We start from the raw sequence: 72089 nt of genomic DNA, 5'->3' as shown, positions 1-72089 counted from the left end.
TCACTATACATTCATGTGCATGTTACTGGATCTTCGTTGTTTTAAATCGTACTCAGTATCAAGACGGTCATAATTATCATTCATTAATTTGAACACGATTTAAAGAATGACCACCAAATGCTTGAAAAACACAATGGCCTTAGATGAAAAGTCGGTCAGTTTATTTTGTTACATAGTTTATCGTACAAAGAATGTTTTATTTTACGTGAGTGCGGCTTTTGTTAATGTATACATTGATTAAAATCAGGAGTTTTGGAAATATTTAGTGCGTTGAACTAAATATTTTTCTTCTAACGTTTCACATTAAACCTTCAGCCCATATGCTTACCATGTATGGGTCTGTGTGCTATCGTACAGGAATGTAGCATTGCGCTGTTAATCCATGAATTTAATATATATGTGCCTGTATCGGGTTAAACGGAAATTTAACTTTACGTAGTTAGTCCATAGTGTGGCATATGTGGGCCAGTGTGAAGTATAACGGAAATTTGATATTACTACATTTGGTTAAAAGGTTATATGTATTTATATGCATAGTGTTACAAGCCAGGGGTCTTTACTTGACCGAGCGGTTGTCAAACCCTTGTGTGATTCTCGCTAGAAGTCGTAAGTTTACCCCAACTTTCAAAAGACTTCGATGCAACTTCAGTTGTAAATTACAAAGCCCGACGTGTCCATTCTAATCATAACGTTTACCATAATTAATGCAAGACCACGGATAAAACAACCTGCCGAATATATATCACCCTATCCAGCACCCAATGTTCTGCTATCCAACATCCAACATCCAATTGTCTAATATCCAACACACTGTTTGGAGTAACCATTACGCAGGTAGGTAGCATGTAACACCCACACAGTACCATCAATATGATGGTGGAGATTGTGTGCTATTACTAAAATAAGATAAGAGTCAGGTCACTAAAATCCGTACTACGGCAACAGTAAACGTTAGAATCTTCAATAAATTTATTGGCTGCTGTTATAGTAATATCAGGTTTGTCACAAATGTTTATGCTACTGCAAAAGTAAAGCCAGTTTCTTTACTGAATTGTATGCTATTACGACAGTAAAAGTCAGTTATGTTTGACTAACGTGTGTGCTACTGGAACGATAAAAATGTATGCTATTGCAACAGTTAGAACGATTTTATTACTAAATTGTATATTACTCCAAAAGAAAATGTCAGTTTCTTAACTTCACTGAAACAGTAAAATCTATTTTATTTCACAAAAATGTGTGCTACTGTAGCATTAACCGTCCATTTCGTCACGAATTTCTGTGCTACTGCAACAGTAAAAGTCAGATTTGTTTTCACTCTAATGTTTGCCCCAAACAACTTAAAAAGTAATTTTGTTCACTGCATTGTGCGCTGCTACAACAATAAATGTAAGTTTCTTGGCTAAACTGTATACTACTGCAACAACAAAAGTCAGTTTCCATGTTCCATTGTATGCTACTGCAACAGTCATGGACCGTTTCTACGCTCCACTGTACGCTATTGCAATAGTCATAGTCAGTTTTACGCACCATAGTAGGCTACTCCACCAGTCATAGACAGTTTCTACGCTCCACCGTACGCTACAGCAACAGTCACATTCAGTTTCTATGCTCCAGTGTACGCTACTGCAACAAAGTCAGTCAATTTCTTCACTAAACGGTATGCTGCTGCAAAAGTAAATAGTCATTTTTATTCCACTTTACTGCAACAGTAAAATCGGTTATTTTATACTAAAAAAATGTTATTGTAACAGTGTTTTTTAATCTGTAACGTAGCTTTAACAACTTTTCAGTCATATCACTACGAAGTCAACAGTGTGACAATTTATAGTGATGTCTAGCACTGGGACATGTAGCATGATGTCCCATCTAGTCACATTATCCTGTCACCAGGCCCACCAGTCTTAACACGAACTTATTAATGCTGAGTGCCTAGCGAGGAAGCTGTTAGTAACATTTTTATAAGTCTTTGGTATGAGTCGGAGGGGCGGACGCTCTAACCAATATTCCAACGAAACGGTTATTATTATTATTATTATTATTATTATTATTGTAACAATTCAAGCCAGTTCTTTACTAAAGTTGTGTGCTATGCAAAGTAAAAGTCATTTTGTTTTATTAAAATGTGTGCGTTGCTGCAACAGTAAAAGTCAGTTTTGCCAATAAATGGCATGCTATTGCAAGAGTAAATGCCAGCTTTTTCACTGTGTTACTTGTACAATAAATACTGAAGTAGAAGAAGTCAGTTTCTGAGCTAAATCGTATATTACTCAATACCGTAAAATGGTAAATAGCACATTTTATATTTGGCAATCTTGGAACAAACAAACTCAACTTAAGGTTTTGTTTTCAGTACATATCAGAGTCGGAAAAAATATTAGTTTTTTTCTTTCTTTCTCCAACGAAATAAACTAAAAAGCACTGAAGCTTTCAAAGTTATGTATTGTACATGGTATGCTTGAACTTGTTAGTAGAATAATCTTTTTCTCTGTAATAAGTCTATCACAATTAAGGGTAAGAGTGCTTATTATACCTACAACAATACTATCACATATGAGGTGTAATTAGTATACATTTTTAGGTTTTATGGAAGACAGACATCCGCAAACATAAAACAAATTGGCAACGATTGAATAGCATCTCTGTAATACGAAAATAAGGTCTTAAAATAATTAATAGAAAAGAGAGAGAAGCTAACAACTTTGTAAAATTCAACAAACTAATTTATTTCCCTAGACTATAAAGTCAAAATTTACAAAAAAGAATTTAGGATATTGCGAATTAAATCCCAAATCATCCTAGAATTACTAACACAAGTCCTAATGGGTAAAGATCTGAATAAGCTTTAGTGTTATTCCAAATAGTTACAAGCGCTGGAGGTGTTGATGTGCTTGTACTGGCTGGCAGTCTCTAAAATTAATGTACTAATGGCTTGACTTGCATTGATGTGCCATCAGTGTTTTGTTGTATCACCGTAATATAAACCACGATTTTCTTGTTTGATTTAGATAATTTTCAGTTTATATCTCTCTCCAAGAATATTAAAGAGCATTTTGTATTTCCAGATAATAATAAATCATTTCAAATTCACACAAATCAATATCTGAATACAACAATATAAATGATTTGTGCCCAGATAAGTTCAAGGTCATATAAAAACTAAGACAAAAAGGAATAACCCGGATCTGTGCCAAACTATTATTCCTGAAAAATCTTAGGTATAGTTAGAAGATCTGTTACTAAACTTAGAATAAATAACATAGTAAACACAATGTCCTTGAAAAAGGCCATGATAATATGTTTACTTCTATTGGTAATGATCCTAATTTTAAACTCATACTCACAGAAGAAATATCAGCTATGTATTAGATGTTTACTGAACAAAATTTAAATTAAGCTGGTCAGGTAGACAATGAATTTGGTTTTGGACATGGTCAGCTAAAAAATACAACTTTACATAACCTATAACATATAAGACATACAAAACTAACAAACAATACAAATTAATATGCATAGCACCCTGTTTATGTGAGAACTGGGTTGTCCTGAAATTGCCATTGGGTTTTAAAAAAATGGATAGACCTGGCAACTTACTGTAACTGCCGCACATCTTGTCCAAATCTTATTCCAGATGTAATAGTAGTAATGACCGTGGTTGCCTCAGCTCTCGATATCTGTGTAGTTTTTCTTTTCTCATCGTTTTGCTCTTTATATTTCTCTTCTCGATTAAATGTCTGTTCTTTTTTTTCGGGGTGCAAAAATGCCCCTAACACCCCTCCGTTTCGTTTTAATCTGATCATAAGCTCGCAGTGGTGAAAAAAGATATTAGGGTGGTACTACCGACAAACGTTTTTGCCAAATTGAAGTCATTCTCTTCTAAATACATACTCGTTACAGCAGCAGAAGTTGTAATGCCATCATTCCTACTATAAGAAGGATCCACTGCAGGCGTAATCTAGGACAATTTCTTCATTTCAGCCATAACATAATATACCTACACTGATTATGCACTGGTATGTCGTAGAAGCGCCCAGCGTATATATCAAACGTGAAGTCAGCTTCTTTCTTATTGGAAGATAAAAAACAAGTCATGACTGAACCGTGCTATATGCAATCCACTTTTAAATGAATAATGCACAAACGGTCAATTTAAATGTACAATGAAGTTTTACTTTTTCCATCGAGTATTTGAATTAGAGACGTAAAGTGGCAGGAAAACGACTTTCGTCACTTATCCTCCTCTTATTGAAGCAGTTCACTGATATGGAGGGGAAATACTGCCACAATGCTATGCATGCATTTTCTATTCTTCCTTGATGCATGATTTTAAATTACTGCTTCCAAGTGCTACTTTCATAATTCTATCCATGCCTATTATATTCTTCATTGATGCAAATTTGTACGTTGCAGTTTGCATGTGCTACTTTCCATCTGCATTATTGTAAATGGCTGCTTTCATATGCTACATTCATAATGATAGTCATTATTTTTTTATTCTTCATTGATGCAAGCTCTAAATGGCTGCTTGCAAGTGCTTAGATCTACTTTCCTACTGCGTCACTGCATCTTACAGTTTACTAACTAATGAATTGATTCTGTAGTTTCTCGTATGGCGAATGTTATGTGAAAACCGTTGGCTAAATAAGTCATCAGTCTTGATGCACGCACTGGCCATAGATACAAAGTCGGTTTGTTCATTTACTTAAAGATTTTATGATACGATATTAAAAAAAATTTTCAGGTTTTTACCCACAGTCAATTAACAGATATCCCTGACTACATTCGGAACGAGTACCATGAAATAAAGAAGCATAAAAATGTACCAGTTGTTAATTTATAATATATGCAAGCTTTCTGCTTAATGTGATGAATATGAACAAATAATAGCAATTATAAACATGATATCTTTGACCTGTTAGCTTCTTATGTTAGCTTAGGTCAATTACTTGCGAAATGGACATACAGTTTAAAAAAGAAAATTATATGAATATAGTGTCTCTTCATTTGAATATGTTTGGTGAGGGGTGAATGGATCTGTCAACAATGCAATACAGACCTTCTGGGGACAACCATACCCAGGAATAGTGGTCACGCGACTCGTTCAGCTAATGGAATATAGTTTTAGGGTCTACGAATATATGTGTCAACATTCTTTGCGTCACTTGTAAAAGAAATCTTGGAGATACGGGTTTTATATTTAATGATCATATTATTTTTAATGTTTTTCTTCTGTCTTCCCTGTGATCCCTTTGCTTGTTCCTGCTTATTTACGCTATTATTCCTAATAATTGTAAGGATCATTTTCTTGCTCGCGCTCGGGAAAGAAGAATGAGAGTAGATTTTTCTTTTTGTACAGAGCCATCGTCTATTCTGGAAAGACAATGACAAAAACACTTATTATGGGTCGTCCCATTTGGTTAGGTCGGTATTTGAGGTTCGGAACGAACTTTTGACTCGTTCCGTCTTTCAGCATAGCGGAAGTTTGTAAGTATACATGAAGGGACTAGTAGGACCTACAATCGACAAGCATTTGCGCCACGACATGAACGAAGTAATCTTAAGTGGCCCCGACATTGTAACTCTTCTTATCGGGGACAACGAGGTGAACGCCGATACATCGCCGGAGGTAATTGCACATAATATGGTCGCATTTGCTACACTTTTACGTATAAATACTTTGCTTAACATATGGTAATTTGTCAGTTCATGCCTAGAATCCCGGCAACGTTAGACTAAGTTGGAGTCGCGGTAATACATAACCATAAAAATAAGCAGCCGATATAAACTGCCAAGATAAATACTGTCACATAGTAAAGAAGGTCAATGGTATCTTAGGATTTGAAGTGCATACTTACCCTTATTTAACATTATGGGACTACTATGGTAGGTTAGGTCTTGTACTAATTCCGCTCTTCCATTTCAATTGTACCTGCCCACAAAGGAAGATATCAGATCAGGTCCTGTACCTGTTCCTTTCTTTTTGGTAAACATCCTTAGTGTCTTCCATTGTGGAGGTATTAGGTCAGGTCTCGTACCTGATCCTTTTGGACTTGTTCCTGGGAAGCCACTCGGGCCTTAGATTTCATGATCTATACTGGAAGACGCTATATAATGAATCTACGCACAAAGGTGCTAAATACGTTTGAGACTGATGAACACTATTGTATTATAAACTATGGCGAATCTCCAAAAACGTAGCAGTGTTGATCTTGTCTTTGATAGTGAACAAAACAAGCTCGACCGATTTATTTTGGACCCAGCATTTCTGTTAAACAAAATATTTGACGGATGAATCATAGTCGTCTAATGAGATAAAGCTAAGTTGAAGCTGTCAAACACATAAGTGCCCTTGATACGAGTTAGATCTATTAAGCTGCTTATGTAAGATTTTTACCATGACAAGATCGACAGCGCGTTACAGATACAATAGTAAGACATAGAACACGGATAAAGACTCGATTCTGATGCACATAACAACTAGTGATGTGTACATGGGCGTTGCTGAACATTGTTTGGTAAACCCCCAAATAATGGTTGCTTGCACGCCTAAGGATGACAGCTCGTGAAAGCCAATAGACGAATATGTAGGGCTGCGTTCGAACACGTGCTCCATTGAGGTCAAATCACGGAAAACATCAAGAAAGCGAAATGAGTTCCCCGTGTTGTTGGAAAAGATCTCAACACGGCATGAACGTGGAACATTTATAGCAAAGACGCCACTTTGTATCTACTGGCAATAACCTCACTGATTATCATGTCATGTGGAAGAAGCAAAAGCTCAGCCTCATGAACTTTGTTAGGTGCTTTAACATGTAACCATCTACAGGAAATATTCTTTGGCGCGGGTAGGTAATGTTGGCACAAACTATGTTTAGTCAACGATGCAAGATCAATGACATGGGTGACTTTTAGTTTGCTCCGTCTCCAGCGGCTCTTTTACTATTTTCGATAACGTAGACTCGGAAACTATTATTTTCTTATTAATATTTGTTTCTTTATTACATCAATATTGTTTACCTCCTATTCGTGGATTTTGTACACCGGGTCACATCTTGACATTCATACCTTATTATAGTATCCGTCATGCGATTAATTCTCTGCGTGTATGATTAACAGCGTTCATGTAATAGATGAGATCTATCTCGGGGGATTGACCTACACGGATATCACTTGATGCCCTATTAACAATGACATGGGTGACTTTTAGTTTGCTCCGTCTCCAGCGGCTCTTTTACTATTTTCGATAACGTAGACTCGGAAACTATTATTTTCTTATTAATATTTGTTTCTTTATTACATCAATATTGTTTACCTCCTATTCGTGGATTTTGTTCACCGCGTCACATCTTGACATTCCTACCTTATTATAATATCCGTCTAGCGATTAATTCTCTGCGTGTAGGATTAAGAGCGTTCATGTAATAGAAGTGATCTACACGGAAATCACTTGATGCCTATAGGCAAGGTCATGTCAGTAACTTTCGGCATCTGCACAATTGGTAGGTGCCTCTTCAGGCTTTGGGTCGTTGTTATGATCACGTCGTTTGTGCGCCGCGCTTCAGCCCCAAAATAGTTGCTAGCGCTAGCATTTACCGATCAACCTCTCCTTTTGTGGGTTCGAAGGCTTTCCCGTAGCTTCCCGTTGGTTGGTGGTTTTCCATGGGTCTATATGGGTTCTTTCTCCGCCAGTTATACGGGCCGCCACATATAGTCTATCATTCGTTGAAAAAGTGCGTTAAACCTAAAACAACAAACATAACCACATACACGTGCCTAAGTAACATACTAATGGTATTTCGCGGCCTTGATGTATTAGACCTTGCTAACATTTAATGAACTTGGTTTGCCAACGCATGGCCAAGTTCGATATTCAGGATGATTACAGAGTACAAAGAACCCGTTGGCGAGGAGAGTGAAAATTATCATAAATTACCTGAATCATACCAGTCTTTAGACGTAAATAAAAACAAAGAAATCCTTGCAGACCCGAACCTGAATAAAGACTCTTGTACGAACCCCACATCGAGCAGCATTTGAAAGAAGCTCAAAGTCTTTGTAAGTTGTGTGACTCTTGTGAATGTGCGAATCGGTTGGAAACGCTCCTGGGGTCTGTTCGTGCGGGCGGTAACACACTAGTAGCCATAAATGAGGCAGATCATTTTGTCAGCAGTTGCTCATGAACGACGTCGTAAGCCCGGTGATATTTCGCGTGTTGATACATGAACTTGTCGGATACGTCGATGATTGATACAACACTGTTGATGAAGTTAGAGGTGATTGAAACACTTCGGATTTTACGCGAAATCAATACTGAGATGCAGTGTATCTTTGCATACGCAGCCCTAAGCGTCAACTCGATGATTACGCTCTCATCAACGAATCCAGAACTGTTATGTAACTTTTCGATACGAATCACCGCGGGAAAAGGTTGTACATTCGAGAGCATCGTTACTCGTTTATCGTATTTGACCTAAAATTGAATCGTGACTGTTCTGGGATTTCCGCGCGAATAATCCGTTTGTATTTTCGTCATAGGACAGTTGAGGAGCTACATGGCATGATATTGGACCTTAATCGTGCGTCTACGAGATTGAACCAATCAAAGAAGAGATCAAAAGAAGGATGTCCTTGGTCAGCAGCCGCTTGTATAAAATCTGCATAAGATTATATGACCCTACAATCAGATATACCATCTCAATCGAATCTCCAATGTACGCGATTAATATCGCACAGTCTTCATTGAGAATAGTCTTGGCTTTCTGAAGATAATTATAACATTCAAGAGAGCCAACTAATTTTGCGTGCAGGATCTGAGGTACTAGTTACACTATCACACCAGACGTTGTAAGGATCACCACCATGACTCATGTTAATCTAACATGTGGCGCATCAGTTGTAGTTATGAAGCTTCAGCCTTCGAAAAGTAAGCTCCGCAGGGTTAAATAGTTGGGGCTCCCAGTGATGAGATACTGATTATTCCCGCGGAACCCGTGTGTATTTAATTTCATTAATTATGATCTGGTGGTACAACATGTGGAATCGCACAACGTTATTAGTGTTACTAACTGGCTGTTCTATAGATGGAATCACACATCTGCATACCGATTCTAGTACGCAGTCAGCCAGAGACCAAGAATATCCTAAGCTCAGATGTTTTGCTACTGGATGAAGATGTCTTTAACAGCATGAATTGGGCCAGACATTAAAAACTGGTTATATATCAAAGTCTGTTGTTGAATTAGACATGTTGCGACATTGGTATTGTCAAAAGACTATATTCATTTTTGCAAATAGGAAATGTTTGAGAGCAAGACAGCCAATGCATACAAATTGACGCACACACTTGTGAATAAACAATCATTTCTCGAAGAGGTGCGGCAGCAGTCTGTTTAATATTTCTTTCATAAATTCAGGTTCCAATAAAATAACATGATACCAAGGATAAAAGTCAGCAACATCAACGGACAACTTCGTGTCTTTGATAGGCTCCCTTGGCGTTATATGTTGGGCCTTTAAGCAATGCTGGTATATTTACTATCTCTTATGCTATCACTCGCACCTACATCTTGTGAATAAGGTCGTTGCAGAATTTCTCCGTATCACGCTCAAACGCAGTATTCTTTGTTTCATCCTCGAAGAATAAAACTCTCGCCTTTATTATTATTGCAGGCGTGTTCAGGTTAATGCTCCACGTATCATTGTTCGTATTCACCACTATCTTGTGTTGGATCAGCGATCGGGAGTGCAAGACAGCCATTTGCCCAATATAATGGACTGCAGCTTGATGATGGATGCAAGTCCTTAGTGGGTCGCAACATCGTACTTCAAAGAGATACCGCTGATATTGAATCTTCCCCTTATCAGAGCTTTGGATTCCCCTGCTGTCGTTGCCTAACGTCAGCTCCACGATGTTGCGGTCTAAAAGACTGGACATATAGTATGGAACGTGATCATTTAGTAGAGGCCGTGTTATCATTATTGCACACCTCGAGAGGCAGTCTTAGTCCGTTCTTTTTCCTTCTGCAAGATATCAATGGCGATACTCCCAAAACCGGCATCGTCGATGTAGACCAATGCATCGTTTCACAAAACAATGTATACCTAAGATTTTCTTACATTTTTACGTACGATTTTCGTACGTGATACGGGTGCTTCACTTTTTTCCTAAGTTTCCCTTACAAGTTTAAGTAACTTTACGGTAAGTCCCAGGCAGACGTATGTGCAAGATTTTTCATAAGTATGTTTGTGGAGAGGAAGAGTAACAGCGCGAGCGTTATTTTGAATTTAGGTAATGCTCACTATCAAACAGCAGGACTGTGATGGGGCAAATTTCTGTCAATCTACGCAGGGCACATTAGTTTGGGCCAGAGAACAAATTAATTAGATTTATGGGGACAGGCGCTTTTTAAATCGCTATACTGCAGTGATTCCAAATGTCTGGATGTAGTGGTAGAGATTTTTAAATTAAGCATTCGTTTACCTAACCTCGAGACGGACTTTTGTTTTGTGGACACGGCTAACTTCGATTTCATAGTGGCACTGTCAAACTTGGAAAATTTCCATAAACCGTTAGTCGAAGACCTAGGTCAAGTTGACCCCAATTTTGGCGCCTAGATAAAAGGCGGTAAATATATTTCGTCCTGACTGGTTACACTAAATAAGAAGCGTGTTTCCCACACGAAATTTCCTACCTGTAAATATTTTCGCCATCGAAAAAACTAATTAGTGTAAGCTTTGCTGCAACAGTGAAAATACATGGGACTCCGTGAGTAATTTGGAAGAAATTCTCTCGTAAAACATTTGTGTAAGGGACCGGATGTCAGGAAGATCGACGGACACAATTTTGGCGGTATAAACGAACAACGCTCAAATGCACAAAAAGGTATTTGCGTCAAAGTCATGAGATTCGTTGATACTAATGAAATGCTTTGCTTGAATTACGTGATAATATGTGCATGAATTTAGTTGTTTAAATTCGTAGATGAGTTCTCTTGATATAAGTATGACTCTGTTATGTATTCGTTCGATAATCTTCTTTATATTAAGTTGTCGAATTGTTTGAATTAGTTGTCTTGTTTTAATTCGAATTAGATTCTAAGAATTTCATGTGCTACTTTAGTTAATATGAGTTACGAGAAGCTGTGTGAATTCGCAGATCTTAGGTAATTTCATGTATAATAAAGACTTGAATGTGTGTTGTTAAGTATTTCGGCTCAAATAAACAGTAACACAGAAAGAGTGAAAACAACAAGCTTTTTAAAATTTAACAAATAATTTATTTTCCTGGAAAAATTCTGTAAAAATGAAAAAAGGAGAACTTACGGTTTCAAGAATCCAATCAAAAATAATCTAAGAATTTCAAGTTCGAATCATGGCTGACGATGACGTATGCTGTAGTCAGTACTGTGCTTATCTACAGTTCCTAGTTGAAATACAAATACTGGCACTCATGTATTGGAAATCCAAATTAAACTTGTAAGCAATGTCTTTCCAAAAATTCTGTGTGAGCACTCCTCAAAATATTTCCAGAGAAAATATAATTAATTCTATTGAAATCCAAATGACCTATAGATAATTAAATCAAATCTGGCAACAACAAAGAAAACAACTTGATACCCAGTGTAAAAGCCCAAAACTGAGAAATCTCTCTATATACATCTATATTAAAACAAACAAATGCGTAGTAATGGATAAACCAGAATTGCGAAATCAACGGTGGGGGGTCACGTGATCGTATTTATGTCACGTACACCAAAAATGACTCTGACGAAAACCAATCATTTTCTTTAAGAAAAAATAAAAAATAAATAAAAAGTTGTTTACATCTTAAAGCCAAAGCCACATCATGACCTTGACAACAACCAATCATTTTAAAAAAAAGATAGATCCTTGTTTACTAATTTTGAATCAAGGTCAGCATCCAGGCCAACACCTGGTGTTTATGAAAAGAATGATTCCGGTCAACAATTTTCAAGGAAAATATCACATGCAGTGAATTAATTTACATTTACAATAGCATGTAAGGAAAATAAATAAAAAATTTAAAACTGACAAACAATCAAATTAAATAAAAATACATATATATTTAACCAGATACACGTAGCAGTGTATTGGCTAAACATAACGTAAAGGTAGGTAGTGAATTTCATTCATTCATTTTTGTAATTGAGACGAGAGCGGAACTACTAAGTCTCGTGTGTTAATGCGATGTGATGAATTAGTCATTAGGAATTACATTAATCTTATGAAACTAGGTTTGTTTCGGTATGCCATGCTTGGCCCGATCAATGGCCTTTGGTATCTGTTTCAATACCGATAGCAAGATCTGATAACGAGAGGGGAGTAATGATCTATCCCCAGTAGAATAACCGACAGAAAAGTTAGGCTGTTCTCTGTTTTCAAAGGGGAAAATAGCTCTTGAGACGTATCCGCAGACATATCCTCAGATGTACATACACACTGAAGTATCCAAACATATGTATATCTAGATGCTTACTTATCCACCTACCCACACAAAGTTTGAGGTCCGAAAGGAGGCGAGACAGTAGGGAGGTTGGGAGAGAAAAAGAAAGGAGGAAAGCGAAAGGACAGAGAACAACTACAGTGAAATTAGAGTGAACCAGAGCTAAGCAGGTTATGCAACTGAACGAGTCAACGACATCGATTGTTCACTCCATCGTATGATGAATTAATTGTATCAGTAAAACAAATTAGCTATTTTTATTATTATATTTGTGTTTTGAAATTTGGTGAAAGATTTATTCCAAAAAGAAGTGTATCTTCCTAATGTATTGTATTATGACCATTCTTTATGTAATTGATTAAATTGTGATTTCGATGTTATGGGGCTCGAATCATTCTGTTCTATATATCTGCTCAGACATCTATCTATTCTACTTATAAGTTTACATATCTATCTATTCTACCTATAAGTTTACTCGATCCGGGCAATAACACCGAGAGCGATCATCTCCTAGATAACGATAACCGAAATAAGCAGACACCTTGAAAGAAGGTACAATCCGCCAATGAACGCTCACCCTTTACAAACAGAGGGGGCTTTTACACGGACAATCACTCAAGTAGCGGCAGAAAATTGCAGCAAATCAAAATAATAGCATTTCTTTTTATAAAATGAAAACTCTAATTATCTTGATAACTGAATTACCTTTTCTTCAGGCTTCTGTTTCGATTTTATAGCTGTTTGCAGAAAAATTTGTTATTCCTTTTTCCTAAACAATTGTCCATAGTTTCTAAAGTTTAAGTCATATAATAGACTTTTAAGAACTTGTAGACCTTGGTGGATACGATAGATAGGAAGATTAAACTATTTATTGTTTATATGGATCTCAATCTAATATTTAGAGTCATAAACCATGATAGTTTATGGAATTGCATTTATTTGCATTAATGTATCATTAAATAAATAAAAAGAATTATTATTTTTTGTAATATAGTTAAAAATATTAGCTATCGATGGTCATTAACTTAATTTAATCATTTGTTGAGAGAATTTGTGAAGTGTGTGTATGTGTGTACATGAGAGAGAGAGAGAGCATTTTGAGACGGTCCCACATTCTAAAGAAACTTTGCTGTTGTTGCTGCTGTTGTTGTAGGGTTCAACGCCATTTTTCAGCACACGATAGGCTATACATGGCGGCCAGTATTAATGGTGGAGGAAGAACCCGGAAAACCCCCCGGAAAGAACCACCTACCCACGAGAAGATACTGGCAAGCTTTCTCACATACCCACATTAGCCGAATCCGAGACTCACACCCAGGCAGACAGAGGTGAGATGGCAGTGATCCGTAAAGGAGAGCGCTTTAGACCACTCGGCCACTCGGGGCCCCTCTAATGAAATGGATCACTGTATACAATGTAATTTTATTCCAAGGTTTAACGAGCCTATAAACAGAGAGGGGGTGTTAAAGCACAAAATAACGGTGCCTTTTTAAGGTTTTGATTTAATTGTGCATTTTTAATGTAAGCAAACGTGAAATTAAGACATAACTAAATTGTGTTCTTAGTATTGCAATGAATATCAAGTAAGTTCAGGAAGTTTTAGCTGAAGCAGAAGATTGCATGAAACGTCACAATTACTTTTTCATCTATAATGGTGCTGGTTAGTCGCTGAAAACGACAGCATGAGGACCTTCAAGTACGTTTATGAATTTATAGGAAATACAAGTCTATAAATACAGTGGAGTGAGAGAGACAGCTAAGGAAGTACGACTTAGCCGTTATCTTCAACAAGTAAGTTACATTATGTTTATTCGTAAACGTCTATTATAGCTCGACAATCTCTCTATCTCTCTGTCTGTCTGTCTGTCGGTCTCTCTCTCTGTTTTCCGGTTAGACAAGTCATCAGGCTCTTAAAAGCGGGGACAATTTCAGGCAACGGCAGATCTTAATATCTGGATTTGTTAAAAAACAAATGTATTTATTATTTCAAATAAAAACAACATTTAAACTTTTCATATTTTTAAGGGTGTAACGTTCTTTTGAGGGTCTGGTTTTAAGGCTTTTAGTTTCTGACGGGTTGTGTTGCTACAACTCTGACAGCGCCTGTGGGCTACAAAATCACACATCTGTGGCTAAACACACACACACACACACATACACACACACACACGAAGGCGGAGAGAGAGAGAGAGAGAGAGATGCATCCTATCTTTTTAAATCAGAAATAATGTCTCCATTTCGTTCAATACGACAAATACTTCGACGTAATTTTGGTCTGAACATTTTTTGTTTGGTCATTTTATTGCTATTGTTGTTCATTTCGTCATCTTTGTCGCTATCCTTTGCAAGTATCTTGCATGTGCCCTATTATATTTTACCGATTTATTATCTACCTCCGACGCAAAATAGTAGCTTACGCAAATGTTTTCTTAGACGTACGAAATGTTCTTAAACATATTTGTGAAACACAGGAATTGCATAATATATAACTTACGAAAATTTTGTGCGTAAACTTGCATTGCGTCGTGAAATGGGGCCTAGTTCGTTTCCTTAAAGATTCACCTTAATCTTTCTGACGACTGCACGGACTATGTTATTGTTTATTTTAATTTTTTATTTTTTTATATATTTTTTAAAATTTGTTTTACACAACTGTATGACTGAGGTCCGAAGCTGGTGAGCGGTTAGGTGTACACAAGTGTAAATGCTGCACGTTTTGTCGTTGTGTCGCACGAAATCATAGCTGAAGATTTTGGAATGACAGATATTGACTATACAGAAGATGTTTTACCAAAGGAAGATGCAGTAACACGCACTGCCGAAATCAGGCATAAGAGCTATACACGGAACCCCATTTTTGGGCCAGTATAGTATTAAATTTTGACCCCGTTGAATTCTGACCCTTCTGGGTAGCGTTGAAAATTGACACAGGGTCAGTTCTTAACGTTGAAGTTTGATTTTCACAGTCGTTGAAAACGGATCTCAGCGTTGAATTTTGATCAGATTTCTGGGTCATTTTTTAACGGATATTGTTTTAAGTCTCGCATACATGGATTAAGAATGGTCAAAAAGGAAATGCATGGCATGCATAAAATCAACACAAGAAATGTAATGTAGTACATGCAGTAATGCAACTATGGATATAGTTATCATCCTTATTTGCAATGGATATAATGTAATTTTGTTTGTACCTCGCCTGTTGCATTCCATCAAACATATCTGAAGTACGCAACTTTCTAGGTATGACAAATTATGCTTGACAATTTATCCCAGATTGTTCAACAATCCATAAGCCACTTCGAGCCTTGACTAAGCAAAATCAACCATGGGAATTAACTGAAAACTCGTTAAAACGCTTGAAAATCTCAAACAGGATTTGACGAATAACGCAATAATAGCATATTTCGATTATAATAGTGAAACTCAAATAATTGTAGACGCAGCTTCAGTCGGTCTAGACACATTATTAACTAAGAATGGAAAGAGTATTGCCTACGCCAGTACAGCACTTTCAGATTTGGAAAAAAAATGTATTCACAGACGGAACGTGAAGTAAACGTTTGGAGTTGTGAGCGCGTCCATCTCTACCTGTTTGGAAATACATTTAAGCTAATCAGTGACACAAGCCCCTGGAAATCACTATCAACAATCCAAAATCACAACCCTCTGCAAGAGTCTAGAGATGGTGATTGAGATGACAAGCATACAATTTCAAAGTAGTTTACAAACCATGTAAAACATGCACAGATTGCATTTCGCGACATCCAGGGATGGAATTGAATCCTGTAAACATTCTGAAGTTCATATCTATTAATACTGTAGGTATCACGGTGCCAATTGTTTTTCCATAGATCTCAATGCTAATGGTTTGTGAAATAAATATACTTTCTATCCTATCTCAGCATGCGTGCCACACACTGTCATACAGAGCAATGTTAGATTGTCAATTTGACAAGGACAGTTATGAATTAACATAATCTCACATGTTGCCAAGAAACTCACCATTTTTTAATCATAACAGAAACTGCAACTCTTGCATAATACATCAATCATAGCTAGTTTTGTAGTTTATTTTTGAATACATTGTTCTCTACACCTTAAGCTCTGCCCACCGGAGTAGTATGTCAGAGTGGGGTTTCTTACCACTCTTTTACGGGTAGTCACTCATTCGCCTGTGTTTGTTGTGAAACAGTACATTTTGATCGGAGTGCAATGAATTCGACTGTTAGATCGTCATTGGTTTCGTCCTTGAACATTCCAAGTACCTTTTTATTATCTACACAGTAAAACGTGTTATCCTTTATATAATCACTGGGGTCAAAGTATATTCTGTGATCGTACATATCCTGGTAGACATCTTCTGTTTGAATCTCATAGATGAGTGAATCGGTATCCTTCATGAGCAGACTAGCTCTATCTCCGTACATCGACTTGATAAATCCATAATGGAAATCGAGCATGAGCATTTTAGAAAGACCGAGCACAGCGGCTCCAACGTATATGGGTTTATCCAGCTTAAGCTTGGTTTGTCTGGACTCGATCTGGACTAACTCTTCGTCAAAGATATTCATGTGCATGAAGGCATCTAATGCCACAAGTTTATCACGTCGCCGCACGTCGTTAACGATTTCAGTGTTCCTGCGTATTGTGGGGAATTCGATGGTCTATCTGAAGACGCTCTTCTTCATGAGTTTGAAAAATTGAAGAAATCTTTGTCGGAGTCCGCGTTAACTCTGGTTCGTTGCAATGTATTTAAGTCAGTGTAACTTTTCATCCATGGAGCCTGATTAACTTGAGTGCACGATGATTTTTATCAAGCAGTAGTCCCTGTCTCAGCGCCTAATCTTGTAAACAGTAGTGCATAATATGCTTGGTCTTCTTCATAACACTGGGTATAAAAAATCGTTGACCTTGGTATTTCCAACGCCAAACTGGTCTTTTTGAGCTAATTGTTCCGGAGAGACAATCTCATTGGAGACTAATAGTTGTTCATCGCAGAAGGGATAATCGTTGTGTAGATCATGTAAGTGTTTGGGTAGGTCAAGACGACTTCGACAAAATAGCCAACGTTGTCGACATAACAATCAGCACGTTCCTGCATAAACTCTTCATCCGATATCCAGGGAAATCCACCTGTGGAGATTGTTGGCGTCGAGATAAAGGATATATGTTGTAGGTTTATTAGGATCGTAGTTCTACGTGTATTTGTCATAAACATAAACATGTCTAGGTCGGTGAAAAGCTTGAGTTGCATCTGACATGTTTTAAGTAGAACATCCGATGATAAACTGGGTGATGAAAAGTACCACATAGAATCCAGTTGATACTGTTTCTGGCAATTAACTCTGAAAGCTTTAAACACGTCTGCGAATTACAGCACGTCTGTTTTCAGATGCACATCGAGGTAATCGTCAAGAGTCTGACAACCAAAGGTTTTTCTGACCGCGAGAGCTCTGTCGTATTTGTCGTCGGTGATGTGTTCTATGCAGAGTGAGAAATAAAAGGAGCATGTGTTTGGAAGAGACGTTTCCTCAAACCGTGAGCAGCTATCGATGTACTCGTCAGTATAAATTCCTTTTTGTTTGAGTAGATGAATTCTTTCCGGATTGGTTTCGTCGAGATGAATGAAGATCGGACATTGTTTAGAGAGATTTCGTCTAGAGATGCTGACATCAACTGAAACGAATCAATAAATCGAAAGGGTCCGATTGAGAACGACAAGCCCTTTTCAAAGTTATTGGGGATGCATTTGATTTTTCCCTCCACTGATTTTATGAATTCTTTGACCCGCGGATGATTTAACGCAGCGATGATAACGTGTCCGTCATACCCTCGTAAATTATGAGCTATGACTGGACTGAAATGGGGATCTTTGAAATTGAGGTTGCATTGAAAGTGAGCTGCACCGCGATATCCAGTGATGATGCATTGATATCTGACTTTTTTATCATGCAGTTTGAAATACTCTTCACGTATTTGATTACTATGCCGCGACATCCGGTCCTAAACATGATTTCCTTACGTTTCATCGCGATGCTGCAACTGTGCCGGAATGATATCGAAAAGTCTTTGATGAATTTTACTTTCCAAGGTAAAATTTTCTATCGTCGACAGTATAACACCATGTCGTTTGAAAAGATCACCGGTAAACGTCAGCGTGAGGACGTGCTCAGAACATTTGTCGAGCAACGGACGAAGTTACGTCAGGAAGACATCGATGATAAAGTGGGTCAGCAGGTGTTTCAGCGTCATCTCTCCCAGGAGTTTCCCAAACCCGTCACAGAGGTATCAGCCAAACAGCAGGAAATCGGTGCTGCTCAACAAACCAGGCTACTGGAAAAACTGACTGATCTTGAGGAACAGCGAAAGGATCAGAGCAAGGCCGTGCGGGATACACTGACCAGAGTCAGCAAATAAGATCAAGCTAAAGAGATAAAGGTGTATCTCAAAATTACCAGAGACCGATTACAACGTATTTTGATAATGCTTAAAAAGAACAAACGCTTGAGGACAAAGATATTTTAGCCCAGTAGGTTCACCATCTGCGTCGATTTTATAACCAGATCAAAATCCATCCTGAGCTTAAGTCGTAAGGCAGCATGATACTGAGACTTCGCGATAGTGTCAATCGCACTCTTAGCGCTCTCTGCATCAATACCGCAAGCTGAGACAGACCCACAGTGACACTGCCATCACCGACCACACCAAGCATGTTTGGAGTTATATTACCCCATCAAGTGAGAGATCAAGTACAAGTACAGGCACAAGCAAAGTGACGTTGCCATCGCCGGCTGCACCTAAACTCATTAAAAGATTGATCGACAAATGGGCTTACCTTGCCGACATCATGGAGGCCTGTGGGTCTGTCTGAAAGTAAATACCACCTATACAATTGAGTCATCAGCACCTTGTGAACATACACAGACTGTGGATCTGTCTTCTCGTGATTCCCTCACTGGGGAACTCAAAAGATTTTACGGTATCTTGAGAACAAGGTGACTATATCTCATGGGGAAGTTGGTAACATGATGTTGGGGTATGGGTTAAAAAGGCTATGGTGAGACAGTGGGCAACTGTTGTTGGACAGTGTGACTTTTTCAATGTGCGATTTGTATCGCTGGTGTGACTTTACCACACTGCCACTGTTATACAAACAATATATTCAATATTTACTCCCGACTTAGATTGAACGACGATATTCCTGTCGACGATTTCACAACGGAATATGAGTATGTGGAATGTCAGGATACTAATATCATTAATCTCAACGCGAGTACGCACATACAAATATAAACACGTGACCAGGATGTGTATTTACTTACACACTAAGCTTTTCTGGAGATTCAAGGAAAGATACAGCCTTTGCTTGGAGGAGGAGATATGCCACTAATGCTTAGATCACGAAGCAGCACAATGGTTGGTTGTCATTTAAATAATCACAATACCAGACTGTGGAAGAAATCACTGGCAATTTAGAACAGGCTATCAAGATACTGTATTTAATGATTCTCAGTGATGATTACATGCGATCATGTGCGACCAAAATGGGTTGGTTCAAAGATACCGGTACTGGTGCCGCCACACGTACAGAATTTGCCTCTAAGGCTGATATTTTCCCGGTGGCTGATGTTGGTTATGCCGATGCTCCCAATGGCGGTAATTTCAGAACTGTTAATGCTTTTTTGCACGACAGGGTAGGTACAATGTGGGATTCATTGTACGTTGATCTCTCACCAGTTCCAGTCGAGACATTTGAATGATGCTTACTGTGAGCAGCATATGTGGAATATATGGTGATACCCACATGGTCTTCAGAGAGATTAAACGCTGATATTAAAAAAAACGAATTATCGAACGAAGTACATGTATAGAACGAGTGTAGGTGGAGCTATAACAGATGGTCAGTTCACTATGTGCTTTGCATTTCTAAAATCACACACTTGGCTGCTCACGTGCTCGAATTAGAAGCTACCTTGGCTCTATTTAACAAAACCCTTTACTTCGAACAAAACCGAATTCACATACAAAAATTCGCTCAAATACAGGTGACACGTCGTGGAGAGTGGCCATGAATTGTATAGGTAGCAAGCTTCCCAGACATCTGTTTGTGACCTTTCAGTTAGCGGCATGGCGTGAAAACCAAACTTGAATTAAACACATATTCGATGATTTAAGTTCTTGTCGTATTCATGTTCGTATCAATTCTAGACAATATCCAGATCGATAACTGGAATCTACTTTTGATGCAGCCACGAGAAATTATTCACGTACGTACATGATGATCTCTAAATCCATGCAAACATAGCAAGATAAAGAAACCAGCATGCAGGTGTCACTAGATCAATTCGCCACGCTGTATCCCATTTTTCATTTCATTGTGTCTAAACACATTTAGAACGTCTCAAAGAATCCCCATCCGAAATCGAGATCAGGTGGACTATTGCTAATCTTGGTGTGGATTATGTCTGTTATACGTTAATGACATCCGATCGATGTATTACCTTGGATGTGCTTAATGGAACAATGAACGTCGTTCTATAGAAAAAGATCAGTTGTGTAAGAAATACTATATATCAAAATGCCTCAGCAATGCAGTCAGCTACAAAGTTGCCAGAGCAAAAAGTGAGCTGCCAAAACGACTGGACGAAAAAAACATATCAGGGGATTATATTTCAACGGAATAGTCCCATGTGTCACAACATTGGCAACTACATTATAAAGCTAGGTATAGCTTCCACTGTTTCTTGCATAAATTTATGCGGCTGTTACTGGAGCAACACAAAATGAAGTCATGCAAAACTGTGTTTCCCGAAACGGAATGCGTCAAAGACGTACTATCGTCACCTCCTCTGCCGGCTATGGTAACAGGATACGTACAAATAATAGTATCTGATGTAATATCTAGTAAAACAAAGTCGAACGTTCAAGTAAGGTAGGGCTGTTGCCACAGTAGAAAAATATTTCTACGGAGCTCAGAAATAATAGACCGATATTAATTAAAGTTAGATAGGCAGCATTAACAAAACCTGATAAATTTATGCTGACTCACGGACAGGACACCTCTGTGATGAAACATGCTGCTGCTCACAATGAACTTGTTATCCAATTGTCTGTGTCACAACGTTCAAAACAAGTAGAATTTATCGTACCACTATTAGCTGGTATTGCTGAAACTCTTCTTCCAGGGTTACTCGGTATTGTAAGAGGACTTCAGCTTCCTAGAACTACACGTGGAAGACTCTAAAAAATCGATTATGGGAAGATTCACCAGCGAAAATCCCAACAGATACTCAGATATTTTACCAGAGATCGATAACCAGTATAATCAAGCATCGCATCGAAGCATAAAAATGCCATCAGCAGAAGCTTCATCTGTAACTCCATAGGGTGACCCTGACCGAAAACAGGAGGTCACAGACGCCGTATTTTTAGACATAAATTTAAGGGAAGTGACCACGTGAGAATCAATAAACAAACAAAATCATTCAAGAAAGAATACACACCCAACTGGACCGAGGAAGTCTTCGTGATGGATACGGTCAAGAAAACAATGCCGGTCACGCACACCCTTAAAGATGCCTTAGTGGAACCCATCGAAGGTTGTTTTTACGAGCAAGAATTACTGGAAACCATCCAAGAAGTGTTCAGGATCAAAAACGTCCTTTCAACCAAAGGTAAAAAGCTCTCTTCAAACGGTTGGATTATCATGTCACCTTTAACACGTGGATTCCGACGGCGGCGATAATGCCTCCGATATAATTTTATCATAACCTGCTGACATCTTTTACCAGAGACTGGTTGACACTTCGCTGCATGCTCTGGAAATCTTATCACCTCAAAAATACGCTTAAACAAATAAATTTGATAAATTGCGGACGACCTGTATGCTAAGCTCTTTCATGAGGTTAAGCAACTGACAAAACGGTTCTCGCTGTGATGATGATAGATTAAATAGCTTTAACTTATTCTGGATATGGTACTGTAACTTATATCTCTGCGCTGGTCTGTGGTGGCTGTGTGACATGGTCCTCTCCACTAACCATATTCATACTCATCTATGTCCACTTCACAAAATGCCATCTCTGGGATATAACTAAAATCACGACTTACAAACGCCACAGCCTTATCAAAACATTTGAATATATCCTCATAGCCATACTTCGCTGTCGCAGCCAACTCTACTGGGACACTTGGTGTGTCCGACCACAATTATTTCCATAGTCGCAGATAAAATAATGATGTCTCTCGAACATCCATCATTTTATGCCTCTAATACATTTTCACGCACACTGAGTATAAACTCTCCTTTGTTATTGATACCTTTCATCCCATGGCCCATAACCATCCATCCGCTTGAACACACCACTGAAAAAAGTGGTCCAAAATAACCCCCTTTTTGCTGCGCATGAATACATCCATAAAAACACCTTTCTATGCATTAAAGTGACCAACTCTTAAAAACTTTGTCCAGAACCAAACCGTTTTATGTATTGGAGTGACCCCTCCTGAAAATGTGGTCCAGAACCATCACTGTAGCATGCTACTCACCTGGGGTTGTATAATTGGTACCGTTATACCTGTTCCCAAAGCTATGACTATTGAAGACATTAAGATAGCTACTTTGGTCGACCAGGATCTTCAACATGTTATCAGTCGATAGAGTCTGCAAATTGGAAACATTCACACAAACGAAACAAAACCTTGGAAACATGATCGTTCCAGTTTATTATGTATATTTAATTTAATTGCTGGTCTGTTAGTTTAAAAAAAATAATTTCATTACTTGTTATTGTAATGTAACATTGTTGGCTGGACTTGACCTTGTCCAAAATTGAGTTCATTTCTGCTTGACCTAATTGACCTTTGTTAAATTCATTTATGTAAACAGCTAATAATAGCTTCATTATTTTCTATGTGTATCAACTTATTATCAGGATTATTATTCAGGTAAACAATGAAGGAGTAAATATGTTGATCAGGGTCAGGGTTTTGGAGATTTCTAAGTGAATTTTATTGGCTATTAAGTTGTAAATAAACAAGGCTCATTGGATCATTCTAGAAGGTTATTTTCCGTTAGGTAATGGTTGTTTTTAGAAAATGCAAATTGTGACTTGAGGTCAAGCAGAGTACTATATTATCTTGTGACTGTGAGGATTTTACCAGTTGTGCTTTGACATCTAGCACTTTAAGTTGTATTATGTTGTGAAGCGCTTGGGGTGTATCTTATTTTCTTCAAATTATCGAATTCAAGTGATTATCTTCTCTGGAAATGTAATAGTGCTACGATAACATCCTTAGATAAAGACATTCAATGAAATTTATACTGAATTCAAACCAAGAACTCATCATTTTTACATTGTCTCAAATGTATTGCAACACAAATCAGGGCCGGATCAGGCCAGGAGTTGATGTGGGTGGGAATGGTTCCAAAATTTCAAATAGTTCCTGACTTTCCTTGAAAGGGCACAAAGCAAATGTCTGTGTGTCTATTTACTCAAAATGTGCATAATGCCCAATCAGAATAAAATGATGGCCAAATTTCAAGTGACAAGTCACTGTCTGTGTGTGTGTGTGTGTGTGTGTGTGTGTGTTACAGCGCAACCGTTATAACGGCAACAGTTCATTGTCACTAGATAGTCGTTATAGTGACAGCAGCATTAATGTTACAAAATTTGTGTCACCCGAATAGTTGCTCTCATTGTATATATTGCCTTGCTGACTGATTCACAAAGAGTTTCCTACAGGTATTATATATTACCGAATACTAGTATTTACAAATTTTAATGCAAGATATGCACGTGTTTATTAAATATTGTTATGCAAAAATTTAACCGTGTGTTAAGGTTGTGTTTTCTCCCATCGTTAGCGAATACTAATTAAGGCGACATTTCCAAAATTCTTCCTATTTTTCAAAGTTAATAAATATTTTAAGGCAATCCATCCTTAACGCGTGGTATGCGTACCAAGCGTACCAACTGTGGTACGCGAAAGGGTTACAAGGGGTACGTGACAGAAAATAAATCACTAAAAATTCGCACTAAAAATATAACACTACGACATCAATTTGCGCTAATGGCATAAGCTTCAGAAACACTGTTTTAAGGTGATATATTTAATTGATCTCAGATAGAAGTGCACACCTTTTATAACTTTTCTCTCAGATCAAATTCATTGTCAAAACAGAATACGCGCACCTTTCCGAAACGGAAATAATAGTATTCTCTTAAAGTTCGATTTTGTACAGAATACTTAAACTAAAGAAACTTAATAAATAATTCCAAACATAAACTATATAAAGACCTAGCAGAAGCGTAAATAAATTATGAGATCATCTGATACATTTTATTAAACTTTAGCACATATGATACATTGGTTTTATTTCCTTCTTAACTTCTATAATTGCCCGTTTATCTCTTTCCTTAACATGTTTATCCGTTTACATCTATGGTATTAGGAAGTATCAAGGACATTTTTCAGAGAATGCTGGTCATGATTCATGGTAAGTATCGCTATAAATCTTTGTAAGCGTAATTGCCCGTCCTAGGACATGAGTGACAAAAGACAGTTTAAACATAAAAATGAGCAACAAATGAGATGCTCGAGTTTGAAAGAAAGTCTGAAGATCAAATATTAAAAATTTAGTGCAAACAAAAATGGTTTACCTCGACTTTTGAACTCAGGATCCGGGACACAGAAAGAAAGACAAATGTAGATGTGATAGTTGATATGTACGAATTGCTCTTGAAATTCGGTGCAAAGTGACATTTTGTTTCGTTATCTCAATAGATAGCATCCGTTTTGCCTATTATTCTACATTCGAGTTATCGTACTTTGGTTGACGACACCGCCTCATACAGGAAACAAGAGTGAATCCCTCATAATTTGTAAAACTCGGTAACATGCATTTTGAATGTGAAGATTATATACATATGGAGCACCGACCCTTTGGCCTCTTGCTGGGGCAGCAGACTTCAACAGATTTTGTCCTCCATTTTTACAAATACGATAATTTCAAAATGGACGTTGGAGATAATATAGGATACATTATTGAAACCACTGTGGAAATAAAAGTGTTGCTATTCTTCAATAAATGAGACGTAACAGACATAATAACTTGCCTTAATACACAAAACACTGAAATACGCATTGGCATGAAGACGATGCAATTTTGCTCAACCGTCACTATACTTCACTGGATAGGGCAGCTGCAAAAGATATATGTGCAATATTTTGACTCTTGAGACACGTATATTGTTATGTATATTTGATAATTTCATTACATGTCAAAGTAATGTAATTTTGTTTACTAGGAAATCGATATTTTCCAGAAATTAGTTTGTCCTGACTGTTCAGCTGAAAAATCTGAAAATAGAACTTTGTATCTTTCTGCTGACCTAATTCTTGGCCTTGATTGAGAATCAAGTAAACAACTTGTTTTTGTTTTACATTCATTCTTAATGTGTGAATGATAATAGTGAAATCGAGGCTGACCGGGAATACGTGACATTAGACATGTAAATAGCTTCTCAACTGTTCTGGAATTTGATGACGTTAAACTCATACGGGTATCTATTTTGCGTCTTTTTTGACTGTATAACCTTTGTTTATAGAGAAATTTTTTAGTTGGGTTTCTAGAAACTGGGACTTAAGGTGTTTGTTTTGTTTGTGACCAGTTTGGAGTTACATTTAAATTTTAATTCAAATTATTTGAATCCTTAAAGATGAATTCTTTCTTCTGGAAATATTTGAATGCTCATACATAATAATTGGACAAAGACATTTCTTGAAAGTTTATTCCAAAATTCAAACACTGGAATATTGTTTGTGAATCCACAAAGAACTGTACACACATCTGTACTATAAAGGCTACAATATACGTCATCGCGTTCCATTTGGGATTTTTCTTCTGGACTCGAACTTAAATTCATTAGAACATTTCATTACTAGAACTTCTAAAATTTAATTCGTGAATTATTCTTAGATTATTGTTGGATTTGATTCTAAAAACCATAAGTTCTTATGTTTTCATTTTTACATTGTTTATCCAGGGAAATAAATTACTTGTTAAATTCTGCAAAGCTTGTTGTTTTCACTCTTTCTTTGTCACTGTTTATTAGAGCATAAAGACGTAACATAAGAATATATTTTAAATATTTTTATGTATTTATAGTTATACATAATACACGATAATTTAAGAACAAATATCAATGTAATTCTTTATGAAAAGATTAGACGAAGATATAAACCTATTTTCACCGAAACAAACCTAGCTGCCGCATGGGTGAGACATACTATCCATATTGCTGAGACTACCAGCGGGATAACGCTTCATAAGGAAATGTCAACTTGTCGACAAGTAGAAAGGACTATATATGAAAAGTGTCATTTTCAGCCCCCACCCCCTTCCAAATATCTTCGCATAATGGATGTTAAAAGTATGAGGTGGCTTGATTTAGTATCTGACATAAAGTGTTATGTTCACTTGCGTGTTGCCATTTAAACTGTGTATTAAGAACATATCAAAGAAGATATGCACATATTTGTCATTAATGTTGTCTCTTCATAAGCTATTCGCTAAATTTAAAATACATTATTTATTTTGATTCTTTTTCTGGTATAAAGTTGCACCAAACAAGGTTTCTGCCCGTTAAAAAAAAGACAAGAAATAAACACGAGTAACAAATGGTGTATGAATCAAAGAAGTCAACATGTATCTGTGTTTACTTTCATTGTAAAAATTAGACAATCATCGACAACATCAAAAACTGTGTGCTCTTTGGAACTTTGTATAGTATTGATGGCTGATATGATTTATTACGAGACTTAGAGGCTTCTGAAGTCTCTTATTCATCGAAAATATTGGTGTTCGTCCTCTACGTGGAAATTAAATATATTAATTCCTCAATTTCGTGGCAACACACACACACACACACACACACACACACGCACACGGGGCCCCGAGTGGCCGAGTGGTTCACCGTTCCGGAACACTGCCATCTCACCTCCGTCTGCGTGGGTTCGACTCCAAGGCTCGGCTAGCGTGGGTACGTGGGAAAGCCTGCCAGTAGCTTCTCGTCGGTCGGTGGTTCTTCCCTGGGTTTTCCAGGGTTCTTCCTCCACCAGTTATACTGGCAGCCATGTATAGCATATCTTGTGCTAAAAAATGGCGTTAAACAATAGAACAACAACAACAACAACAACAACCCCAACAATTCCTAAGCCTTTGAACAAGTCAAAACCGGATATCTACACCTGTATTGTTTTAAAGTCGGTATCATGAAAATACCTGTTTATTGATTTACTAATTTGCGTGCCTTGTTCATGAAGCAACGTTATCTCGTACTGACGGTATGTGTGTGTAAAGTGCTCCCACAATAAAAATGAAAGAAAAGAAAGAAGAAATGACTTTACCTTAAATGTTGTTTGTATATTTAATTATGAATGCATATGGTCACAATAATTGATAATGAAGCTTTATTTAGTGGAAAAGTCAAATATTTCACATATTAGTCAACAGATCTAGGAGAGAAAATAGTACAGCCTATATTACTCAGCCGTGATTTAGTTTCAGGTAGAGCATTGAAATGAACTCTTTGGTTTGTACTTGTTCTTAAGCTGCCAATTTGGTGTTACAGGAGGAAAGTATCAAACGTGGTTAAACGATTTGTGTCAGTATAATATCATGAGACTGATCAACAAACTGTAACTCAGTTTTGTATCGTTTTGAACTAGAAATATTAGGGATTACTCTAATACTATCTTGCTAACGGATGACTGCAGGTATTGCATACCTAAGTTCCTGGCTCCGTATGTTAAGGAACAATCAAAATCATACTCAGTTATATACAGTAAATGTTACATATACTGGAAGTTGATATTGCAAAAAATCTCATATATATATATATATATATATATATATATATATATATATATATATATATATATATGTGTGTGTGTGTGTGTGTGTGTGTGTGTGTGATGAGTCTAATGAGAGTGTGGATTTTAAAAATTACGAAACTTACTGTTTATGTACATTTTGACAATTCATTTCATGTACATATCATCAAAAGAAAAATAAATATCAAGTTCACTCCTTGGATCTTTTAAATTTTCAGTTCAATCTGCAATAGATGCTAATCGAATGTTTTATTAAGTGATCCAGTATAAGAGAGTCATGTGTGAAAAATGGTGGCATAGCAAATGTTTTTTTATTTTATTTTCATAAATTCATGTTTATACCATCTTAGAATTTATAAAATTATTATGTGACTTTTTTTTGGCTTTTAAAATGCACATTCATTAAAATGCAGGAAAAAAATGCAGGTGCCTCATTCTTTGAGGCTAACAAATTACAATGTGGGATGTAACAATATTTATATGAACTATTCATGAAAATCATTTAAAAGTTTCATATGTGGCAGGGAAAAAAAAACCCATGAAGTAATAAGCCTTTATAGTAGACTGAAATGCGTATCAAACGACACACGTTTTTATATCGAAAACATCTGCATCAATTGCATGTTTGGTCATTCTGTCCACTAATAACCGCGAGCATATAGTAGTTTGCACCCGCCAGGAAGAACTGACCAGACTCACACAGTCATGGGCTGTAGATTTTGATAGCAGATTGCCATTCAGCTGGGGTGTCATGTTACCTTGGATAGAAGCTATCCAAATTTCTTGGGCCTGTCTTTTGAGTAACCTGAAGGATTATGTGTGTGCAAAATGATGCAAAACGTTTAGACGCTTTACCATATGCATTGTGTAGTTATAATGTTTTACATATAAATAGTGTACTATGTTGTAGCTGTAAACTGTTCCGCAGCTCTAGACGTAATAATAATAAAATGTCAATAAACAGATAGTTTCAAAGTGCGCACGCATACACTGTAGAGTTACGCAAGTTCTTGAATTGCGAGTAAAACAATGACATTAACATGTGCTGTGAAGCTTTAACTGTAGGAAGTCGAGTCATATTTGATTAGGCAAAGAAAAAGAAAAAAATTAATTAAAAAATGTGTTTTCAGTAGGCGGAATTGAAGTGTGCTGGAAATATTATTTGATTTATAGATAATGCTTATATAAAAATGCCCCCCCCCCCCCCGCCAAACCTAATTTTAACATCAGTGAAATATGAAATACAAATCACAGCCATTTTCAGTCAAAAACAATATTTTTCTTTTAGAAGCCATTTTTTAAATACTAAATAGTGTCTAAATAGCTTTTCTACGGTATTTAAAACCGATTTAAAATTATTTTCATAAATCATGAAGTTGTTTGTTTTCATTAAGAACTAACTGCAAGATCACAAGTTAACTTCTTGTTTACTGGCATTTTATACAGAGCCTGGAAAGTTTACTAATACATCCGGGCACTACTAAGCAAATGGCGGCGCTGATGAAACGGTTTATCGGCGTATTTAGTTGAACAAGCTTAAGCTGAACTCTACCATCAGTAACAACCCAGAACATTATTAGGACGTGACCTTGAGAACTGTAAACCTACTTTACCCAGTTCTACTTTGACCATTTTGTATAATATCAGAAAATTAAGAAGCAAATTGATTCTACTCATGAATTTCTACTATCTGAATTTCTGTTGTTAGAAGATGTATTATTATTATCATTATGATTCTTTCGAAACATAGTAAACTGGTTTTCAATTTAAACATAAATAATTTTAAGTCTGAAAGAAAAGGATGGATATACTGTTCTAGAAGCAGTGCTATATGGTAATACAGACTTTCCTACTGCTGAATCGGCAGCTTAGAGATCAGAAATAAGACAGATATAAAGGTGCTAGATGTAGGTCTGACAATTTGTCAGCTATATTATGCATGCTGTGAAATAAACATGTGTCTGTAGAAACAGATCTTTCCCTCTTTCATTTACAAAACCCAAACATTGCAATGGATAGTTCCGGCCTGTTAATCAAACTGGGCACATTGACCAATCAAAAATAGGCATCGATTTCACAGCATAGTTACGCGTTGCTATCTGCGATACAGATTGTCATTATTATGAACGAATTCAAGAGGACAATTTTTTTTTAATTAAACATGTTCCCAAACTTAACACCAGCATGAATTTTTTTAATTTGAATTTTTTTAACGTAGTTTTAAAAAAAATTCAGTCATATCGCTGCCATGTCTGCAACGAGGCAGTTTATAGTGATGACTAGCACTGGCGCATCATGTCGCAGCCATGTAGCATGATGTACCACCCAGTCACATTATACTGACACCAGGCTGACCAGTCCTAACACTAACCTCTTAATGCTGAGGGCCAAGCGAGGCAGCTGTTAGTACCATTTTTGTAAGTCTTTCGTATGACTCGCTGGGGTTCGAACGCACGACCTCCCGCATCCGAGGCGGACACTCTAACCACTTGGCCACCGGAGCGATTTCCAGCATGGAGAAATGTCTGCTTTTAAATAATGATATTATTTGCTGTGCTTGTAAAAATGTTGAATACAATTTTATGCTAATTGTATGCTGGTGTTCGAATTACATATCATATTTGAATAATAATTTACATGCAGGATATAAAATGTGTGTTTACCTGTTGTTAATTTTTGTCTTTTTGTTACCTTGGTTTAAAACAATTTTAAATTGAAATATTGGAATCCTCCATCATGCTTCTACGGTGCTGATTTTATTATTTATTTTTTAAATTAAGCATTATAACTGATGTCCGCCTGACAAAACGCCACCTTTTACTTTAAAAATTGGATATTTACATCAATTATTTCAAAATGTTAAATTTAATTATTTTGAATACAATTTTTATAACGGAAGGTTTCAAACAAATCTTTTAACTTTATGAAGAGGTGAAACTGTAATAAAATATTTCTTACGTCTGTATTAGGTTTGAGACTATAAACAACAGCAAGTTATGTCCTGCCCTTTGATTAAATGTCTGTCTTGCTGACGAGAATAAAACTGATCTCCTGCAAATTACTGATTTTATAACACCTGCAAAATGTTATGATATCAATGAAGTAACATAAAACGCATCACACAAACAAAGGTAAAAGCGGATGCAAATATATCCCCTGTCAACCTGCCTGTAATGACTTATTTGGATGTGTCATTATTATTGCCTTCCTTTTTAAGGAGTTAAGAAAAATGATCGTTTTACATGGATCTTATACAGTTTAAATTTACTGGTTTATCAATGATACCCTTACAAAATCTTTGACCCGTCCAACTGATGAGACACGTTCACGCGGCGTAAAGAACGTAAAATATTCCATTCAATCACTCAGGCAAATTTGAATCAATTGTTTATTTATTTATTGTAATTATAATACTTGTTTTCCTAAACATAAATAAGTTATTTTTTCTAGATTTCAAAAGTGCTTGTTTTATTCTTGTAAGATAATTATACATGTACTGTATAAATTTAACGGGTGCAAACACATAACGAAAGCTTTATTTTAATTTTTTTTTTTAAATGAAACCATATTAGAAATTCTGATAAGTAATAAGTATGCATAACTTTGCAAGAACAGAAATATTTTGCTATCTTGTCCCCGTCTAGCAAAATGTCTTCAAGTTTGTCATGATGTTCGTTCTTCCTTATAGACAGATCTCAGGCAAGGCGTTGCAACTTTGATCTGACTTTCATAATCGAAAATCCTAAATTCATTAATATATACGATCTGAAAAAAATTTCTAATCAGGTAGGAAAGTTTTAGAAATATTATCGAGAATATCGTGCATCGAATCTGTAGCTAATTCTAGTGAATCCGCCATTTTTCACGATAGCTTGTGAAAAACAGCAACAGTAACTAAGTGGGCGGAGCTTATCTGTCACTATTGGAACTATCCATTGGGTGCTCTGACACAGTAAACATCCCTCTACCTAGTCTGTGTTATATGAAACGATACCGACATGAGAATGAGAACGGCTTGACTTCGAAGTTGCTTTTGAAGGATTGAATTTAGCAGTCACTTTCTTCCTCAGCACTGATATTGATGCGATCTGAGCTTTTAAAAAATGATCCCGACCGAGTCAGAATTCAACGATGGTCAAAATTTAACACCAAACCTGGGTCGTTATTTAACAGGACATTTAAAAATTGGTCAGATTTTAACGTGAAAGTTTGCGGCCGTTGAAAAATGACCCGACCGGGACAGAATTCAACTAGGTTAAAAATGTAACTAGACCGGCAAGAATGAAGTATCAGTAGGGTGGGAGTATGAAGATATGTCTCTAGTAATCAAACTAGAGCAACACATTGTCACACAAACTCGTCCAGTTAACAGTTTGAGCGCAACGTTACCAAGATGGAATACATGATATACTCAATGAGCAATAATGACGTTGCGAGTTTTAGGAAAAACATGTTCCTTGCAAGATACCAGTGCCTCGTAGAAATGAAGATGTCTTGCATATTTTGATGAGTTTTGGGAATATAAAGCAGTCATATATAGTTAGGTTTGGTAGAGTACGTGAATCCAGAAAAGGGGCCTCACTGAGAGAGAGAGAGAGAGAGAGAGAGAGAGGATCAATATATACAATATACCACGTTGAATACCGGAATAATAAATTGTGTTGAATTATGGCCACGTTTAGATGTTAATTCGTTAAGAATATATATATATATATGTGTGTGTGTGTGTGTGTGTGTGTGTGTGTGTGTTCCAACTGTGCGTTTATATTCGAATCAGAATACAAGTGGGAAAATTGACTTTGTTGTGAGTTTCTAATATAATGCAATGATAGAACTGTATAATTAAAAAAGACAGATGAATAACAGGACATCAGTCAGTTTCTGTTTATCTTATTGTTATTTCATTATCTTTTTATTATCATTAGGAGGGTAGTATTAGTAGGAGTGAGTGAGTATTTGTGTGCATAATTAGTCGAATATGTCAGTAAGTGTAATAGTTGTGTAACTGTCATCTTTCATGGAATGATTATCGCCTGTCCTAAACATTCACCCTCCCCTTTCTTTCGTATTCGACTAAGTGTAGGGGAGTTTGTGACACACCTAACCAAGTCTGATGCATACCGCAAAACAAAAGAGTTTGCTGAACTTCTAAGCGAATAAGCCCGGCGCAAAGCAGTAAAGTGTTGATGGAAGCCGATCCTGTCATCACACAAAACGACAAGAGTAAATCACTGATCCCATCCACACTGGTGAGGGATATTGAGTTTCTCCCTGCCGTTGGTCTCAAAAACGAGCATTCAACCGATTTAAGCGGGGAAGAAGTACACCGTGGCTCGAGAACCAAAAAAAAAAAAAATAAAAAAAAAAAAGAGATCTTTAGTCTCAAAGCGGCGCTTCAAATTATCCGTGACACGCTTGTTGATAACCTTGTCAATCTTGACGCTTTCGATACCCTTATCGACCTAGAAATTCCAATATGAGACAAGTGGAAGTCGAGTCGTTGCGCAAGGATATCGCATCAGTCACCTTAGTTATACATGTAAGACCTCGCCACGACGCTGATATTTATGTTGTGGGCGTCAAGGTCTTACAGCCTAATTAACAGCGCTGTGTAGTGTTTTGATGTCGACTAACGACGCTTTTCTACAAAGTAAAGTCATAATGTTTTAGTCAGACTATACATACTCTGATGTCTTTTCTCTAATAAATTCAAATTCTCACGAAAGAAATGGACCTGTTTTCAAGTTTCGTTGGCCTACAAAGAAACGAGACATGCTGAGTTAGCTTTTAATGACACGTTTATACAACAAGTGGTATATCATTGATACAGCGTTTATACTATACATATATTTTATTTATATAGCATACAAATGCGTATATTTGCCATTTGAACGGAGTTAGATTGACGAGAGGCAACTGTGTAATGACTGGGTGAATGAACCCATATCCCTGCCGAGTGTGTCAGCTAAAAAATGTAGCTCTTTTTGTGCCTATTCACAATCACCTTTTGATATTGATAAGTTGGTTGTTTTCAATTTGAATTTCTATTTTTATTCACATCGATTATGATTTATACATGAATCTAAGCGAAAAGACGAACCAACAAGTGGTAATTAAAATATCAAAATATATTTAAACTTGATCTAATTCATTATTCTGCTTTAATTAACATCACTACCATCCATACATTTGTTTTTAATTCTCTCTCTCTCTCTCTCTCTCTCTCTCTCTCTCTCTCTCTCTTCCTTTGGTCGGTTTGACTTAACATTTACCATCATGTTTCATAGGTCCAGAGACGTGTTATTACATATGCGAAAATCCTCTATTTCCGTCTTTTCATGGATTTTCGCCCTTATCTTGATACGGTGTTCACGGGGGAAAAGGATGGGGAGAGGCCTTTGGATATTGTCATATTTTAATTAATAATACTCGATGTGTAGAACCTTATTATAGGTTTAAAAAAAAAAAACAACAACATCAACACAGCCTTAAATACGTTACATATTTGAGCCCCGTGACAAAGACATGTACCTTACTGTGTCGACTGGCATTTGCAACTTTGTATCATTTATTATATAAACACTTTAGATAGGTCCCAAGGGAAGTGTAAACATACCGTTATGAAGAACGATATTACAGCTTACTTGGTGCAATTTCAGTTTAAAGTTTTTTTTTTTTTTTTAATCCAGCCCAATTTCTGTTTCTGTCTCACTCCAGATTTCGACATAGATTGTCCCATGTGCATGAGCGGGGAGGGGAAAACGGGAAAAGAAGGGATTGAGATTAAAATGTGTACCATGTTAAATTCATTTAGAAAACGGGGATTATTATTACTTTTTATCCTTATTTTCATACCTCACAAGTTATTAATGAGTGGAAATTCATCACTGATCTATAGGAATAGACCCAACAACACAGTTCCAAGACTGTTTATGTATGCGTACTTATTATTGCACCATGGGCGGATCATAATTTGATATACCAGTAGTATCGGTATATCAAATTGCTTTATACCAATACTTTAAATGCAATGTTATTTCTATAGTATATATATATTTATATATATATATATATATATATATATATATATATATATATATATATATATATATATATATATATATAACATATGTCTCTTGCATCACATGAACGTTTAAAAGTTTACAATGTATGCGGTACAATGTTTGAGTGATGGGAGGTTTTGTAATTTAATTTTGAAATACCGCGTAAACATTATGTTTCATTAAACAATAAACACACTTTTTGGTGCATGTAATCTTCCTAAATCATTGGCATTTTAAAGATAATAAATTACCTATCCTTATAAATCTTTTTATAAGTAAAAGATTGTACTGTATGTTGCCATTTTGGAGTACATTTTCAATGTCGGCTAATGCAAAGGCAATAGTGTCATAGGCTTCTTGCGTTTATTGAACTACGTCGTTTTTGTTTGTTGTTGACAATTGTGACACTAATCGTACCTCCTACTTTCTTTCGTAACTGTGTCTTATACCGTAAGTTTATAAAGTTGTATTATTTTGAAGAAGACATCAGTTGCAATATATTCATACATTTGGTAACTTTCATCTTTAAGAATATGAACATTTTATTTTGATATTCACCAACTGATCCAAAAGTCCAATATAACAAAAGGCAAGCCTAGTATATCTCGCAAATGTCAATATTGCGTGATTGCGTGTGCTTGCCTTTTCAGGTTGAGGTCTGTACAGGGTTTGAAAACTCTTATCCTGTCTATTTTTTGTGTGGAAGTAAATGGCATTATTAAGGAGCATGAAAACTTTGAACTTTCAGTGTTTGATCTAAATGTGGGAAGTGATTATATTTAAGGTTTTCGAACAACTTACCAGGAACGCATGTGCTTGCCTTTTCTGGTTGAGGTCTGTACAGGGTTTGAAAACTCTTATCCTGTCTATTTTTTGTGTGGAAGTAAATTGCATTATTAAGGAGCATGAAAACTTTGAACTTTCAGTGTTAATGAATTTCCTTAATGTGACAGATTTGTAAAAAGGTACGTCACATCAGAAGATTAAGGTAAGATTTTACATGTTTTAATTGTAAGCAGTTGTGACCTTCTAATCTGCATATACTCGACTGATATGCTATGTTTACATATCTGAAATGCTTTAACAGGGATGTATTTTACTATTTGATATAGGAATTCTACTGTAAAACAGAATTTGACACCTGCATGCAAACATCTTACATTTTACGTGATTTACTGTGATTCCGATATATGCAACAACTTTGTTCTTCATTGTGTCGAATACATTAGTTTTTGATCGATCTGTTAAGATTCATCGTTTGCTTCATGTACATCCTTGTGTTATATTTGTATAGTACACATTCTAAACAAAGCAACACGAGTACGAAGACATCAGCAAGTACTGCACCATTGTGTATTATATTACTTTCATCTCTCTTGGCTAAGTCAGTGTTCAGTTAAGGTACATACGGTAAAGCATAATAGGGTGCATAGGGTACAACTAACAAAATCCATGTCAAGTTAAAGTAATCCACGTTTATTAGGCCTACGAAACAGCCAACTTTAAGCGTAGCTAAATACATCTGATCTAACACTTGATACGTAGCGCAGAGGAATTTTAATTTTTCAAAACACTTCCTCACTACTATTTGAGTACATTTTTGTGGTATTAGAATTGTTTTATGCACATGCTCATATCAGAAGGAGAGAACTAATGCTTATCAATTCAAACGGGGAAGAAAATGTGAAATGCTGTGTTCAGAGAAAGTAATTTATCAACATGCTCTTCTACAATCATAAATGTAAATAGGTCAGTCTTAATGAAGACCTAAACAAGTCCGGGTATGGAAGAAAGATAACGTGTGGTAATAGTTACATACGGATATGAGTTTCCCAGACATTTTTTAACAACAGATTTGAGAAATATGCTTCTTAGTGTAGACATACAAGCTTACTGTACTAACGGGATGCAGATAATTGCCATTAGGTATGCAAAAATCTGAAACTGAGAATATATGACAAAAGAATGAGTTTGGGAAGCATGTGAATGAATTTAGTTTTATGTTAGACAATTATATAAATAGGTCATATGATTCCCCGAAAATAATGCAGTATAATGTGGGCTAGGTAGAAATCGTTTCAAACAATTTATCAAGTGCACATATAAGTTGATGGCATTTCTGCAGAGATATCACAAATAATAAACTTTGTTCGTTTGGTTAATGTGCACTTCAGATGACGATGTTAAATTGGATTGATCAGGAAATTTAAATTTACAAAGATATAATGGAGGCTAATACACTTAATTAAGGATGGGCCTAGATAAAATTTTATCGCAGATCTAGAGCAACGCAATATCATATATGATTCAAACACTGCTAGTTTCCTGGCTAGCCGGGAGAGAGGAAGGGAGGAAAGGGAAGTATCATTGAATCATACTGGGAAACATCACCTTAGCCACTTAATACAAATTTATCAAACAGTCAATGTAGAATAATTGCTTTCATGCCAGAAAGAAATATAAATCACACTAAGGTGTCTGCTAAAAGATTGCACTTGTTTTGAGTAAAATCTGCCTTGCTGAATCTAAACATGATTCCAATAATAAGGTGCACGTACAATAACATTGTCATGTAATGCAGTGTATTTAATAGATGGGATATGTGGTATAAGGGTCATCATCCTTGCAGTTTTATGGGCTCTAAGTTACTAGCTCAAACTGGTTATACAAAAGCTCCTTCTAACCACTTCATTTCAAATTATACATTTTCCATTGAAAGGGAGAAAGGTTTGTGTATCGAGTGTTGTTTATAAAAATCTTCAGTATTGAAAACAAAGCTGACAATAATAGCAAGAAAAAGGAATCATCCAGTCACCGGATAAAGCGAGCTCATAAGTAGGAAAATTTATCCATGCGAAAGAAAGGTAGGACGCATATTGCTGTTCAAACTTTTAGCAATATAACTGAGGGATGTCTGCTGAATTTTGCAGATCTGTGGAAATTTACGCTTGTATTTATGTGGCTCGACATCTGAAAACCAAGTAAACTGTATATCTCCAACATAATTACAGATCTAGTAAAGCATATAAAAAAGAAAATAATCGTAACAAAAGGAAATTCATATGTAAAACTCTATGTAAACTACAAAGAAGAAGAAAACAACCCTATGAAATAATGAAAATATCTGCGTGCTATGGCTATAATAATAAACAATAGGGACACTCTTAACATATGTCACCTATATTTTAGTGTACGACGATTCAATGTGGCATGTGTAATTTTAGCAGTTATTGAGCTTCGCAGAGCTCTCTGCGTTGACTTAATCACTCTATAAAGTTTACCATGGTTGACACATACGAGAGTGTAACACGTTTATAATCTCTATACCTATTCTTTGTTAAAGTGGTATTTAGCCATATAAGCCAACATTTGAAATTCTGGCAATTAGAGATACTATTCCCGCTGCTTTCTTGCCCTTAACTATCTACCGCCCCTGTCCATTGTATTTGCATAAATGCTTTATTTGATATATTGTTTTTCGTACCAGCGCCTAAAGGAAGAGGTGTTACTGTTACTGGGTGTTCGTAAATCAAGTCTGTAAAAAGATATTATCTTGTATGTATTTATGTAAAACCATAAATATGATAATCTCTGAAAAAAAGTTTTAATCTAAAATGTTGCTTGTCATTATTAGTCAGGTATGACCTTCCAAGCCCCTATACTCTATTTATTTCTTACATCTAGTTTAGACCGGTTCACCGTTGTGGCATATAATGGTACAGTGAGTCATAGAAAGATTACTTCTTGGCCTAGGACAAGACGTTTCAGGACGCTTTGGTAGGTATTAGCAATATCGTTATAATTATGTTGAAATATATAATGGTACGAGTGTAATGATATTTGACTGGATTTGGCAGTTGAAAAGACGTACGATCTGATGATCTACCGAAGATAAATTAGAAGAACAGTTAACAGCATATGAACTAAAGCTAACAAAGGAAATGGTATCTTCTTAAATCTAAGTAAATTATAAAGATCAAAATGATCGATCGAATAAGCAATCATGTGTAATTTCGATTTACTTTTACTTTAGCTTTTAGAAATATCGTCGGAATCTATAAGCATAAGTACGAATTTTAAGCTGATTCACTAAAAATACATAAATGATTGTTAATACATTAAATGTAATTATCAGGGACGTTAGACACCTACACAGCTTGTAAGCAATCAAGTGTACTTTCGATTTAATTTTACTTTCGCTTTTAGAAACATCATCGCAATTTATACCTATAAATTCTAAGCTGATTCACGAAGAATACATCAATGATTGTTAGTACATTAAATGTCATTATCAGGGACGGTGTAAACCTATACAACTTTTTGATTAATTGATTGATTGGGTTTACGTCACGTGCGCTCAGAAGGGCACGTGCAACGGGTTTATTCCCGCACAGCGGGATGCTAAATGTTCCTGGGGGAAGGAATTAGTTCCACATCCCCCAGGCGTTTATGTGCTCAAAGAGCACTGCTAATTTAGCCGTCAGGTCGTAGGACTATATGTCTCTAACGACCTGAATGAAGGGCTTTCATGAGTGGGAATGGGTCCAACACACACTCATGTTAAAAATGAGTTTATTTCAGTCGGTATTTTCTGTACTTGGTGTCGACCCAAGCAATATGTAACGCCCGTTGCGATTGGTCGCAACGATGACGTAACAAGTGGTACGCAATCAAGTGTATTTTCGATTTAATTTTACTTTCGCTTTTGGAAAAATCGTCGCAATTTATACACAAAAGTATGTGTTCTAAGCTGATTCACTAATAATAATAAAATAATAATAATAAAAAAGAAAAAGAAAATAGAATAAAAGAGAAAAAGAATAAAAACAATAACGTTAGGTTAAAAATGTAAGCTATGACGTCATCTTGTTTATGTCATATTGTTTATATTATTGATCACTTAGAAACATAATATATTAAATGACGTAAGCAATGATATTGAATTCAGCTTGAATTCAGTCTTACGAAGCAACAAAGCGAAACCGGTCACACATACGTGTTGGTGTTGTTTATTTTATCATTTAAGCTGATTCACTAAGAATACATAAATGATTGTTAGTACATTAAATGTCATTATCAGAGACGGTGGACGTCTACACAGTTGGTAAGCAATCAAGTTTACTTTTGATTTAATTTACTTTAGTTTTTAGAAATATTGTCGCAATCTATAACTGTAAGTATGAATTCTAAGCTGATTCATTAAAAATACATACATGATTGTTAGTTCATTAAATGTCATTATCAGGGACGGAATAAACCTATACAACTGGTAAGCGACCAAGCGTACTTTCGGTTTACTTTTACTTTCGCTTTTGAAAAAATCGTCGCAATTTATACATATAATGCAATGGAATAAATTTGGCAAATGTGTATCATTATGCATTATCTATTATGAGGCCTGATGTAAGTGTCGGGTCCTCATATATGGGTAGAAATTATGTTAATTTATTTAAACAATGATATATAGTTAGTGATAAGGTGAAGGTGATGATCCGTGCGTCAAACATGGCAGACATCTCCATTCAACCTTATTGCGACGGTCGGTCGCCATGCATAACGCATAGTGCCATTGGAACCGAAACATTTATCACAATGGAAGTTCGCAAGGTCGCTCTACGACCAGTTGCCAAACCTAATGTGATTAACTTTCCATACAAGTCACGTTGAAACAGTGTTATGTAACTCATTTTACTGAGTTATCATTACATGACTATTATATAATACGTTATCTCTTTATTTGGTCATGGCTTTTTTTATTGATTCTTGTGATTTTATTTATTCTTTGATTTATGTTTACAGATATTAAGCAGTTATGTTAATTAAAGATGCAGAAACTCCCAAATGATCTGGATGAACTACAAGTCGTCGTCTATGAACTAACGAAAAACAATATTCCATCGATTGCAGCTCAAAAAAAGAAAATAACTCACTGGCTGATTTTTACAAATTATACTGATTTTGATACAGACTGTATTTCATATAATATTTCCAGCTTAGGTAGGTCTATGACAGCAATTTCAAAAGAAATTAAAACGTGTATGACTTCTATGAGGCAGAATCAAATGAACGACATTTGTAAACTTCGTATATCAACATGGAGGATTTAGATGCTAGTAAATGAACACCACACTGAAACATATGCAATAGACAAGGGGTAGTAACAAAAACCACATGGAAGTTGCCTCTTCAGTGAAGCAAAGGCATCGATAGATTGATCCTCTAGTAGTCCCTTAAATATTACCTAATGGTACCTAGATGGATAATGACCGGGAAAGAAAAGAATTTATTTTATTTAATAGGATAAATGCATCAAAGTTTACACAAAATGATACATACATATGTGCATCTAGGTGCAAAGTGTTATCAATTATTATTTTCGAAATAGGTGTAAGAAATCGCATTGTTTTCGGTTGTTGAAATGCAGTTTTAATTTATAAAGCAAAGGTCTTGATTTTCGTTGACTTATCATAATGACATTTTTTTTTCTTTAAGAACCTTTGTATTTCGGGAACGACAACAGCTTATACCAATGTAAGTACTACATTTTGAGCTTTATAATCAAATGAAGGCAAAATTATTTATTTCCATATCATCATTCAGCTCAGTACAGGATATCTCGTGTAGGATTATAATATAAATATATTAGATACAAGCAATAAGAGACACGGGGATAGTTTGTACATAACGCAAGTAATATTTTCTTACAAATGTTTAAATGTGCTCTTAAGATATGCAAAGTTTCCACTACTTGAATATAAATATTGAAATGAAACAAATATTTACCGTGACAAATATCATTGTGAATTTCTTGAAGTAGTATACACCTTTTTTTTGAATTTATGTTCCAAGGAAAACGCGTTTCAAATGTGAATATGGCGTTCATGTCAACGGTAAAGCTGTGATGATCACACAGACGAGAACACGTTAAGGTTGTGCATGAAACAGAGGGAAGATATATGAGGCTGGAGTGGACTAAGGGGTGGGTTTTTCACTGTACATTTTTACATCTACAATCGCTACGTCATGCCTGATATCTTAATGCAATATTGTCTTTCATTATATACTTCACAACAGAGCAAACCATATAAAATTATGTTATAGATCACTTGTATTCATTCTTATTCGGTTAATTATTTCTGTAGTAATATTGTGTAAACTTTGTATGCAGCTCATACACTTTTCACGTGATTCGACTGATCTCCAGAAACCAAACTCATGCTCGATGTTGACAGACAGGAACAAGAAAAGATATTAATTGCACACATTGTATTAAACCATAAATACATAGCTTGATTTTAAAAAGTGCTTTTGAAGGAAATAATATATCTTTTTATACTTTCCCATCTCCGTAATACTACAGCAAATGTAAACAGAACAGTGTTTGTTGTCTAACTTGCTTTATGGGCGAAACATTGACTTTCAGATACTCCCGATGGCAAATCCCGATGGCAAATATGCACTATGGTCTGTTTGGTTCCAAATTCTAGCCGCGGAACTAAAACTTGACATCGTGGTATTTTAATGTTTCAGAATCGGTTTTACGTTGGCTCTTCTTCTGGTATGCTGGATAACCCTTGTGTATGTTTATATTACTGGTTTGCTCCGTTCATATACATCCAATACAATGCTTGCTCCATTTTGCAAAGTGAGTCACGCTATAATTGTTACAAGATGAAGCCGGGTTGGGACTGGATTAGTGCGCCCCTCTCAGTCTGTTGAAGGATCCCTCGAGAGCCCTCACATTTAACACAGACCCGATGGTCGCAAAGCCTTGGTCCCTCGCATCGAGAACACCAGTACACTCTTCCGAACCAACGTCACCAGACACAGCGTATACGTGACAAGAAACCACACAAAAACAAACAACCCACCAAGAACAGCAGCAGCAATAGTCATCCCTGAATTTAATATACAAACAGGATCCATATTACTTGACTACTGCTCCATTTACACCACTAAATTCTGGGCTATACTAGAATCACTACAATGGATCAAAGACAACCATATACATAAATCAGTCATTATAAGCGATTCCCTAAGCGTTATCAAATTGATCCAAAATCGCAATACACACTCTAGGGAACAATTCCTCGACAGAGCATGCCAATTAATCGACGATATCACCACAGCACATCAATTAGTCAAGCTCATGTGGATACCGTCGCACATTGGAATCTCTGGCAACGAAACAGCAGACAAAGTTGCAAAAACCAAACAAAGGAGATCCAAACTCTATCAAGCTTAACTATAGTTCTACAGAAGCAAAAAGCAAAAAGCTTCGCACAAACATATATAGACCAAACATGGCAAGATTTTTGGAACTCCTCCTCAAAAGGTAAAAAGCACCATGAAACCCCCAAAAAACGTTGATAGGAACATACAGCTACCTAAGGGTACCTATTTAGAACAGAAAACCATAAACAGGATAATAACTGGAAAACTAAACTAGCAAGCAGTTTTGGAAGGTTTATAGGATCCAAACCAGCAGCCATTAACTGCTTTAACTGCCACACAACCGAAGATCTACACCACGTATTCAATATATGCCCAAAATATCAACCCGCTCGGAAAATATTTATCAAAACCAAAAAGAGATTGGATCACCACACACATACCCAGAGTTATTTATGGACTTTAATACAAATAAACAATCAGCACATAAAAATATAAATCAATTCATAGACTCAGCAGGACTTAGGAACAAAATATAATTACTATCCCCACAAAACCAAAAGACCCAATAACTAGCTAAATAAATTTAGAAGCCACCACATAAAAACCCATAACGTATCATTCAATTTTATAAAAGTATTAATAAATAATTCACTTACGAAGCACCTATTAAAACTAAGGAAACCGCAAAATCGGATGTCCTAGATGTCCTTAACGAACCATGTAATCGGCTAGGACTCCGGTCTCTTGCTAAATAAAGTATAAATAACATTCAATCTCTAAAAACATTAATTAATAAATAACTTAAAGAGGCAATATCTAAAAACTTATAAATAACATAACGTAGGAAGCACACCATAAACACCTCGACTAGTAATACCATAATAACCTTGAAAATCTCTATTCATACATGATTTCTACTAAGAACCTCTATAAACAGCATAGAACATTCCCCCCTCCCTTTAGAACATTTTGAAGGAGAAAAAAAAATCGAGAAAAACAATATCAAGAAACACCAGGCAAATGCAAGAAGAAACCAGCGATGAATGCAAGCAGGACCGTTCCGGAGCTCTCCTTCCCACTGATGACAGCCAACCATTCAACTGCAAGGGACCTTTATGGACCCACAGATTGAGGCCAAACTATCAGGGTTCCTTGAATCCATAAAAGCCTGGGGAAGGTGGCACCATTCCCTTCCCCAGGAACAACTAGCAGGCTGGGTGCAGTCATAAAAAAGTGGCACATGCACAATTGTGCGCACGCCACTATAATTAAACTCAAAGACAACAACCACACAGAGTCCTGTGTCTCCACATCAAACCATGTATAAGGCAACTAAAATTATAACAACTAAACCGTGTAGTACACATGACACAGTTAAATGCTTCTGTATTGATATATGTTTCGCATGCGCGCACATGAATTCGTTACCCGTTACATTAATCGTTTAATGCATGCAGCGTATAATTAAATTCAATTTGTCAGTTCAGCCACAACAAATAGCTAACTCGAACCAGACTATAGTATTTCTAATATGGCATTGTATAACCTAGGTATTGACTCTGTAGAATTTATAATAAATTCTAAAACGTCTAAAGCATGAAACAATTCTGTCATATAAAACGAATAGTAATAAAGAATACTCAAATTGCATTACCTCTACAGCTGGAGATTTGCTCCCGTGAAGGGGTAAGCTTCCTGACAAGACTCATCATAATGTAATTCGACTATAGAGAATTTGCTCTATATGTATACTAGCTGTGACAGATATGCGCAGCTAGGGACTTAGGTTTTTCGCTGCAGGCAATTTGCAAATGCAGCATGGGTTGAGTTTCTCTGAGTATTTCGAAATAACTAGAGCCGAAAAATTATACCACCCTTCGGTGACGCTGTACGCGGCAACGAAACCCGAGTACATTTCTGATCACATACACATATTGATATAACTCATACACAATTCCGTGACAATAATGAGCATTTTTGGCCCAAGTAATATGATATTTTATTAGGGTGCACCCAAAGAGATAAGTTTGATCTTATTTTGCATGGTGAATGATTCAAACTTCTAGAACAACCATATTTGGAACTGATGTTTATATTTAACGTGTAAACATTAGCCAGAAATGTGGGTCGGAGTCAGTACAAATCCATTTCTTAGGCTCTCTTTAGACAGTCCCCATTTTCATTGGCGGACGCTGCTTTCAAATCTAATATATATATTTTAAATTTTATTTGTTAAAGTGGTTATATCTTATATTAAAAAATATATCTGGTTATCAATTTAAAGCGTTCTGGAAAAACAGATGTTGATAAAAAGCACGGTAATATCGGCCAAGTTTGATTTGTCTTTGACAAAAGTATACTTCTATCAAATATATTTATTATATTGCGTCTGTTGTATCTATATTGATGAAACCCTATATTTCATTCTTTATTATAACGTAGATTTGACATATATCATTCTAGCTAATGGTAAAAGATCTTCCGCCATATTGGTTTCATAAAACATTGCTTCTAAATTTATAACAAGACTTTATTAAAGCATCAAGATGAATGTCTTGTGGAATCCTAATGCCCTTCAATCTCATGCCTCTTTACTATACAGCTTAATATATATATATATATATATATATATATATATATATATATATATATATATATATATATATATATATATATATATATATATATATATATATAATTTTGTTCTAACACATATCTATTTTCTCATTAGCCTAATAAATTTTGTAATTGTTTGGTAACTCTGACTTAAACGATGAATCAGATCATTTAAATTAAGTATATTTAAGAAATGTTAGTACTTGTATGATTTTACGATTTTATCGACATCAATACTGAATAACATTACATAATGAAAGTATGTTATGACTTACGCAATATCTTGTAAGTAACAGATACCATACCACGGCACGTCATGTTTTGTAAAGGATATAAATAAAAAATGTTTTTTGTGCGTTCTGTGTTCTTTTGTACATATTTCCTTCTGGGGATGCCCTGTTTCTACTGGACTACTTTGTTCTGGTTTCTCATGTGTATTATCTTGTGAAAACAATGGTTAATTTTTAATTGACTCAAACGATAGTTTCAACCCCAACCGCCATCACACACTTTCTCTGATGGCACAAAATAGCTGAATAAATAATCTCCAATAGAGCAAATGTATTATTGAAATATATGCAATGTTTTGTTACACTAACGTATCATTCCGAAAGTAAAGTTTATGACCTATGGCCCAATTTACTTCCTGTAAATGGGGTTCTGTACCATTTCTATTTATATTGTCAAAACCACATATGTTCTGCTTCAATAAATAATACAAGGAATTGATTCAGAGATGGACCTTTTGTCCTTCTTGCCTTGGTAAAACATACTGGATCTCATCAATTAAATGACACGTTTAAATGAAATTATTGTTTATAACAGGGGCAACGAACTTTCGGTGAATACAACTAATGGCCTCAGCATTGAATATAGACCGGAGGCTCTAAACAACGGTTCCGGAACGGGTACAGTTTTTGGATTTGGGTTAGAAAATGATTCTGGATTAACACTGAAATCTTATGTTGGAACATCCACAAGAGCCGGACCTAGTACGGAAACAGCTATTCGCTGCAATATAGACGGTAAGGGATATATAAACATGCTATTTTCCGATGATGACACTTCAGAAGTATATGCTTTGTTGATTTTTGTATATTTCTGTGAGTGTCATGTATTGAACTTATTTTCAATTTATAAGATATAAACATTTATACAGTACATAATTTAGAAGTAGAGTGTTTAATCTAGGGATTTGTTCCAAAGGGTTATTTACTTGTCCAAGTCATTGACTTTGGGCATACATGTAGAAAAAAGTTTATACTGGCCCGAATACTATCAGACCATCTGTGTAATGCTAATACAATTTTCGAGAGACATTATCCATTTGTATAAGCATGAGTTATCATGAAGGAAATAAACAAGCATGATTTACAATTTAATGAAAGTTTCAGCATACATAAATACGTATCAGCCAGTGAATCATAACAATCTTTATGAAATAACTTAGCGACTAGCAGTGGAAAAAATTGTCACTAGTCATCTGCTTTTCATGAATCTGAGATAATTTGTTGATCTGTTTTACACTGAAATGCAAATGCTCATATTGCTTTGTGTGTGAAAAGATATTGTCTTTTCCTGACCGCAGAATTTTCAGAATTCAAGATTAACACAAACTAGATTTACTTCTATCTGTACTCATTTAGTCACCATAAAAGTAGAACATGATAGTTCAGGGTTATTTCTAAATTGTATTGTCAAAAATATTATAATTGCGCTATTTTTCTCAGGCAGACCACACATTCCATACTCTGTAAGAAACAAAATACTGTAATAAAGGAACGTTATAAGAAAGTATTAGGTAAATATATTTGTTGCGAATTTGGCTGCGTAATTTAAAAGTCCAGGCCCGTAATAAGCTATATAAAACTATATATATATATATATATATATATATATATATATATATATATATATATATAGGGGGCCCCGAGTGGCCGAGTGGTCTAAAGCGCTGTCCGTTACGGATCACTGCCATCTCACCTCTGTCTGCGTGGGTTCGAGTCTCGGATTCAGCCAATGTGGGTATGTGAGAAAGCTTGCCAGTAGCTTCTCGTGGGTCGGTGGTTCTTTCCGGGGTTTTCCCGGGTTCTTCCTCCACCATTAATACTGGCCGCCATGTATAGCCATATCGTGTGCTGAAAAATGGCGTTATACCCTACAACAACAATATGTATATATATATATATATATATATATATATATATATATATATATATATATATATATATATATATATATATATAACATTTATTACTTGTTCATATATTGACGAAACAGTTATGTCTGAAACCCTTTATACCGTTTTGTATCCATAGGAGAATGGTCTACAGAAGGGACTCTTACCAGTGAGGATAATGAAACATCTGGAACAGTAACAGTAAGAGGTGATTATGCCAGATCCATGTCATCTAACAATTATATCTTCTGTGTTTGCTTATGTTCGAATTTTATTTTATCTATTATTTAGTCCTCTGGCGACCGCTCTGCTGGCCTAGCGGTTAGAGCGTAAGCCTCTGATTCGAAGGTCTCGGGTTCGAACCTCGGCTGAGTCATAACAAAGACTTATACGAGTGATGCTAATAGCTGCCTCACTAGACGCTAAGCAATAAGAGGTTTGTGTTAGGACTCGTCGTCCTGGTGTCAGGATAATGTGACTGGGTGGGACATCATGCTACGTGTCTGCGGAATGATGCCCCAATGCTAGGCATCACGATAAAATGCCACACTGCAGACATAGTAGCAATATGACTGTAAATGTTTTAAAGCTACATTAGAAATCCAAATCACAATATTACTCTGCCGGTTCATCAGTAGAAACTAAAGGTTATAATAAAGGATATAACGTTAAGAAACAACCGGAGTGAATGGTAAACACGCCATGGATTATGTTCTGTGCTTAAATATTCATACCTTCATTTGAGTGATAAACACTAGATAAATAAACAAACTTTAAACTCAGACCAAACAAAAAGTCTATCGAGTAAACTGTTCTTGTTAATTTTAAACTTAATTTTGTGCATAGTAAACATAATAACTCAAGTGTTGCTAAACACATTGTTCATTTTGAGGAAATAAATCAATGTAATATGTTGGATAACTCCCTTTACTTTTTCGTTGCATGAGCATATCATGAGAGAAACACGATTCGAGATTGAACCGTTGCATGTAATGTAGCATTGTCAGCTCCAGAGTTGTGTAACCTTTGGTACGTTGGTCCAAAATATACAATTACCACTGTTATCTTTCCATTATTGAACATCGTCTTACACTGACCAATGTTCCCCAGTATTTGTTTACCTCGATAACTTAAGAACGTCTTTTGCAACAATGCAATTGGTGTTTTGCCGTAGGTGACATAATTACCGATCGTCTCCAAACCTCTCCCCATCAGTGATACCTCCACTCCTTAGTGATACTATTTTTCTTAGCATGCGACTGAATGATTGTTCATCTTTGCAGTAGAAGACAGCTAGAAAAGCGTGGTTATTTCAAGTGTTTGACAAGTTCCAAGGTTTCAACAAAGCATAACATTTATATTATAGCCCTGAATGTTGACCAAAATTACTCATTCGCTTCTTTTTGACGCAGGCCAATGGCCTGTGTATGCAATGTCGAGGCGTGTACTGGGGTAGATAATGATAATGAAATCAAAGCGTCCCTTAACTGCGACCTTTAGAAATTCGCAGACACACACTTTCCACAGCTGCAGCTGCCGACGATCATGGCTCAGTGTAGATGTAAGTTATCAGCAAAAACACCATATGGCTCACTCAAACTGGCAATTACGTATGTTGAACTACGCGTCTATCACGACATGTATGTACACGTTCAATACGCATGCCGCGTCAAGTGTTTTAGTTTTCGATATGCATCGTTACGCGTAAATGATTGTTTGTTTTCAATGCCCCTTCCTGATTAATGGAGGGTGTTGACATCGGTCGACTTGACATCGGTCGAGGGCAAATTTGCTTTGGTAACATTCACCAATTTCTATCAACGGTACCTCTGTATCCTTGATAGATACTCTTGCAACTTTTCTTATCGCCTCTTACCACTGCTGGTGATGTAGGCGATCACGTCAAAATCCCTGAAGACGAACCGGAGACGCAGCGTCAACCTGTCAGCATCAACCAAGAAGCACTTCATACCCAGCTTTAATGGATAAGGTAGATCATGAATATAATTATACAAGAGGATAAAACTCTAGCCCAGAAAACGAGAACCGACTTTGGCCAGCAGAGCGTCACTATATCATAATTATCGTTACTTTTCTAATATATCATTATTTGTTTCATTGCCGAGGATAACGATAAAAATATTGTATTCAGTATATGCCCACGTATTCAATATATGCCCAAAATATCAACCCGCTCGGAAAATATTTATCAAAACCAAAAAGAGATTGGATCACCACACACATACCCAGAGTTACTTATGGACTGTAATAAAAATAAACAATCAGCATATAAAAATATAAATCAATTCATAGACTCAGCAGGACTTAGGAACAAAATATAATTACTATCCCCACAAAACCAAAAGACCCAGTAACTAGCTAAATAAATTTAGAAGCCACCACATAAAAAAACCCATAACATATCATTCAATTTTATAAAAGTATTAATAAATAATTCACTTAAGAGGCACCTATAAAAAACTAAGGAAACCGCAAAATCGGATGTCCTAGATGTCCTTAACGAACCGAGTAATCGGCTAGGACTCCGGTCTCTTGCTAAATAAAGTATAAATAACATTCAATCTCTAAAAACATTAATTAATAAATAACTTAAAAAGGTAATATCTAAAAACTTATAAATAACATAACGTAGGAAACACACCCTAAACACCTCGACTAGTAATACCATAATAACCTTGAAAATCTCTCTTCATACATGATTTCTACTAAGAACCTATATAAACAGCATGGAACATCACCCCTCCTCCTTTTAGAACATTTTGTAAAAGAAAAAAAAATCAAAAAAAAAAAAAAAAAAAAATAAATTGCAAGAAACACCAGGCAAATGCAACAAGAAACCAGCGATGTAAAGCAAGCAGGACCGTTCCCGAGCTCTCCTTCCCACTAATGACAGCCAACCATTCAACTGTAGGGACCTTTATGGACCCTCAGATTGAGGCCAAACTATCAGGGTTCCTTGAATCAATAAAAGCCTGGGGGAGGTGGCACCATCCCCTTCCCCAGGAACAACTAGCAGGCTGCGGTGCAGTCAGAAAAAAGTGGCACATGCACAATTGTGCGCACGCCACTATAATCAAACTCAACAACAACAACAATAAAAATGTCCTGTTATAATTCATCAAATGATTTGCTTAATTGGAAAATGAACCGTATAGTAATATAAATAATATCAAAAGCTTTCACATCGCTTATTATATAATATATATATATATATATATATATATATATATATATATATATATATATATGGTGCATGCAAAATATTCGCTTTACTATTTAAATGCTTTTAATGAACTATTTGTCCGATTTCTGCAATCTCACACAGAGGATTCCAGCGATGTTTCCGCGCAGTTTCAGCATGCCTAAATTACTGGGCATCTTGGAAAGTTTCATATTGCATACAGCGATTCAGAAATTGACTAAATTCACAAACTATGTGATATATATATATATATATATATATATATATATATATATATATATATATATATATATATATATATACATATGTATATATATATGTATATAGATAGATAGATAGGTAGATAGAAACGCGAACACATAAGCAACAAGCACACACAGATTATAAATGATAATTTTAGGTATACATATATTTGTATTTTAAGGAAGAGGACGAAATGTGGACCAAGTCACGGGACGGTATCGAACTAAGTTGAATAATGACGGCCTGAGAATGAAATTAGGAGGCGGTGTCAAGTGTCTCAAATCCAGTAGTGACGAAGGTACTAAGTACATTTAAAGTAACGTACAATATAGCTATGTTGCGTAATGAGTAATTACATATAGAAAGCCCGGTTAATTATCCTCATTCTCATTCAAAACCACCTGGAAATCATCGCAAAACCTTTTTTTTTTAGGGAAAACGTATTTCTACTTGGTGGAATTCATTGTCTGATATTGTATGTTGAAGATTTTAATAAATAGCTGTTGGCTTATGACATTTATAGAGCATTGTAAATATCTAGTTAACTTTTTGTTGACAATAAAAGTCGAGTTCGAACATCAAACGAACTATCCTGATATTGTAAAGATAGGATAAAGATATACAGATAACATTCAGTGATGATGGCACCAACGAAAAATCATCAATCATGATACCAAGACAATTGAAAAAGAAAGGTACCCATAATACATTAATTGCGTATTAGTGTTGATACATATGCAAATTTGTATCTGTCTCAGTTTACAGATACAAAAAAGGACAACAACTTGTATATAAAATGTTGATATTCACACATACTTATGACTCTGGTAGATAATAGTTTGAAATGCATTAAGACACGAATAGAAAAGGTAGCAATAAATTAACTGTTATGAAACATATTTACAATAAAAGAGTTAACACATCTTAGAAATAAATATATGAATCAAATGAGAAAATGGCTTGCTCGGTAGAGAATAAATAATTTATCTTTTTATATTTACTTTTATACTGTTTTATACTCACAACATTGAGAACATATGCTCTTAATAATCGAACGCAGAAATAAAAACACATACATTCTTTCTGGAATAAAACAATGTTTTAATGAAATACCAAGATTGTGTGACTCTAAGCGATTCGTCTCTCTTTTTTGTTGTTGAGTTTAATTATAGTAGCGTTCGCACAATTGTGCATGTGCCACTTTTTTCTGACTGCACCGCAGCCTGCTAGTTGTTCCTGGGGAAGGGGATGGTGCCACCTCCCCCAGGCTTTTATTGATTCAAGGAACCCTGATAGTTTGGCCTCAATCTGTGGGTCCATAAAGGTCCCTACAGTTGAATGGTTGGCTGTCAGATTCATCTCTCTGCGTGCAACTGCTCGTAGTGCTGACGCAAAACTTTAAAAACCAAACAAGACTGAATGATTTCTGTAAGCCTCCTGGTTATCAAGTAATATATAAATACATATTAATCGTAATTGTATTGTATATATTACAAGATTTTGTAAAGCAGAAAACACTGGGTTGTTTTCAGAACAATAAATGACAGTAAATACGAGTTCAACAGCTTAGTACAAAACATCCTTGTATTAATAAAACAACCGGTCGCGTTGAACTCGAACGAACTTTAGAGATAACGATTCTAACGCTAACTGCAAATATACTGGTTGTACTGATTAGTTTGTTGATGTCATTTTATATGAAGGGTAAAGGAGATGTTATAAATGCAATGGCAGTCAACATGGGCGGAATGCTTATAACAGACATCATCATATTATTCAGAAGGAATGACTCTTCAAAATTAAGTATACACACTACATGATGACAGATCGTGTACTACCCATGTCATTAGTCATAGGGTTGAATGATTCAATGATTCAATCTTGACCATAATCCTACTTTGGTTTATTTTAAACTATGAAGAAAATGCGTATCAACTACAGAAATATTATAAACAACAGCATGAATATAAATGCATACCTTGCTCTTAGCAATAAATCGTGGCAAATAAATACACACCCCATTTCCCACAGAGACTCCCTTCCTGGTATGTAAATATTGGGCCGTTATATTGCATGTTCACTGCACAGTCGGGTACGCTTGGAGAATCTTCGGTTCCCATTCCTTTACTAACATTTCATTAATACTTCATGTACGATTATCAAAGACACGAGTATAAAGTCCATGTTGCAATGAGAATTGAATTGTATTGACTGCGTGTAATATCAATTCTTCAAACAGTGGCCTATCGACAACCAGTCACAATACTGACTGCAAAATATTGCTTCCACGGAAAACGTTGCATACATTTTTTTATATCTACATCTAACATAATATGCACTGACAAAAATAATAAAAGTTCAAACATTTTTGTAAAGTCCAAACATGTTACATTTTTGTAACATTTTTATAACAATGTAAAGGATTTTTTAAATATTTTTAAAATGTACCTGAATCACTAATCAATGTGGATCACCTTCGTACGTTCACAAAAGTGTTGAATGATGTCATACATACATGGTATTAGTAGGTCAAGTTTGAGTATTACTGAGGACAATTTAGATGCATGCATATGAATAACTTGGTAATTTGAAGCGCATTCATTATTTACTTCATCAGATCTATGGTGTTTGGACGGAGAACTCAGTGAGAAGGATACTAGAGTGGCTGGCAGAGTGGCAGGTAAGGTTACAATTTCATGCAGTTTTTGCAGATCTATTTCCACTTGCAACTAGCATAAAAGAGAAGATAAAGCAAATAACAACGAGCAAATCTTGTACGGGTCATAAAAAGATTTTACATTCCGTCAAAATGTAATCGCTGACGTTATATCATTCATCAGTATAACAGTTTTAAACTATGTTCCCCTTTTGCAATTCAAATTATGAGTCATTCGAAATAGGATATATATATATATATATATATATATATATATATATATATATATATATATCATTCATTCTCTTTATCAACTTTCATCACAGGAACAAACTCAGTCGACAAGGCCGGGGCGGAAATTAATCATCTGTTTGAGGAGGATGGCTTAACAACGAGAGCTGGAGTATATTTTGGAAAAGATTTTGCAGGTGGATCCCTCAGTGGCCGACTCGACAATGGCTTAAATATGGCGATAGGCGGTGCCGTGTCTAAAAGTGGGGGTACTTTTGGATATGACGTGGGTTTTCAAGACAACGGCATCCATGTTGACTTTGGAGACTGTCGATCAATTCCCGCTCATGGATATATGCCAAAACGAGCACATTGGATTCAAGAAATCAGCGATGATAGTGAGAGTGAATAAATTACATAGCACAGTTAAACAGTTTTGTAAGGTGATTAGTGTATTTCACTTTCATCTTGTAGAAAATATAACTGGTTTGCCAACAAAGATCATTGGTTTTGTCTTGATCATACCCTTCAGACACTCACCTATAATATACGTACTAAAAGAGTTTTCATTTATATGCATTTCCAAACCCTTGCTACAGACCTTACTATTTCATCATATAACTTAGAGCCTGAGATTTAGTCCAAGAATTATTTTCTTTTAACCAGATTTAAGTAGGATGTTTAAAAGAAGCACTTGGTAAACCATTGCTAGATTTTATTCGTCGCAAGTATCACCAGCATGTAATGGCGATCCAATTAAAAACAGAATGTACAAACACTTTCGCAATGTTCAAAACTATTCCCACTCCCGAAAAAAAATACTAAAAAAAAAATGTTTTCATTTAACACGAGACCTTGCCTTTTAATCTCTGTCCCCATGTCCAAAAATAAAATACATCCTGATATTGTTGTTTGATGAAATCCATGCATGAAAATATCATAAAATCATAATAAAAGCTTAAAGCAGCGAAACAATCACTAATTAACACCAAGAAGTCAAAACATTAGAAAACGTTTAATTTGTCACATATATATGTATCATCCTGTTCGTCTCAAACTTTGACCAATTCGGACATAATATATATGTATATTTATTGCTCTCCCACCTCCATTCCTTTACATGCAAGAACACGTAGTAAAACGGTTTTCAAAACTTGGATTCTAACATTTGTACATAGGGAAGTCATGTCCTGAAATAGTTTGTTTCTGGAAAAGAATTTAAACATGAGGAAATATTAAATATTTATATAATTTCTTACAATCATTCATTTATAGACACTATTGTCATAAGGGTAATGTATGCAATGCTTGTGCGAAAGAATATTTGAAGTATCCTATTGTTTTATCCTATTGCTTTATCAATAAACCTTCTTCTTCTGAATAAAGTTTCACAATTAATGTGGTTTAAAGATCTATGAGTAGGAAAATATTGGGATGTTAAAAAAGAATGCATAATTATTTTTATTAGGCATATATTAGTGTTGGGAAACAACACCCATCATTTACTTTGTTGTTGTTGTTGAGTTTAATTATAGTGGCGTGCGCACAATTGTGCATGTGCCACTTTTTTCTGACTGTACCGCAGCCTGCTAGTTGTTTCTGGGGAAGAGGATGGTGCCACCTCCCCCAGGCTTTTATGGATTCAAGGAACCCTGATAGTTTGGCCTCAATCTGTGGGTCCATAAAGGTCCCTTACAGTTGAATGGTTGGCTGTCATTAGTGGGAAGGAGAGCTCAGGAACGGTCCTGTTTGATTTACATCGCTGGTTTCTTGTTGCATTTGCCTGGTGTTTCTTGCTTTTTTTTCTTTGTTCTTTTTTTGTTCCCTTCAAAATGTTCTAAAATGAGGGGGGATGTTCTATGCTGTTTATAGAGGTTCTGAGTAAAAATCATGTATGAAAAGAGATTTTCAAGGTTATTATGGTATTACTAGTCGAGGTGTTTAGAGTGTGTTTCCTACGTTATGTTATTTACAAGTTTTTAGATATTACCTCTTTAAGTTATTTATTAATTAATGTTTCTAGAGATTGAATGTTATTTATACTTTATTTAGCAAGAGACCGGAGTCCTAGCCGATTACACGGTTCGTTAAGGACATCTAGGACCGGAATCCTAGCTGATTACTCGGTTCGTTAAGGACATCTAGGACATCCGATTCTGCGGTTTCCTTAATTTTTTATAGGTGCTTCGTAAGTGAATTATTTATTAATACTTTTATAAAATTGAATGATATGTTATGGGTTTTTATGTGGTGGCTTCTAAATTTATTTAGCTAGTTACTGGGTCTTTTGGTTTTGTGGGGATAGTAATTATATTTTGTTCCTAATTCCTGCTGAGTCTATGAATTGATTTATGTTTTTATATGCTGATTATTTTTATTTGAGTCGATAAGTAACTCTGGGTATGTGTATGGTGATCCAATCTCTTTTTGGTTTTTGATAAATACTTTCCGAGCGGGTTGATATGTTGGGCATATAAGTGGTGTACATCTTCGGTGGTATGGCAATTAAAGCAGTTAATGGTTGCTGGTTTGGGTCCTATAAACCTTCCAAAACTGCTTGATAGTTTAGTTTTTCCAGTTAATATCCTGTTTATGGTTTTCTATTCTAAATATTTACTCTCCATGGGCAACCTTGCAGAATGCATTGGAAGTTAATATAAAGATTTGTATGATAACATGTTCGCCCGATTCTAGTTTTAGCCTTTTAAATTAAAACCGAAAATCCAGGAAATGTTGATGATAGCTTTAGAATCTATCTATAGTGTAATAACCTGTGCACACTTCACCCTCTCTCTCATGCACACATAACCCAAATTTGATACCCCAAAGTTGCTTGCAAAAGCATTTCATGCATAGAAACACGCCCGCATTTCGACCAAGTAATTTTTTTGTAAGGCTATTCCAGTCAGAGCCACCCTAATATTTTTTTAAAAAAAATGAAACATTGATGTCGTATATATATATTTCAACTGTACAATTGTGTTACATTTTCTCTATACGAACCTCAAATATTAGTGGTTTCATTGTTATTGATAGTGTTAGAATGTAAGTATGTATGTTAGTTGACATACTATGACATAACCTCTTTCCTTCCTAAACATTTCTCTTAAGTACAAGTTTAGAATTACGTACAATGATGTTGGTTTGCAAGAAAACGTGTTTGACATTATTTATTATGCCTTGCCCTTAGACATTAAATAGCGACGGTGGGTCTTGGATTGTCAGATTGTGTGTTTCGTACTATGCCATAGCCCATTACCACTTACCTTTTCAGATTGTTTGTAATAATGTAATTATTCGATTGTAAGGATGATTATTAGGTAACCTATCATATCCCCTCTCCAATCAGACATATTAGATGGTAAGCTTGTGTGTGCTAGCTTGTAAGTATATGTTTGTGTTATTACATCATATCTCATTTCTTCCCTAGACATATTGGCTTGTACGTGAATGTGTGTATGCCTGTGTTGGCGGTGTGTATGTGTGTTTGTGTCCGTCTGTGTGTTCATTGCAAATATGATTGTTAATAAAGGCATCACAATGTAAATCTCGCTCTTTGCACCCCTAGGATTCTTCGTAGATGAGGAAGTTTTTAAGAGTATATATTATTTATCCAATCATAATATATCCTCAAGTGCTCGGATCCGCTTTGCATGTAAGTGTATGTGTTGTCTGCAGGAATATTATGATTTATGCTTCCACAACATATCTATATTGCTCTCATCATTTTGGTTTTTTGGTGTCTCTTTTTGTGATACTGTATCATACTTTGGAATGGAAGAGAATGCAAAGGGCTGCAAGAAGCAGGATCTCTTCGTAATTGCGTATTTAAGGCAACGATACCAAGCTCCTGTTCTCGTTGATGATTAAACACACACGCACACGCACATACAGACAGACATACACACAAACATACATATATATATATATATATATATATATATATATATATATATATATATATATATATATATATATATATATATAGAGAGAGAGAGAGAGAGAGAGAGAGAGAGAACAGTTCTTTCAAGGCGCTTTGGTTCCAGCAAGGGATCGTGTGTCAGGGATTAATTATGATAAATGTGAAAAAGAACTGACAACGAACAAAACTAATGTTCAACTAGCCTAATCGCTTTCGCCTGAAGGACACACGGTACTAATTATACGGAAGAGCTGTGAACCAGTCTAGAAATGGGTGAAGAAATAATAGAGTATTTACAGGTTTGGTGGTCCATTATTGGTTAATAATGAAAATTAAAATTTTAGGAAAAATATCTTTTGAGAGCTTATCCTATACGTAATGTGAAAAAAAAAATATTGACAAATTTCTACTGATGCAATTTTAGCATTTTTACAGGCTTGACTCAGGAGTACTCAATACTGAAAGTAGCACCTGATTCATTTGGTGCAGAATCAATAACACGTGTTTCATGCACATGTATGTATATAAAGTGCCGCGGGTCATATGGTGTTCTCCACACATAAGCTTGCACCAAGGTTAGATGTGAATGAAGAATTATAGGTGTCATTATCAGCACCCATAAATTTTAAGTTATTGAATTTTGAATATGATAGTGTTTCCATATGTTTACCATTGGAGTTGAATTAGTACCGTGAGTCCTATATGCGACCTTTACTATAATAGGAGCTTGTTGTTTCCATGGTTACGACGTGCATCCAGGGTATCAATTTGGTGGCTTTTACATATGACAATCATAATGGAGTCTTTTTATCATGGTTTGCATGTGATTTTGGAGAAATATTCTATACAAAAGACAGATGGGGATGATTTTATACACTGGAGAGTGGAAGTAGATAGCTCAGGCCATGGGGAAAAGAGCAGAGTATGGCCTGATGGCAGATGTTCATATGATGGTGCCCATAGATTGGCCTATATGGTTAAATGCCATTTAACACATGCAACAATTCCCCAAAAGGGGGTCGGGGTGGGGGAGATTTTATATGTAAGCCACTTATGTCACAATTACTTAAGTATCAGTACTGATCATTTAACTTTAGAGACACACTCAGCAGATCAAAGCAGAGAACATTGTAAAAATAAGGACTGTGCACAACACTGCACATGCTGCATTGCCTCAACCTGTAAATTGAATTATTATATGTCGAGTCACATTGAATATCAATTATACCTGTCTTATTTCTTATCCTAGAATTAAACTCCTTGACACCTATTCTATGTTCAACATGTTTCTCATATTGGTACATTACATTTTTGGGCAAACAGTATTGGAACTTTTCTGCATCCCTTTTGTCGAGGGAGCAGGGAGAGACATTTTCACTTAAAATAATAGTTTTCAACCCTTCATTCCCAATATAAGTCTGCAAAAGTCCTATCTGTATTGCATTATTTACACAGGCAGTTTTTCTTCCCCAACCTCTCTTCATACAGTTGAAACACTCCTGATGTATAACTGCATGGTGAACATACTGCTCTCCCCCACCAAACCAGATCTCTTTTTTCTTCATGTACCAAGTCCCATGATAGAAAACCTTTATAGTCAGGGTGTTGCAACTTGTGGTCTCAGAACACATTATTCCAAATCTCAGCATTTCATTACTGCGTGCAATAAGCGATATGTGTTTTGTTCACCTTTCATGTTGTTGTGAAAAAATGAAAACAAGCTTCATGTCAGAAATATAGTTTCATATTTGAAACAAAAGCTATTTATAAAACCTACATTGCTCTGTTCTTACCATCAAGTAATATTAAGGAATCATTTAGCTGTAAATTAGAGCTTGCTATTTGGATTGCCAAATCAAGGTGTATTACCTTCCCTTTGACTGTAATTGAGTGATTGCAATGTTTGCTTTGTTTCTCTTTTGTTCAATAATGTATGCATTTTTTTCAGTTTTATATTAAAAAGTAAGTAATTTAACACTGATTATAGTGGAAAGTAGCCACAGTAATGATTTTGAGACTTTTTCTTAACTTTTTATGAGCTTAGGGTAAATGTAGGTATATATTTATGCATTAGACAACTTCAATATGCAATTTAATTCTATTACTTAAATTTAACAAGTAGTTTATTCAGTGACAAGTTTTATCAGTGTCTGTATATTGCATAGAGACATGAACTTGTCTTGGCATAGCAAAGTTTTTCACACATTTCTCCACCTCCAGCATACTTAATAGCTTCAGTCATAACAGTTTGTGCATACACTTTCTGTCTCCAACATCAATGTCAGCATTATAGGAACTTTGGATAGCTTTTTCAAATTTGTCTCTTGTTGTCCTTATGTAACATACCTCATGTTGATGTGTTATTTGGGTTGATACACATTCCCCCCCACCACTTGTTGTGGGGAACATTACCAGGCTTGAAGAAATTACTCTGTCTATTCTTTGCTTCCTCACCCTTCCCCATAGTTTTATACTACAAAGTAGCACTATGTTATTTAATTATTCAGTATAATAAAGCTTATAGTACTCTTCCTTGGCTTTTATACCTTTTTATTAACATTTGAGGGTCATGAATCACATGTGATGATAGTTTAAATAAGTTTGGAATGTCAGCATCTCTTGATGCTTCATGGGTGTGTGTATTTGTTTTAGTCACAAAAGGGCAATGGCCTCTTATCATTTTGACCTGTCATGTGGCACACTTATTTGTTTTGTTTGATTGATGTGAATAGGGATGCACTGGATCTTATTTCTGTGAGAGTCAGCAAGAAAAGAAATGCAATTTTGAAATTTAAAACATCTAAAACTTGTCTTATAGCCAGTGAGAGATGAAAATACAATGCGTCATGTTATTTGATACCCTGTGATGTCATACTTGCTGATGTCAGCATGCTTGTGTTTCTTTTGTGTAGCATGCATGCCATAGAAAGATAACATGAAGATACAAAGGCAGAAAACAATTATTTTAATAACAAGAATAAGCCACTAATAAGTACAATACAACACAGCAACATGTAATGCGGATGCAATTTAACTATAGATATTGGTATCACATAAAATGCTATTGCACTATTATTCATGCACAAGCATGGCCAATTCTTTCTTACAATTATGCTCTAATATCAAGGAGTAAAATACAACCTTTTTCTAAAAAAAAATTAAATCTGGTTATAGGACACACGGTACAAATTATACGGAAGAACTGTGAACCAGTCTAGAAATGGGTGAAGAAATAATAGAGTATTTACAGGTTTGGTGGTCCATAATTGGTTAATAATGAAAATTACAATTTTAGGAAAAATATCTTTCGAGAGCTTATATTATATGTAATGAAAAAAAGTATTGACAAATTTCTCCTGATGCAATTTTAGCATTTTTACAGGCTTGACTCAGGAGTACTCAATACTGAAAGTAGCACCTGATTCGTTTGGTACAGAATCAATAACACGTGTTTCGTGCACATGTATGTAAAAAAAAGTGCTGCGGGTCATATGGTGTTCTCCACAAATAAGCTTGCACCAAGGTTAGATGTGCGTGAAGAATTATAGGTGTCATTATCAGCACCCATAAATTTTAAGTTATTGAATTTTGAATATGATAGTGTTTCCATATGTTTACCATTGGAGTTGAATTAGTACCGTGAGTCCTGAAGATGAGTATTTACAAAGGCAAATACAAGCAGAGACAAGACAAACAATACACACAAAATGCCTTTGGATTACAAAATCTTATATAACTATTTATACAGAAATAAAACTTGAAAACTGATGCTCTTGAACCTTGCCTTCGCAACACCCGCATACCCGCCAAACAGTCCTGCCGCATCACACAAACAACAAATATTATATTATAAACAGCAGCACCTACTCTTCCTTTGTTGCAAAATGTTTTAAACATATTTATAGAAGTCATAGAAATATTATAATAACGGATTTAAACAAGGTAATTCAGTCTCAACTTTAGGTAATTTTTCACATGACTATTATATCCCGGTCTGTGTTGTTCTAAAACCTTCTACAAATAGAGCCTCATATTCAATTGGTTTCTAGACTATTTGGACCCTTTTAAATGCATAAATAAGGACACCAACATCTGGGGCATTTCATGGAAATATCTATTTTCGACAACTATTCTATTCATTAGAAATATAAGATTTGAAAATAAAGTAAACAGCCAGAGAGAGAGAGAGAGAGAGAGAGAGAGAGAAAGAACAATTGTTAAATGATTATATGCAGGCTTTGAAATTATATTTATTCCAAAGATGATGGCAGTTTAAGGACAAATATACCACAGAATATATTTGTATTTTATGCAATTGTTTTTAGATTGATTAGATTATTTTATTTTATGGTCTTTGACTGTGCTTGTTCATTTGTTTAGGAAAAAATGTCCTGTTAATTGTATTGATCGTTTTTGTTACTGACTTAAATGTCGAGCTATAAAGATTGTAATGATTAGCATTTTACTGTTATTTATCGTTATGTTTACGACATGTATGGCAAGTGTCCCATACTTTTGCTGTTTAATATACTCACTATAACCACTATGGAGACGGCGGCCTTGCTTTGTCCAGTAGCAGTTTTACTACCACTACTACTACTACTACTACTACTAATAATAATAATGATAATAATAAAAATAATCGTTGGAGTTCTGGTATCATCATCATCGTCATCACATAAGCAGAAATAATAACAACAATTGTGGCTGAAGTTGAAGTGATAATAGTAGTAGTGTGATGTCAAAAATGTATCAATAGTTGATCGAGAGCAAGTTATGTATGACCTAGGAGCTAGGTTCATGGAGCTTAGGAATGAATCCCATATCCCATATCGAATGTCAGCTTCATTTTAAAATGTATCCATTCAGTAATAGCATGCATGGTTATTGAGTTCGGATCTCAATAGTTTTTGCTATCACCAAAAGTCTAAGTTACTGAGGGTAATAATACATCAAGGGAGAAAATTCAATTGCCTCTCTGAATTCGACATTATATGTTTGTGACTAGGGGTCACAAGTGTATGTCCCCATGGACATGATTCAGGAGTCCCATGTTAAGCAGTATTTGATGTGTTGACACTCAGGTCGATTATCATTCGCACCGATTGTCAAACAAATTAGTATCATAATTAGGAAGTTATTTTGAATTTATAGAAAACAAATCCAATAAACCACATCCAAGGTCCACAGTAGGTTCTGTTTCAAAATTATAGAACCGTTTTGCACATTTGTATTCAAATTCCAAGGATCTGCAACAGTGAGTTGAAGTTGAGAAACATTTATGGCGAATGCACGCACACACGTACGCACGTTGGGACGGTCAATATGCTTCAGTTCCTAAGTTTGTTGTTTGAATTCCATGAAAGTTATTTGTCATGGAGATCATCATATTCTGAGAAATAAATAACTTCAGATTCTTATTTTGAGATTAATGAATTGTAGTCCTATTATACTATTAAATTCGTTCATTTTTGTAATCGCATGTATAGAAATGACTGGCATTTTCTGTTAACGTATTTCTTTATGTTCTAGAAAATCACCAACATTATGCGAATACTATTATTAATGCGCCAGATTTTTAATTATTTTACATCAGCAAGCTATACAAATGTTTGCACGTAAAGCGCAACGAATTTTACAAAACGACATCAATTAACAAAACATAAAATGCGAATGATTTTGGCTATTCTCTTTTTTCTAGATGTACTGTATTAAAGATGTATGTTATTTTGAAAACTGGTTTGGTTATGTACTTTTACTTTGATGTTTGGACGCAGTAAATTATATTGAGGATGAGTCATTTCGTTCAGTTTTGTGTGCGATTGAAATTGCAAAATAGTCTATCTTTAAAGGTCGATTACGGATATTTTTGTTGAGACATATATTTAAAACATCCAATCGCCGAAAATCAGGGGCAATAATCCACTACGATCCTTTAAATCGGTGCGTAACGGATTATTGCCAGTGGAATCTTGCATATCTAAACTCCCAACAGTGACTGTTAATATACATACCATCTTTGCTTGGATAGACTCAGTAACGGACATATTTCATTGAGTCAGTGAAATACTCAGCATTGTAAACGATATTCGTACTGAAGAAACAGATTTTCGTTTTTCTTGGAATGATTTAACGCACTGACCAGCGACATGCAGAATAGAATATTTTTTTACAGAATCGAGTAATAATAGCAGCCGTTGACTGTTTTATGTTCTTGTGTGTTTTGTGAATAGTAACAAGTAAAATATCAACAGTAACATAATTCTCTTTTCAAATTCAATGAAAACAGCACACAAAGAAAACTGATATAAGAAGATAGAAAACCAGGCATGTAGTGGGACTTACGCTGCGTACACCTAGCGGACATACCAGTAGAATAAGGAAGTAACATAACGGCTGATCAAATTTCTTAATAATAACATCAGCGATGTTTGTATTGGTTTGTGATAAAGTTATTTTAGAAATTCATTCCACTGAATTATCGAAATTATTTATATTGGATAATCCATTAATTCACAAAATAGCATAAAACAACAGTTTATATTGCATCGTTTACGAATAATTACAATTTAGGAACCGGTATATTTCTGCTCCTGATATGAACAGACATGACGCTGAATAAAGACCTCACTGAAATATAGATTATTGGATAGGGTTTCCGCGATAGGATATACATTAAACAGTGATCATGTGGATATTAAATTAAATGCTTTAAATATAGGTACGGACAATATTGTCATCGAGAGATCTAGAAAAACATGATGACAAATGTTTGATAGAATTACGGAACTAATGTAAATTCAAAACGCAGACTGCGAGATATTTTCCAACATGTTTGTTAATATAAAAGGTCCCACTGAGAACAAAACAACACACCAGCTCTCATTTTCTAAGACAAAAGTATCGACAATAACTCGTTGAAAATAATAATATTTCCCCATGGTATATTAGATGACTGCTACTCTTATTTTTTCCATGATAAATCTATTATGCGAAAGTTTTAATTAAGATGTTTGACTACAGTTACTCTCAGGTACAACATGAAAGGAAACGACTATTGTTTATTTTCCAGATACCTCATCATCATCATCATCTGCTTCTTCTTTCGATGACTGCCTAACTGTTTGTAATTTCTTTTATTTTCGATGTTTGCCAGGATTTGTGATGATTTCTCGGAGTTTAATATATTTTGAGCAAAGACAGAATGAGCAGCAGGACTCAGTAAGTTCTTCATATTATTTCCAGGTTCGACGCAGTCAGTCCTATAGATCTCCGTTTTCGGCGTCTTTCTTCATTCACGACTTTCAAACAGAAACACAGTTTGTTACTGTATACTGTACAAAAGCCACCTTTTAACGTGGAATGACCGTGCAATCAATACATTTCAACATCAATGGATGCTTGGGTTGTTAATTAATTAATGATGTCACAATGACAGGAAACGAGCTTTTGTCAAGGAAGGTAACTCAGTCGGTAATTTTGGACACCCGAACAGCATTTTTTATCAAGTCGTGAATTTCGGGAACTCAGATATAGTGAATTTCATTTGAAAATATTCATTTTAATCTATTCATACTGCTATACAGAAACAATGGAAACTTGTTTGAAAGTAGTGTTTCAACCATACAAAAACATCACTGGAAGTGTCCAGTTTGCAGACGTTCCTGATAAAAAAAAAAAGGAAAGAACACTTTTCCAAGAGCAAGACCGCTCGGGCAAGCGTACTATTTTCCTTCGATTCATTTGTAAATATCTTATTTCTGTACCAAATCTGTAACTGTCACTGTCACTACTCTCTGGATTTCGATCCGAGTTTTTGATGACTTTGATTGGTACCATCAAGAAATTTGTACGCCGTATCAGAGTTATTCAGTTAAAGTTTTACCAAACATTATACTAGCAGCTGCCTCACTAGGCTCTCGGCATTACGAGGTTAGTGTTAGGGCTGGTCAACCTGGTGTCAGGATAATGTGACTGGGTAGGACACCATGCTACAAGTTTTGCGACATGATTAACCAGTGCTAGACATCACTATAAACTGCTACACTGCAGACATAGCGATATGACTTAAAAACTTGCTAAAGCTACACAAAGAGGTGTCCATAAAAAATGTTTCCAGACTTAAGCTTTCAAAGGTCACATTTTCCTTCAAAGATAATAATCAATCTTTCGTTCCGATATTCCGAGAGACCGAGATTTATGTATATTTCTATTTACGCCTTCACTTCTAACAATAATGCAAACTTACGCGGGAACTCTCCAAACCGAATCATTTACCATATCCGCACGACTCTTCTTAGAAAAGGTTTTGAAATACGTTTTAGATTATTTTATCAACGGAATAATTAAGATGCATTGACAATGCGCGTGTGTGTGTGTATATGTATGTATGTATGATTGTATGTATGTATGTGTGTATGTATGTATGTGTACGCACGCTCGTACGTACGTACGCACGTACTTACGTATGCATATATGTATGTATGTATATTATGTAAGTATGTATGTATGTATGCATGCATGCATGCATGTATGTATGTATGTATGTATGTATGTATGTATGTCTGTCTGTCTGTCTGTATGTATGTATGTATGTATGCATGTATGTATGTCTGTATGAATGTATGTACACTGGCACGCATGTACGTATATATGTATTTTGTTTGTGTGATTTGTATTTTTAATCTTAGCTTTAACAGTTTTTCAGTCATATCACTACGATATCTGCAGTGTGGCAGTTTATAGTAATGTCTAGCACTGGGGCATCATGCTCCAGACATGTAGCATGATGTCCCACCCAGTCACATTATCATGACACCAGGCCTACCAGTCCTAACACTAACCTCTTAATGCTGAGCGCCAAGAGAGGCAACTGTTCGTACCATTTTCGTAAGTTTTTGGTATGACTCGGCCGCGGATTGAACCCACGACCTCCCGCATCTGAGACGGACACTCTAACCACTAGGCAAACGGAGCGGTCTTACGTATGTACCTATGCATGTATGTATGTATGTATGTATGTATGTATGTATGTATGTATGTATGTATGTGTATGTATATGTATGTATGTATGTATGTATGTAGGTAGGTAGGTAGGTAGGTAGGTAGGTAATTAGGTAGGTAGGTAGTTATGTATGTATGTATGTATGTATGTATGTATGGATGGATGGATGGATGTATGCATGTATGTATGTATGTATGTATGTATGTGTCGATCTTTCCGGTGGCGTAAGTGGTTAGAGCGTCCGCCTTGGTATCGGAAAATCTCGTGTTCGATCCCTGTCTGAGTCATACCAAAGACTAATACAAATGTTACTAGCAGCTGCCTGACTGTGCGTTCAGCATTAAGAGGTTACTTTTAGGACTGGTCGGCCTGGTTTCAGGTGGTACATGATGCTATATGTCTGCGGCACAATGTCCCAGTGCTGAACATCAGTATGAACTGCCACAATGCAGACATCGTAGCGATGTGAGTGAAAAATTGTTAAAGGTACGTTACAAATCTAAGTCAAAAACAGACACATACACACACGTACACACACACACACATACACACACAGATGCAAACACACACACACACACACACACACACACACACACACACACACACACACACCCTGTCTCAGCTTATAATTCTGGAAAGAAACAAATATCTTTACAAATATTAAATTCAGAGCACGTACTTGTTATTGTTGAGTTTCCCGTATAAAGACAAATAAAAAAAGTGTATGGTTAAAATGTACAAGTATTAAAATTTAATACAAATACTTTCGCTCTTTTTCCTTCTCTCTCGTTGTCTCCTTGTCTACAAAAACGATATTAAATAAGTCCAATCATATAATAGTCAATGACCCCATTTTCTAACTCCCTTTCGTTATTTCGTTTTTTACTAGTTAAATTTTAAATAAATACAGAGGGTCGTTGGCGCGATTACATTTTGAGATATCAAACTGCTTAAAAAGTAAAATATATAAACCTCAAAGGAAAACAGTCTAGCAGATTATGTGATTTTCTGGTCTAAATTAACTTTGTTTTGTAGTTTACTGATTGGCATTGTCTCGTTAGGGAATAATACAATATGCTTGCAGATAAAAATGATAGTGGATTTCATTTTGTTTGACAAGTGACCTTGTGTTCATGGATGTCTTTCCTTAATCGCGTCAAGTTACGTACCTGAATCCACAAGAGGAGTTATATATCGCTTACACAATTCACCATATCATGCATGTTTTTCTAGCACCACAGTCTCACTTCAGATATATTCATGTTCAGATTTTTAGGTGGCGTTATGGCTAAAAGTGGGGGTACATTTGGATATGGCGTGGGTTTTCAAGACAACGGCGTCCATGTTGACTTTGAAGATGGCCGATTAGTTCCCGTTTATGGACATATGTCTAAACAAGCACTTTGGGTTCCTGAAATTAGCGATGATAGTGAGAGTGAATATATTACATAGCACAGTTAAACAGATTTGTAAGGTGATTATTGTATTTCACTTTCATCTTGTAGAAAATATAACTGGTTTGCCAACAACGATCATCAGTTTTGTCTTGATCATATCCTTCAGACACTCACCTATTATATATACGTACTAAAACAATTTCCATTTAGATGTATTTCCAAAACCTTCCTACAGACCCTACTATTTCATCATATGATTTAGTCCAATAATTATTTTATTTTAACCACATTTAATTAAATGTTTAAAAGAAGCACTAGGTAAACCATTACTAGATTTTATTCGTTGCAAGCGTTACAAGCATGTAATGGCGATCCGATTAAAATCAGTATGTATAAACACTTTCGTAATGTTCAAAGCTATTCCCACCCCGAGAAGAAAAAACAACCTATACAATCGTTGTCATTTAAAACGAGACCTTGCATTTTAAACTCTATCCCTTGTCCAAAAATATAATACATCCTGATATGCTTCTTTGATGAAATCCATGCATGAAAATATCATAAAATTATAATAAAGGCTTAAAGCAGCGAAACAATCACTAAATAACACCACGAAGTCAAACAATAGAAAACTTTTTTCACACGTATATGAATTATCCTCTTCGTCTCAAACTTTGACCTATTCGGACATACTATATATGTATATTTATTGCTCCCCCACCCCCGTTCCTTGACCTGCAAGACACGTAGTAAAACGGTTTTAAAGACTTGGATTCTAACATTTGTACATAGGGAAGCCATGTCCTGAAATAGTTTGTTTGTGGAAAAGAATTTAAGCATGAAGAAATATGAAATATTGATAGCATTTCTTACACTCATTCATTTATAGACACTATTGTCATAAGAGCAAGGTATTTAATGCTTGTGCGAAAGAATAGTTGAAGTTTCCTATTGTTTTATCCTAATGCTTTATCAATAAACTTTCTTTCTATAGTAATAAAGTTTCACAATTATTGTGGTTTAATGATCTATAAGTATGAAAATATTGGGATGATAGAAACAATGCGTAATTATTTTTATTAGGCATATACCAGTGTTGAGAAACAACACCTCATCATTTACTCTCCATGGGCAACCTTACAGAATGCATTTGGAAGTTAATGTAAAGATTTGTATGATAACATGTACGTCCCGATTGTAGCTTTAGCCTTTTTAATTAAAACCGGAAATCCATGAAATTTTGATGATAGCTTTAGAATCTATCTATAGAGTAATAACATGTGCACGCATCATCCTCTCTGCCATGAACACATAACCCAAATTTGATACACCAAAGTCGCTTGCAAAAAGTATTCGTGCATAGAAACACTCCCGCATTTCGACCAAGTAATTCATTTAATTCCAGTCACAGCCACCCTAATATTTTAAAAAAATGAAACATTGATGTCGTTTATACATATATATTTCAATTGTATAAGTGTGCTAAATTTTCTCGCAATACGAACCTTAAATATTAGCAGTTTGATTGTTATTGTTAGTGTTAGAATGTAAGTAAGTATGTTAGTTGACATGCTATGACATACCCTTTTTCCTCCCAAAACATTTGTTTTAAGTACAAGTTTAGCACTACGTGCAATGATGTTGGTTTGCAAGAATACGTGTTTGTCATCAATTCTTATACCTTGCCCTTAGACATTAAATAGCGATAGTGGGTGTTAGATTGTCAGAGCGTGTTTCCTATCACGCCATAGCCCATTACCACTTACCTTTTTAGATTGTTTGTAATAATGTAACTATTTGATTGTAAGGATGATTATTAGGTAACCCATCATATTCCCTCTCCAATCAAACATATTAGATGGTATGCATGGGTGTGCTAGCTTGTAAGTATATGTTTGTGTGATTATATTATTTCCCATTTCTTCCCTAGACATATTGGTTTGTTCGTGAATGTGTGTATGCCTGTGTGGCCGGTACGTCAGTGTGCCTGTCTGTGTGTTCGATTGCAAATATGATTATTAAGAAAGGCATCACAAGATGTACCTCACTCTTTGCTACCCTAGGATTTTTTGTAGATGGGAAAGTTTTTAAGAGTATATATTTTTTATAGTACCGATACTAATATATTCTCAAGTGCTCTCATCCGTTTTGCGTGTAAGTGAATGTGTTGTCTGCAGGAATATTTATGATTTACGCTACGACAAAATATCTATGTTGCTCTCATCAGTTTGGTTTGTTGGTGTCTATTTTAAATACTGTATCATACTTTGGAATAGAAGAGAATGTGAAGGGCTATAAGAAGGATTTGTTAGTAATTGCGTGTTTAAGGCAAAATAAGATACCAGGCTCCTGTTCTCGCTGATGATCACACACATAAACACGCACACAGAGACAGTGTGCCTATCTCTCTCTCTCTCTCTCTCTCTCTCTCTCTCTCTCTCTCTATATATATATATATATATATATATATATATATATATATATATATATATATATATAGAGAGAGAGAGAGAGAGAGAGAGAGAGAACAGCCCTTTCGTGCGTTTTTTATCCAGCAAGAGATCGCGTCTGTCAGGGATTGATTATGATAAATGCAATAAAATGACAACGAAAATTGTACAAAACTAATGTTCAACTAGCGTAAGGGCTTTCACCTGAAAATGACTTTTTTATAAAGGCAAACACGATCAAAGACAAGACAAACAATAAACACAAAAATCAAATGGATTACATAATCTTACATAATTACAAAACGTCTTTGGGTTACAAAATCTTAATTAATTATTTATACAGAAATAAAGTTTGAAAATTGATGTTACGACTGGATTTCTTGAACTTGACTGACGATCTTGAACTTTCGCTTCTCATGAACCACATACCCGGAAAACAGTCCTGCTGTACCACCCACAAAACAAATATTATAACCAACAGCGATTAATCTCCCTTTGTTGTTCACGGCTTTAAATATATTTATAGCAGTCATAAAAGTATCATAATAAAGGATTTAAACAAGGTAACT

At 35.6% G+C, this 72089-nt stretch overlaps 1 protein-coding gene and 1 long non-coding RNA gene across 4 annotated transcripts; one reads left to right on the top strand and one right to left on the bottom strand.

Moving 5' to 3' along the window:
* Positions 1-1133: 1133 nt before the first annotated feature.
* LOC149802290 (uncharacterized) lies at positions 1134-4193 on the bottom strand. The gene is made up of 2 exons (XR_016420519.1): positions 3595-4193; positions 1134-1668 (listed from the first exon to the last, which is right to left on the bottom strand). It is a non-coding gene; the product is annotated as an uncharacterized LOC149802290 (long non-coding RNA).
* Positions 4194-14150: 9957 nt separating this feature from the next.
* Positions 14151-55249, top strand: LOC149802289 (uncharacterized). Of its 3 annotated transcripts, none has more exons than XM_089956715.1 (8): positions 14151-14254; positions 39109-39201; positions 41917-41955; positions 47041-47240; positions 48534-48602; positions 52042-52158; positions 54478-54540; positions 54843-55249. In XM_089956715.1, coding segments are annotated over exons 3-8 (768 nt in total). In that variant the 5' UTR covers positions 14151-14254; positions 39109-39201; positions 41917-41953; the 3' UTR covers positions 55160-55249. The 3 variants fall into 3 exon arrangements, with proteins under 3 accessions (XP_089812841.1, XP_089812842.1, XP_089812843.1); XM_089956716.1 differs by lacking the exon at positions 14151-14254 and adding an exon at positions 38270-38288; XM_089956717.1 differs by lacking the exons at positions 14151-14254; positions 39109-39201 and adding an exon at positions 40410-40528.
* The last annotated feature ends 16840 nt before the right edge of the window (positions 55250-72089 follow it).

This window comes from Sinohyriopsis cumingii, chromosome 4 (assembly GCF_028554795.1).
Source record: "Sinohyriopsis cumingii isolate HCF-2022 chromosome 4, ASM2855479v2, whole genome shotgun sequence".
Lineage (NCBI taxonomy): Eukaryota > Metazoa > Mollusca > Bivalvia > Unionida > Unionidae > Sinohyriopsis > Sinohyriopsis cumingii.
The sequence above is the reverse complement of the archived record's forward strand: the minus strand, read 5'-3'. Positions and strand labels throughout refer to the sequence as shown.

What these genes read in the sequence shown, in the direction of transcription:
- LOC149802289 (XM_089956715.1), top strand. An exon ending in CAAATCCAGTAGTGACGAAG is followed by an intron (nt 52,159 to 54,477) that starts GTACTAAGTACA and finishes TTACTTCATCAG; the next exon opens with ATCTATGGTGTTTGGACGGA. An exon ending in AGTGGCTGGCAGAGTGGCAG is followed by an intron (nt 54,541 to 54,842) that starts GTAAGGTTACAA and finishes CTTTCATCACAG; the next exon opens with GAACAAACTCAGTCGACAAG.